Source organism: Bos indicus, chromosome 3 (genome assembly GCF_029378745.1).
Source record: "Bos indicus isolate NIAB-ARS_2022 breed Sahiwal x Tharparkar chromosome 3, NIAB-ARS_B.indTharparkar_mat_pri_1.0, whole genome shotgun sequence".
NCBI classification, from domain to species: domain Eukaryota; kingdom Metazoa; phylum Chordata; class Mammalia; order Artiodactyla; family Bovidae; genus Bos; species Bos indicus.
Window position 1 is genome coordinate 5952675 of NC_091762.1, and position 72089 is coordinate 6024763.

A 72089-nucleotide genomic window follows, 5' to 3' on the forward strand; every position below is an offset into this window, starting at 1 on the left:
ACAGGGGAAAAAGTATTGGACAGGTAGAATGTAAGGAAGATAAAGATTAAAATGGTCCACGGAATTTTGATAACTAGTAAAATGATTTTAGAAACTTCAGTGAACCAGTATGAATAGAAATAACAACACCATTATGGGCAGGGAAAGAAATAGAGGTACATATAAATTAGGTTTTCTAGAAATTTGGTTGTGGGGGAAGAAAAAGAATAAGAGCTAAAGGTGGAGACAGGTCTTGGTGAGTTAAACATTTTTTAAACATAAAATGAGAGACATGGTCATGTTTACACCTGTTGCCCAGCCCCATAAATAGACCTTTCCATGGGCTGAATTGTTTTTTTTTTTTAAAAGCAAGAAAGGGACAGGGCAATAGCTCAATTTTGTGCCCCAACTATTCCTCCATTGGACACCTAGCCCTTTCCACTCTTCCTAGGGCTTTTCCTCTTACTGAAAGCCTACTCTGTACTTACTGTAGTATTTTATATTTCTGTCAAAGAGAAAAATAACTGGAACTCTGCTGCTGCTGCTGCTAAGTCGCTTCAGTCGTGTCCGACTCTGTGCGACCCCATAGACAGCAGCCCACCAGGCTCTGCCGTCCCTGGGATCTCCAGGCAAGAACACTGGAGTGGGTTGCCATTTCCTTCTCCAATGCATGAAAGTGAAAAGTGAAAGTGAAGTCGCTTAGTCGTGTCCAACTCTTAGCGGCCCCATGGGCTGCAGCCCACCAGGTTCCCCCATCCATGGGATTTTCCAGGCAAGAGTACTGGAGTGGACTGCCATTGCCTTCTCCGAAGTGGAACTCTAAATACCATTAATTAATATGTATTGTCTATCACAGCACTGTTCTAAGCAGTTTGCACATTTTATTTTCCTCATAAAAATGTCATAGCATAAGACCACCACTCTCATACTTCGTCTTTCAAAGAATTACATTAGGAAGTATGGTATAGTAAAAACATTCCAGACCTCAGTATTACACAAAGCACAATTCAAATTTTGGTTCAATTATTTACTCTTTCAGGACCTTCACCCATCAAGTAGTTATAAAAATGTCTACCTAGAGCTGCCTGAGTGAAGATCAAATGAGATCCCACAATGCTTAGTGCAAAGCCAGGGCTCAGTAATACTATACCTCTGTATGTTGACAAACAAAGCGACAAAAGCCATGAAAATAACAGGGGGAAGAAATTTCAAATGCAATTGTTTATTTCAACCACTACTTACAAAAGGAGCAGAGACATGAATACCTGCACAATTTAAGTTCATGGAAGTCTACAATAAATGTATTATCTTACAAAATAATAATCTATGAGAGTATATAAAAAATGACCGAGCCAACACTATTTAGTACTTTTGATACTTTCATTAACTTCAACTTAACTATTCCCTTTCAGAATATAAAATTAAAAGTTGACAAGCTTTTTATAAAAAGATGTGTAATTCTGTTAATCAGGTTGGGTTCTGAACATTTTCTTCTTCAGTTCAGCTGTTTTCGCATCTATTTTAGCATGGCAGTCCTCTGTTGCCTTTTCAATGCCTTCGTGGTATTTCTCCAAAGCAGCTTTCAAGCTGAGAAATATTTCCTAAGTAGAAAATGAAATACAACAAGGATTATTCCATGCAATGACCAAAACTAAAAGTGAATTAAAGAATTCCAACAGTCTCATTCGTATTCATTCATAATATTTTAAAGCCTACATTATCTTATGCACGTGCACATACAGACACACGTGTGCCTACTCTTATTAAGCCACACGGATGCACCAAAAAGTCAGCTACTCAGAAAGAGCAAAGCAGAGACACTAACAATGGCTTGAATTCTAAGACATTAAGGACATATTTTTAATAACCAAAGAAAAGTTTTTACTTTGGAGCTTTTCATGTTTACCAGGCAAATACCTAGATTTCTGTAAACAGCTATAACCTCTGTATTTGACTCTGATCATCATTTAAATTACATGTAAACAGGTTTAATAAGTAATCTACAGGACTGAAAAATACACCAGTATTTTTGTTTTAATAAACTGATCGGGCAGTCCTACTATAAGCAATAATGAATTTTCATATAAACCTAAATGTATATGTTAAGAATTAAGAAAAAACTACACAACAATTTTTATAGACTGAATAAAATAATAAAACAATTAGTCTGCATGCATTATCTTTTATCTCATGCTTATCAAATGCAATTTTGATCCATTTATTATTGATTTTTCTTACACAAAACAATTCTCAAATTTTGATACAAGAAAAAGTAGTATTCTGAAAGATTATAAAAGGTGTTCCACAACTGAAATAAAACAGCAGGCCTTTTCCAATGGAAGAAAAAAGCAATAAATGGGTAAAATGGTTATAAATATTCTCAATTGTAACTGCTGTTCCCATTAAACTTTTCTTAAACCCATAGTATAGCTAGTACTTATCTTAGTTTAAATTCTAGTGTAGATACTCTCTGATTTTGAGCAAATTATATAGGTCATAATTAAATATAGTAAGAATTCAAAATGTTTCAAAAAAGAACAACACTATTTCCAGAGACTGCTACCTATGCAAGAACTATTGCTGGGAATCTGGGAACTATTGCTCTAGATTAAGTGAATATAAATAGATGGTGAAGGCTAAACACTTTCCTAAAATCTAAACATGGATCATTATTAAATCATAATACAAAAACAGAAGAGTGTATTTAGATTCCCAACATCTAATCAGACATAAAATTACTACAACTATGATGGAATATAAATCATTAGGGAAATAAATAAAAAAATTTTGACACCTTTATTTCTTAAAGCTTATTGGAAAAATAAGGTGAATTAGTTGCTAGCTTATATAAACACCATTTTTAAAAATTGGCACAATCAGCAGCTACAGATCAATTTAATTTCATGGTTCTATATAGGAATATGCACTTATTCATAGTAAAAGAAAGCTGAATAAATTTGGTAGAAAGACATTACTCAGGAGAAACTATTAAAATGAAGTGTAGCTAAATAAAGATATATAATCTGTAAATATCTGAACCAACCTTTTAGACACACTCAGAGGAACAATTTTCTCCTGAGGGCAACTGTATTCTCAAGGAGGAACTAAATCTGGCAGGTAGAGCCACATGAACGAATGAATGAAATATTAAAGCCCAGTTCTACCGCATGTCCACAGAAGCAAACGAACATCTGAAGTTCCAAGCCAATCCTCACAGGATGTTAAACCAATAGATCAGAGCCCTCACCAAAGCTACGTATTTCAGTTTCCAATTAACTCTGTACCCAAGTGGAATTTTATATTAACTTGCATAATAAGTAAGTCTTACTGTGATGGCTTGGCTGAAGTTAAATACTTTTAAACTCAAACTCTAGTTCTACAGTGTCTAACATGACAACCACTAGGAACATGTGATTATTTGAATTTACATTTAAACAGTTGCATGCTCCTCAGCTGCACTAGCCACCCTTCAAACGCACTGTAGCTACAAGTACCTAATGGCTACCATACTCAGTAGTACAGAACATTCCCAGCAGTAACTTCTATGGGACAGCGTTGGTCTAGGTAATTACCTCACTTTCCAAATCAGAGATATCAGGATTATATAATATCTATGGAGTTTTACGGCCAGTATAGCCATTTATCCACCAAGTATGTATTAACTCATCAACCAACATATTATTGAGGCCTCCTACAACAGCACTGAAGGTGGTATAACAGTACAATGGGATGTGCAGTTATGCTCTTCTACCCTATGAAACATACAATCCAGACTAGTTTGGATACTCAGCCCTTGAAATATAGCTAGTATAAACCAGGAACTAAATTTTAAATTTTATTTCATTTAAATGAATTTAAATGTAAGTGTAAAGAGCCACATGTTGCTAGTAGCTATGGACAGCACAGATGAGAATAGACTAATAATGCTATAGTATGTGAGGAGAGAAATCAACGATATCTGAAAGGAGCCACAGAAAGTTATATGGAGAATATATTTTTTCATTACACCTTTAACAATGAAAACGATTAGCTTAGATACAAAACTTTAATAATCCTAGAAGGTAGAGATCATGGCTTCTTTGTTCACACTTATTCTCTGAATCAAATATAAAGGCTACTACCTAGTAGATCCCTTTTATGGATCATAGCTTTGTCACAGCAAAGAGGCTTAAGTAACTCAAAGACGTTATGAGCCATGCTGTGCAGGACCAACCAAGATGGATGGGTCAGTGAAGAGTTCTGACAAAATGTAGTTCAATGGAGAAGGACATAGCAGTCCACTCCAGTATTCTTGCCTGGAGAACACCATGCACAATATGAAAAGTAAAAAGATACTATGCCAGAGGATGAGTGACCCAGGTTGCAAGGCGCCCAACATGCTACTGAGCAGGAGTGGAGAACAATTACTCATAGCACCAGAAAGAATTAGGCAGCTGGGCCAAAGCAGAAACAGTGCTCCCTTATGGATGTGTCTGGTAGTGAAAGTAAAGTCCAAGGCTGTATACTGTCATCCTGCTTATTTAACTTATATGCCGATAACATCAGGTGAAATGCTGAGCTGGATGAATCATAAGCTGGAATAAAGACTGCCAGAGGAGAGGGTGAGATGAATGGAAAGAGTAACATGGAAACTTACATTACCATATGTAAAAGAGGTAGCTAAGGGGAATTTGCTGTATGGCTCAGGAAACTCAAACAGGGGCTCTGTACCAACATCGAGGGGTGGGATGGGGAGGGAGATGGGAGGGAGCTTCAAAAGGGAGGGAATATATATATGCCTATGGCTGATTCATGTTGAGGTTTGACAGAAAACTGCAAACTTCTGTAAAGCAATTATTCTTCAAAAAAAAAAAAAATACTGTCAGGAGAAATATCAACAACCTCAGACATGCAGATGATACCACTCTATAAAGAACAATACTGCACAGGAACCTGGAATGTCAGGTTCATGAATCAAAGTAAATTGGATGTGGTCAAGTAGGAGATGGCAAGAGTGAACATCAACATCTTAGGAATCAGTGAACTAAAAATGGACAGGAATAGGCAAATTTAATTCAGATGACCATTATATCTACTACTTAGGCAAGAATTCCTTAGCAAAATGGAGTAGTAGCCTTCCTAGTTAACAAAAGAGTCTGAAATGGAGTACTTGGGTACAATCTCAAAAATGACAGAACAATCCTGGTTTGTTCCCAAGGCAAACCATTCAATATCACAGTAACCCAAGTCTATGCCCCAACCACTAATGCAGAAAAAGCTAAAGTTGACTGGTTCTATAAGACCTACAACAATTTCTAGAACTAAAAAAGACATCCCTTTTCAATATAGGGGATTAGATTAGAAGTAGGAAGTCAAGAGATATCCAGAATAACAGGCAAGTTTGGCCTTGAGTACAAAATGAAGCAGGGCAAAGGCTAACAGGGTTTTACCAAAAGAAGGCACTGCTCATAGCAAATACCCTCTTCCAACAACACAAGAGATGACGCTACACATAGACATCACCAGACGGTCAATACCAAAATCAGATTGATTATGTTATTTGCAGCCAAAGATGGAGAAGCTCTATACAATCAGTAAAAACCCAAATAAACAAACCCGGAGCTGGCTATGGCTCATTATCGCAAAATTCAGGCTTAAATTGGAGAAAAGTAGGTAAAACCACTAGGCCATTCAGGTATGACCTAAATCAAATCCCTTATGATACAGCAGAGGTGATGAAAGATTCAAGGGATTAAGTCTGATAGACAGAGTGTCTGAAGAACTATGGACAGAAGTTCATAACAGTGTACAGGAGGCAGTGACCAAAGCCAACCCAAAGAAAAAGAAATGCAAGAAGGAAAAGTGGTTGTCTGATGAAGCTCTAAAAATAGTTGAGGAAAGAAGAGAAGAGAAAGGCAAGGGAGAAAGGGAAAAATATACCCAACTGAATACAGAGTTCCAGAGACTAGCAAGAAGAGATAAAAAGGCCTTCTTAAAGAAGCAATGCAAAGAAATATAGGAAAATGATAGAATGGGAAAGACTAGGGAGCTCTTCAGGAACATTTCATGGAAGGATGAGCACAATAAAGGACAGAAATGGTAGGACCCAACAGAAGCAGAAAAAATTAAGAACAGTTGGCAAGAATACACAGAAAACAGAAGGATAATACAAGAAAGATCATAATGACCCAGGTAACCACAATGGTGCGGTCACTCACCTAGAGCTGGACATCCTAGAGTGTGAAGTCAAGTGGGCCTTAGGAAGCATTCCTACGAACAAAGCTAGTGGAGATGACAAAATTCCAGCTGAGCAATTTAAAAATCCTAAAAATGACGCTGTTAAAATTCTGTACTCCGTATGTCAGCAAATTTGGAAAACTTGGCAATGGTCACAAGACTGGAAAAAGTCAGTTTTCATTACAATTCCAAAGAAGGGCAATGCTGAAGAATGTTCAAACTATTGTACAATTGCGCTTATTTCACATGCTGGCAAGGTTATGCTCAAAATCCTTCAAGTGAACTTCCAGATGTACAAACTGGGTTTAGAAAAGGCAGAGCATCAGAGATCAAATTGTGACATCTGTTGGATCAGGGAGAAAGTAACAGAGTTTTTCAGAAAAAATACCTACTTTGGCTTCATTTGACTTTGTGGATCACAACAAACTGTTGATAATTCTTAGAAATGGGAATACCACATCTCCTTACCTGCCTCCTGAGAAACCTTTCTGCAGGTCAAGAAGCAATAGTTAAAACCAGACACGAAACAACTGACTGGTTCAAAATTACTCAAGTTAAGGTTGTATACTGTCATCTTGCTTACTTAACTTATATGCAGATAACATCATGAAAAATGCTGAACTGAATGAATCACAAGCTGGAATAAAGACTGCTGGGAGAATATCAACAATCTCAGACATGCAGATGATATCACTCTAATGGCAGAAAGTGAAGAGGAACTAAAGAGCCTCTTGACAAGGGAGGAGAATAAAAAGGCTGACTTGAAAATCAACATCAAAAAAACTAAGATCATGGCATCCGGTCCCATCACTTTATGGCAAATAGAAAGGGAAAAGGTGGAAGCAGCAAAAAATTTTATTTTCTTGGGCTTCAAAATCACTGCAAATGGTGAATGCAGCCATGAAATTAAGACACTTGCTCCTTGGAAGAAAGCTATGACAAACTAGAGAGCATATTAAAATGCAGAGATGTCACTTGACTGACAAAGATCTGCCTAGTCAAAGCTATGGTTTTTCCCATAGTCATGTATGGATGTGAGAGGTGGAGTATAAGGAAGGCTAAGTGCTGAAGAACTGATGCATTCAAATTGTGGTGATGGAGAAGACTCTTGAGAGTCCACTGGACTGCAAGGAGATCAAACCAGTCAATTGTAAAGAAAATCAACCCTGAAAATTCATTGGAACGACTGAAGCTGCAGCTCCAACACTTTGGCCACGTGATGCAAAGAGCTGACTCACTGGAAAGGACCCTGATCCTGGGAAAGAGTCAAGGCAAAAGAAGAAGCCAGCGGCAGAAGATAAGATGGTTAGATAGCATCTCCATCTCAGTGGACGTGAATTTGAGGAAACTCTGGGAGATATGGGGCTTCCCTGGTTGCTCAGATGGTAAAGAATCCACCTGCAATGCAGGAGACCCAGGTTTGATCCCTGGGTCAGGAAAATCCCCTGGAGAAGGGAATGACTACCTACTCCAGTACTCTTGTCTAGAGAATTTCATGGACAGAGGAGCCTGGTGAGCTATAGTCCATAGGGCTGCAAAGAGTCAGACACGATTCAGTGACTGAACAAGAACAATCTTGTAGGTATATAGACCGTTTGCTGAATGGTTGACTAAATGTAGGAATAACTAAATGTTTTCCTACCAAATGTAGGAAAACAGGGAATTTGGGTTTTAAACAAGAAACTGTAGCAATAAGAGTCATATTTTAACAAGAAAAATTTGGCCATACTTAGGATTCAGGACAGATTTGATGCAGGAGAATCTTAAGGAATAAATTTAGCAAGTTTTTGCTGCAATTCATGAATGTTAGAAAATTATGTGATAGAACTATGATTAGAAAACAGTTGTTATGAATAGTTATCAATGAGTTTTTACAAGTCATGACATTAACTTGGTGACTGTTTGGATATCAGGATTATCTTAAGAAAATCCAAAACTGCAACTCTTTGTGATATTTTGAAAATGATGATGCCACTGAAGAATATGAGGAAGCTAAATGAAAAAGAGAGGGAAAGGGAAGGGGAAGGAGACAGAGGCAGAGGGGGAAGGAGAACGTGAGGTTGAGGAAGAAGAAAGACACTGAAAAATGTTAAATTTCATAAATGTTATTTTGTAATGATAAGCTTATCCACTGAAAATATCCATCAGGCAACTAAAATAAGGAGTAGAGTTGAGGTGGCCAGAATAGGAAAAATAGATTTTTAAAAGCTTTATAAATAAAGATGACAATTGAAGTTAGAAGTGATGAAATGTCTATGGAAAGGAATATTTAATGAAAAAGAAGGATCATTAGGATCCAACAAAATTACAAAAAGAAAAATTTGGCAATTTTAACACATCCTTCTTTCCTCTTCATGAAAGATGATTCTAAAGTAAGCTAAAGGGTTTTTTTTTGACAAAATGTGTCTCAATGTCATCACAGGACTTAGAGACTCTCCCAAGCTATTTTGGAACAAATGGATATGACAATGTCATCTGGGTAAAGGTAAAGTTAGAACAACTTACCAAGTTGAACAACTAACTGCATCAAAAGTTTTGCTGCTACTAAAAATCCAACTTGATATTATGCTTCATTTAACAAAAGTATAGTGCTCTGGGGTTGGTGACACCATTACCTGGAAGACGACGTTCAGTACTGAACTCTACATATTAAGCAGAATAAAAGAGCAGGAAACAGACTAGAGGACAGCTAACAGAATGGAAATTAAACTATATAAAGAATGGCTGGGAAACGAGCACTAAGTAACCAGATGAGAAGGCTGAAAGAACCCACGATCTTTATCCTCAAATATCTTAAGCACAATTTCATTAAGTAGAAGAGGGTACAGATTTGTTCCAGAGAGATGATCTTGGTCCACTAGAGTACAGAAATATCAATAACCTCAGATATGCAGATGACACCACCCTTATGGCAGAAAGTGAAGAGGAACTCAAAAGCCTCTTGATGAGAGTGAAAGTGGAGACTGAAAAAGTTGGCTTAAAGCTCAACATTCAGAAAACGAAGATCATGGCATCTGGTCCCATCACTTCATGGGAAATAGATGGGGAAACAATGTCAGACTTTATTTTTTTTTTGGCTCCAAAATCACTGCAGATGGTGACTGCAGCCATGAAATTAAAAGACGTTTACTCCTTGGAAGAAAAGTTATGACCAACCTAGATAGCACATTCAAAAGCAGAGACATTACTTTGCCAACAAAGGTCTGTCTAGTCAAGGTTATGGCTTTTCCAGTGGTCATGTACAGATGTGAGAGTTGGACTGTGAAGAAAGCTGAGCACCAAAGAATTGATGCTTTTGAACTGTGGTGTTGGAGAAGACTCTTGAGAGTCCCTTGGACTGCAAGGAGATTCAACCAGTCCATTCTGAAGGAGATCAGCCTTAGGATTTCTTTGGAAGGAATGATGCTAAAGCTGAAACTCCAGTACTTTGGCCACCTCATGTGAAGAGTTGACTCATTGGAAAAGACTCTGATGCTGGGAGGGATGGGGGCAGGAGGAGAAGGGGACAACAGAGGATGAGATGGCTGGATGGCATCACTGACTCGTGGACGTGAGTCTGAGTGAACTCGGGGAGTTGGTGATGGACAGGGAGGCCATGCTGCGATTCATGAATCGCAAAGAGTTGGACACAACTGAGCGACTGAACTGAACTGAACTGAGAGTACAGAAATGAAAAATTTTAAACTCAAAACAAGAAGTACCATTTTAATAACTAAAAGCTGTCCTAGTAGAACAGCTTGCATGGTGATGAGCTTTATAATACTGAAACAATGAAGCAGAATACATCAGTGGTTCTCAAGAGTTATGCTAAAAAAATTTAGGTTCATGGGCCCCACTGCTGATGGTTCTAATTCAATATATTTGGATGAGGGGTTGCTCATCTTTAATTCTTTTGAATTTTTATTGTATTCTAATACACTGCTAGTTTTAAGAAACAGCATGCTACAAAGATTTATGGAAAGCATACTACAATATAAGGCACCATTCTAGGCATGGTTTGGCATGACATACTAAGGTAAAAAATTTGATCACTATTGTTAAGAAACTTAAAATATTATTGGTGAGACACATATGCACAAAACTAAAAGGAATTTAAAGCAGGCACAGGCACCTTTTATGATCACAGACAAAAGGTACTTACATTAGTAACTGGTTCATTAATTATATCTGACGAGGTGATAATAAATCTGCTCATACGATTTGGTTAAGAAGTAGGATTAAATAAGGTTTTTCTAACCCTCATTCCAGAGATAAACTGAGGGCCAAAGGCTTGGCAAATATGAAGGAAAGTAGTTGGAATGTAAAAGAAAAGTAATTGGAGTGTAATGTAAAAAGAAAGAAAAAAATCAGGGTAGACCATGGAAGACGAAACTCAACTATTTTCTTTTTCTTTCTTTCCTTCCTTTTAAAGCAGCCCTGAGATAATTCTCAGCTGTACATATACACTTATATGTGCACATGCTAACAATCTAATGTTTTGGAGGATAAAGACTCCTGAGAACAGGTGAGGGGATTGTTTACTGTGATTCTTTCTTTTAAGAATCCTTGCAAATTAAATGTGAATGGTGAAAGGTAATGACAGCATGTTTAAATATCTTTCAGGTTTCAGAGATTGTAGGATATCAATGTAGGCAAGATGAAGCAAAATGAAAAAAAAGAGGCCAAGGGATTTTACATGACAAAGGGCTATTTTTAGTGACTCCTGGTAGAGCAGTTTGGGACCATCTCGAGGCTACTGGACAAACTTTAAAGGTTAAAGAGAGAATGATAATGTGATGAACAGAGTAGGAATAGACGACTTCTTTGGGTCTTTGCAGTCAAGGAAAAACAGAAGCAGGGAACATGTATGGCGCTGTACTGATATTCTGGAAAATAAAAATGTAGAAGACGCCTGTCCACATTAAACTTGAGACTGTCTATGAAACAATAAAATAAATATACTTGAAACAGGCAAAGTAACTTGGTTAATTGTGATAAAATTATCGTTAAAAAATCTCAAAATACAGGAACAGACCTAAGCTACTTTGTTTCAGGTAACAACTCAAATACATCTAAACTGATCCTAAGAAACACTTTTGAGATTCTTTTACCAGAAAAAAGATACAAAAATTTTTTGGAAGACTTTTATTTTAAATCACCATCTAAGTTAATTTATCAAAAACATTCAGAAACTTTATGGAGCACTTACTCTTGCTGCAAAGCACAATTCTAGGTGCTGACAGGGAAAAAAAGTGAGTAAGGAAAAAGTGTGAGGAGACATACATGCAAACTATCCCAGGGTAATGGAAAAGATACAAATGGAAAGTAAAGCAACACGCCTGAGGGGTCAATTTTTACTCTGAAGAACTGACAAAATCTTCAAAATGAGGGTGACATAATTTACATTTTAAACCCACGTGATTATCTGAAATTATTTCTTATGAACATATACTCACCTGAGACTTCAGTTTCTCTCTTTCAGCAGCATCTTTTAGTTGTTGAATTCCAAATTTAATTTTTTGGATTTCTTGATTAATTGTGGTTACTCGCTCATAGACAGCACCTCTTTTTTCTTGAACTTTATTACAGTCTCTAAAGGAAAAGAGATGGGTGAAATTATAATTCCACTTAAGCATTTAAACAGTCAAACATTAAATCTAATTTTGATTCCAAACAGAGTATTTGTATCAATATTTGGCTGACACACCTACATCTCAAGATTTAAAAGCAAGCAGATGAGAATCACAAGGTGGTGCTATAATCAGGAAGAGTAAGCTCTTCCACACAAAGCTGTTATTTATAAATGAGATTTTTAAGTCACTTCTCCCAGCTGCACTCACTCATGACTGTTGGTGGGAGTGTGAATTAATACAACTTTCCTGCAAGGCAAGTGACAAATTAAAACCAGGTTCTGCCCTTTTTCTTCATCTGCATGAGGAAGAGGAAAGGAAATCTTCAGACCATCCTAATATACCTTTTACAAACTAAAATAGTGTCATCTCATAGACATATCTGTGGCATTTATTCTAAAAACACACTTTTAGAACTGATGGGAAGAAGATTCTACCAATGAAACATCCAAACATACTAGCCAACAACCACGGTGACAAAATTCTCGCAAAGTACTTGGTACTTAAATTAAAAAGTAAGACTTTGTCTCAAAATATGCTATAATGCTCTAGACTAGCTGAACAATAACATGAACTAGTTGATTCATTCTAATACAACTCTGGCTCGCTGGCTCTGAAGTATACTGAAATAAGCAATAGCACTAGAACCCTTCTAACGAATTATGCAAAGGATTCAGAATTGTGATTATCAGGAAAATAAATTAAAAAAACTAATACCTAAAACATCTCTATACATTTAGATGTAGTAGCATTATGAGTCATAACTAACTGCTTTAGTCACCCAAACATGGAATACCTTTTTGAAATTAGACAAGGTTTGGAATCTTAAGGAAAATAAAATGAATTAGGCTTTTCTAATTACTTTCTAATACATTAAATTGAAAATAAGTTCATACTCAATCACTGTGCGTTTGTACTGCTTGACATCCTCATGCTTCTTATTTATTCTGAACTGTGCTGTGGCAAGTTTTTCCTTCTTTGCAATCATCAGTCTTTTAAAGGAATTTTCCTCAGTCTTCAATTTCTTCAATTCTGACTCATCACTCTCAATTTGGTCCTCCAAGTTCAGGCTCTATATTTTATGAGATGAATTTAAAGTCAATACAACAAATTAGAATTTACAAACAAACGACTGTCTTCGAGGATGAAACTGAAAATACAATTTCAAAATGTGATAAAACTAGAGAAGTGTGTTTATCACGTCATTTTATCAGCAAGGGCCAGAACAGAGGAACATATCAAGATCAGCCAACAGGCTAGGTTTCAGGAGGCGAGGGTCTGAATTAAAGGAGCAGGAAGAAAGAGGAAAGGGTAGACCCCAGAAACAATTCAAAGCAGTAGATCTCAATCTCTTTCTTTTTTTTTTTTTGCTGACTCTTGATGGGAGAAAAGGGAAGTATGCAATTGGGAAAGAATATCCCAGACAATCTCACCTTCCAGCGCCTTCTTCCCTCAAAAGAGAAATCTTTCATCAAAGTCTATGTTAGTGATCCTGGGGACAGTTTGGATTGGGATGATGAAGTGAAAAGGATTTTCAAGTTTCTAGCCTGAGAAACTTTAAACATGTTGGCGTTAGTGGTCCATCGTCGCTCAGGGCAGGGTCTGTATCATGAACCTTAAATCTCTTTATATATCCTAGCTACAGTGTTAGGCACTAAGTTGGGACTTTATACTTACTGACTAGAAGATCATTTCCAACTGTCAGAACGAGTTTAAAATTCCATGACTTTTCCCCAAAATACACATGGCAATACGCTATGTTAATTAATTTATTATTCATTTCATCTGAAGGTAACGATGGGTCTATTACTGCTATGTTTAAAAAGAATAGTGTTTTATTCCTGAGCATACATTGCCACATCTATTATACTGTAGGATGATCCTGCTTTTCGGTAAGAAAATAGCAACTTTCTGTAAAAGCAAACCCGAGGGACTATAGTAAACTATTATATAATAAAAAGACATAAAAATTCCACACAGTACAAACCTCCTTTAAGATAGTGGTTAATTTTTCTCTATTATCTGCAAGGTCCTGTATTTTCTTTTGATATAACTGTACTTCCAGTTGACATGAAGGCAGGCAGTCAACAGAGTCTCGATAGATTTCATATTTTTCCATTACTTCTTGCTTTGAAAGAAAAAAAAACATAGAAACCAGTTTGACATTCTCCTTTATGAAACTGCAGTAATGTCAATTCGTTTGCTCTTAATTTCTGTACTTAATACTGAAAGCTTAAGAGCAAAGAACAATTAAGTTTCTAGGTCAGTAACAAAGCACTATTACTGACACGTGTCTAAGCACATATAATTAGGCTTCCTAATTGTTAAATACCCTTGAACAAAGACAACATACCATAATTTTACTAAACCACTCATTGAAGTACCTTCCAAAGGTTATTCGTAATGATCTCAAAAGAGTTCATTTCTGCTAATACTCAAACTACTCCCAACTACTCCTGTGCAATTATATTACCAATTACAATCTTCCTATTCATCTGTATAACTATTACTACAAGTAATTATTTCAAAAAGATTAATTCTTCTAAAATTAGGAAATGAGCACATGTTTACCACAAGCACTGCAATAATACAAAGGCTTCTTTCCGAGTCTAACCCTTCTTCCCACTTCATTAACCAGCTGGATTTTGTCTTCAGTGAAATGCTTAATCATAGCACTGCTCATTTTTCCATTAAGCTGTCTTTTTCCTACTAATTTGTAAATACTCTTTTGTATCTTTGCATATCATGGATATAATAATCCCTTTACCTATCATATGCATTATATATATGTTTCACAGGTCTACTTTTTTCTGCAGCTTTTGGATTTTCAATTTTAATTTAAAAATTCTATCCAAGATAATATTAATGTTCACCTAAAACTGTTAAATTTTCAATCGAATTAGAATTTATCTTTGTAAATGGTACAAGGTACAGACCCAACTTGCTTTTCTTCTAGATGAACAGCCAATTGAACCAAAATTGCTTATTAAATAAATAGACCTCAAATACTCAGATCTATTTCTGGGCTCTCACTACTGTTCTATTAATCTTTGTCTATTCTCATGTGATAATTCTCAATTATCAGAAATGACTTAAATAACAAATTCAGAAATAAACCAGAAACTTTTTTTCAATTAATAGTTTTAAAACCTTTCCTCACAAAGGATTCTAAATTGTCTACCCACTTCTCTCCCCTCCTAAATCTACCTCCCACTGTAGCTCATTATCTTTTTTAAACATAAATCATACCATGTTCCAACATCCCCAACTCATAAATTAGCCAATGGTGCACTCCTGCTCTTGTGAAAATCTAGCATCCTGAAAAACCTGCCCGTGGCCTATTTGTCTATCATCATCTCATACCATTTTCCTTCTTATACATCATACTTTCTTCCTTGAATATAACTTCCTCTCTACTACTACCTCATACAATTGGCACATGCTGTTCCCTTTGCCTTGATTGCTCTTCAGAGTATAAATTTACTAAGATAACCTCTGTTCATCCTTCAGATGTAAGCATAAATTTCTACTTCCTTCCCATCTTTACCTCTAACTTTCACAATACTAAACTAGAGTACTCTCATTATGCTTTTATTGAAGCACCCTATGCTATTTTTTATTTATTTGTTTCTCTTTTTGGTGCTTAAAAAAAACAACAACACTGTTTTTAGAGCAGTTTTAGGTACACTGCAAAATTAAGCAGAAGGTACAGAATTCCCATATACTTCCTGCCTCCATACATGCATATCCTATACTTTTTCATAGTATATAACTTAAAATTATATAACTGATTATAAAATTAACACCATTCTCCCTTAAGATATAGTGACTAAGTCTTATGAGGACAAATCACTTCTGTTTTTGATCACCCAGGGCAAAAAAAAATTTGTTGCATAATTTAAAAAAATGTCTTGAAATTATACTTCTTTTCTTATATCCACTTTAGAGAAGAGCTAAAACTTAGAGACAAGGGCAAAAAGTCTAAGAGGGAGAGATGTATAGATAATTTGGAAATTAGAAAATTAACACATGATTAAACAAGAGTTGTTAAAAAATAAAAGAGGGACAGAAAAGCATTAAAATAAAAAGAAAACTCACTCTGGAATTTTTAAGCTTCTGGACTGTATCTTTCATTTTTTCTTTATAATTCTTAACTTTCTCTGGAGAATCCACAATTTTTGTTTTCAAATTCTCTTGTATTTCTTTCAAAGAAACCACTGACAATTTTAGTTCATTCTGTTGAAAAAACGTTTAAATATATTAGATATAATAATAAAACTAGTGATTTGCCACTATAATAATGGAAAAGAAAAAAGAAAATGGCTCTATTTTTGTTGTAGTCAGAACAACATATTAAATTCTGACCATATCACATTCCTGCTTGATGGCTCACATCTGTCTACAGGCCAGAGATCAGGCTCCCTTGTACAACATCATGTAGCTCTTACCCTCCAGTCCAGTGTCATCTTCCACCAGCTTCCTACTATACCCTACAATAGGGTAATTCCAGTCTGCCTTATGTCTGGACAATTACAAGCGATCTCTCTCTGATCTCGGAATACTGCCATCCGATTCCTGTACTGCAAATGAATTCCATTAACCTCTGAAAATCCTGTTCCTACCTACTCTGTATTCTTTCTATAAACAGTATCATCATGTACGTGATAATTATAATTATGCATTTAATATGTGTTTCTGAATTAACTGAGCAACCTGGGGTTGTGAACAGTTATTTTTGCTCTCCCACAACCCAAATAAAGTAAGAGCACTGAGAAGGTACTCAGTATATGGTTATTGAACTAAAACAAATTTCCTTCTGAATTTCAGACTATCTGGGGAACTGAATGAAGGGTCTCTGAGAACTCTCTTACATAACACAAATTCAGTCCTATGAAAACAGAACAAAATAGCAACAAGTATGTATATGCATCTATACATGTGCATGTAATAGCACAGAAAAAGGACTGGTAAGGCTGGCTGAGAGAAGAGGGTCTTTCATGTCTCTCTCTCTCTCTCTCTCTATATATACTTACAACAGGAATGTATTACTGTATTACTTGTATAATTTGTCTAAATTATTAACTAAAAAATTTTTTTAAAGTTCTCACTTTTTCATCAACTAACTCAGAAGCCAAAACTGAATGTTTGAAACAATATATTTGTTATTTTATTATTAGAATTTAGCATACCATGTTATCTACTCTTTTAATACCCTATGAATTAAAGATCATTTTCCTTACATTAGCACTGACTCTTTATCACTTTTAGTCCCTTGACAAAAATTCTAAAATTTGATATTATATATAACTACAAAGTGATTTTAATATCGATTTAAATGGGACAGAGAAATGAATAAAATTGAACCATAGTCAATACTACTCGATAAAAACATCTGGCAATAAAAAGAGTGATAGAAAAATAAGGAATATATTATACTAAAGTAAGTTTCAGATAGTTATAAAATATAAATATCAAAATAATAGGGAAATCATAAAAGTACAATGAGAAAATATGGGATTAAAAAACTGAGGAATGAGATAGGCCTTTCTATACATAGAATTAAACCCAAATGTAAAAGGCTATGTCTATCAATTTTACTACATAAAAACATGAACCTTCTAATAAGAAAACATGATGAATTTGAAAGACAAATGGAGTTAAAACCCGTAACTCATGGAGGTTTAAAAAAAAGTGAAATTAAAAAGGAACATAAACAGGTAATTCACAAAGTAAGAAATAACAACAAACCTCTGAATAGGTGCTCTAAATCACTGAAAATCAAAAAAATCAAAATGAAGATGAGACATTTATTCCTCTATAAGAATGACACATTAAAAAGGAAAAAAAAAAACATAAAAATATCCAATTTTGACAACAATGCAGAGAAAGGAATACTCTCATATTCTATACTGATATCTTTTTAGAAGTCAGTTTGGCAACATGGGCTAAATTTAAGTGTAATTCTCTTTAGCCCCAAAACCCTACATTTAGGAATCTACTAAGATAAAAAGCAGCCTGGTGGGCAAATATACATGTACATGTATAGGTGTGTAGCACACGTATGCTATTGTTCAATAGCAAAAAAGTTAGAAGCAATGTGAATGTCTATCAATAGGACACAGGATCGACATTAAGGTGCAGTTATCAAAATAATGGAGATCTATATAGATATGATAACTATTTATACTATAAAGTGAAAAAAAGGTTTGAGTCACATAGAGTATAATATCATTTATGTAAAATTACAAATATATATGTATATTTGCTTAGAGAAATGTAATCTGTGACATGTATCTGGTGAATTTGCAGGTGATTTTTACTTTTGTCATGCATTTCTGTGTTTCTGTATTTTTTAAAACAATAGTCATCTATTCTATTGGAAAAAGTTAAATTAGCTTCACTTAAAGGGAAGAAAGAGAGAAACATTTAATAATAATGCACAGTTAAAATACTCCTACACACAAGATTCAAACCTTAAATGCTAGTTAAATGAAAAGATGCTTACCAAACGCTTGGTTTTCTCTGAAATATCTGATTTCTTTTGTGAATTTCCCTCTTGCAGCACTATCTAGGGAAAAAAGCAAACAACTATTTTACAGTGATTGAAACAGATTTAAATTTAGTCAATGCTTTTTCACAAAACAGAAGTCAGAAAGTAGAGGAATTAAACAGATTAGACCAGATAATTCTCAAACTTTCTCTGTTCATTATGACCCTAAGGCCATAATAAACCCCTAACAGATCCTTATTTGGGTCATTAAATTCAAATAACTGAGTATTTATGTCCTAACAACTTAGTAGCCCCTTGAAAAAGTAATACATGCAAATTGAAAGAAAAATACTATTTTTATTTTATTCTTAAACAGCTACAACTACTTCCAAATTGGATGGGTATGGTATACTGTAAAACTGAGTACTGTACACATCTTAGAACCATGGGTCACAGGCAATTCTCATTTCCTATTGCATGATAATATTCACACAGCACTTGCTTTTTATTATGGCAAAAGCCAAAAACCCAGGTTCAAAAGATATGAAAGGAAGGTAACACGAGTTCTTGTTGAAACTGTGAACCGCCTTGAGCTAGATATTCAAGCAGTGTATGACAGATGCTGAATGTTGTTTTCCTTTAAAATTTAAAATATCCTGAAGCACCCTTGAGGGCTTGCTGTAGCACCCAGGGTGCCTCGGTGCACAATTTACAAACATCAGGATTAGATACAGAAAAAAATCTTAATTCTAGTCAACAAGATAGCATATACCCTTGACACCATCAATACTTAAAATTCTGTTGACCTGGACAACAGAAATATATATTCATTGTAAGGTGAACAATATATCCTATTTGTTTAGTAACTGAAAGTAATGTGCTGTTGGCCCCTCCATATCACATATACAAAAAACTTTTGAAAAAGATTTAAGATGTCTAACAATAGACACCGTTTTTATTTATTTTATTATTTTTTATATACGTAAATATATATAAAATATATATATTATTATTATTTATTTAATTGGAGGATAATTACTGTACAATATTGTGATGGTTTCTGCCATACACCAGTCTGAATCGGCCATAGGTATACGTGTGCCCCTCCATCCCAAACCCCCTCATTTCCGTCTCCACCCCATTCCTCCAGGCTGGATACCCGGGCACCGGGTTTGGGTACCCTGCTTAGATACCGTTTTTTGACGAAACTCTTGATTCAGCGATTGCTGCAGCTCCTGAATATCATCTGAAAGCTGCTTGAACTCTGCCTGCTCTTCAACTGGAACAGAACTGAACACAACAAAGTAAGTTAAAATAAGATATATCAAGTTCTTAACCTAGAAAGTCCAAAAAAGGTCTCTGCTCTTCAACAACTTAAGTGAAAAAAAACTATCTGCTTTCATGTTTCTGAATTCTCATCCTTCCACATGACAATAATTTAAAATCCATGACCTGGACTCTGTGATCCAGCAAAAATAAAAATCAGATGAACTCTAAATTTCTGCCACCAATCTATGTATGGACTCATCTGCATACACATCTACCCTAACTCCACTCCTAATTTTAGTGCTGAGTCCATCTTTCTGTGGCTCTCACTTCCTCACATCTCTCTACTGTATCATCCATTTGTTTTGCTCCACAAATCCTTCCTAAGAGCACTTTCACATGTTCTAGTCTCTTCCATATGAATGCTCTCAACTTTAGTTTTTGATATGTGATATGTGGTATAGAATTGTTACTTTAATTTTCATTTCCTTGACTGCTATTGAGTTTAATGATTTTTACATATTTTTAATTAGTATTTGCACTTAATCCTCTGTAAATTCCTTGCCCATTTTTAAAATTATATTTTCCCATCAGTTTGTAGTTCTTTGTATTTTAGGAATACTACATGGGCATTATTAGAGATTGAAACGCTTTGCTGCAAATGTTGCAAATTTCACTTCCAGTTTGCCATTTCTCTTTTGACTTGGTTTATCATAAATTTTGTTGTTGTTCAGTCATTAAGTCATGTCCAACTCTTTGGGAGCCCCTGGACTGTAGAAAGCCAGGCTCGCCTGTTCTCTACTGTCTCTTGGAGTTTGCTCAAATTCACGTACATTGAGTCCGTGATGCTAGCCATCTCATTCCCTACCATCCCCTTCTCCTTTTGCTTCAATCTTTCTGAGCATCAGTCTTCCATGAATTGACTCTTTGCATCATGTGACCAAAGTGTTGGAACTTCAGCTTCAGTCATTCCAATGAATATTTGGGGTTGATTTCCTTGACTTGTTTGATCTCTTTGCAGTCCAAGGAACTCTCAAGAGTCTTCTCTAGCACCATAATTTGAAAGCATCAATTCTTCGGTGCTCAGCCTTCTTTATGGCCCAACTCTCACATTCATACATGACTACTGGAAAAAACACAGCTTTGACTTTACAAACATTTCTCAGCAAAGTGATGTCTTTGCTTTTTAATACTCTGTCTAGTTTGTCATAGCTTTCCTTCTAAGGAACAAACATCTTTTAATTTCATGGATGCAGTCACCATCCACAGTGATTTTGGAGCCCAAGAAAATAAAGTCTGTCATTGCTCCCACTTTTCCTCTTCTATTTGAAATCAAGTGATGGGGTCAGATGCCATAACGTTTTAAATGTTGAGTTTTAAGCCAGCTTTTTCACTCTTCTCTTTCACCCTTGTCAACAGGCTCTTTAGTTCTTCTTTACTTTCTGCCATTATAGTCATATTATCTGGATATCTGAGGTTGTTGATATTTGAACACTGTACAAATCTGCCATCTTAAATGTTATTATTGGCCTCCTACTCCCAGTCTTTTCAGTTTACTGCTGTCTCTAACTTCCCTGGTGGCCCGGACGGTAAAGCATCTGCTACAATGCGGGAGATCCGGGTTCAATCCCTGGGTCAGGAAGATCCCCTGGAGAAGGAAATGGGCTGTCTCTAAAGGCAATTTATGCCAGAGCAGGCTAAAAACAAAGTTTTTAACTGAAACAGAAAAACCCAAAGCATCAACATATTAGAAGGGATAAAAAAATTCTTTTGTTCAAAATCAATATATATAAAGCCAAGAATTATAACCCTTGAATGATTTCTTCTCCTATCTGACCTTTAAGTCAAAACAAAACAAACTAAACAATAAACCTCTGTTGAAGGAATAAAAATTTTAAAGAATTAACTGATCTGAAGGAAGAAAGAGAATCCTGTCAGTTACTGCTTACACATAAGATAAATACCACTAGATATAATTTAGGAGAGTTGGTTAATGGCTCTAAACATGTCTGGCTAATGCACTAACAACAAGAAAAGAAATAAAAGAATACACTATGTGTATATTAAGAGTTAAAGGAAGCACACACTAGTTTTTCTTCTTCAAAAAAGGTCAATTTAATTAAACACTCTATTTAGTAAGTAAGATAAAAGAGATGAAGTAGACTGTAGATTGTAAAATACTCTACCTTCATTTTGCATTTTGAAATTGCATTTTATTTGTAAATTTCCTACTTACTCAAGTCTCTCCAATTTCATTAATGCCTCCTGGTGTGCAGTATTTAACTGCTGCATTTTGTCCACAGAAGATTTCTATTAAAGCAATTTTAACAATTTAATATCAACATTTTTCAACATAATCAGTGATGTGTTTAAAAAATATCCACCAGTACTTGCACACTCTACAACTTCCACCATGAGAATTAAGAAATTTAAGAAAGAATTAGGCACCTATAACTAATGAGTTAGAAATTTCTTTACTTATTCAACATACAAATGTTGAGTTCTTATTAACACAGTTAATCATGGTGCTAGGTACCAGGAATAACTCCCAAGAAGACTAACTTTTAGTCCCTGGATTTACATAGTTCAGTCTCTTTAACGAGTCAGAAAAATAAATATATACAACTTGTCATAGGACTGAATATAATGACATTCAACCCAACTTGGGTAATGTCTGGGAAGGAGTATCACAGAGGGTTCACAGAAATGATAGAACTCTGAGCCATATCTTAAAAAAAATGAGAAATTAGCCAAGCAAAATTGTGTGTTAGTATGTGTTGGCACACACATCTGTATGCTTTGGAAAGTATTTGATGTTTAGGTGGTATAGGCTGATCATGATTTGTATAAGGAAATATTTATCTATGTAGCTCACTTGTCTAAGTACTAATTCTCTGGTGTTACCCAAGTGCTTTTCTAAAAGTATGGTACCCCAAACTGAGGGCAGATGGGAACAAATCACACAGATGACCCAAAATCTTTCCAAATTCTCTAAATTGTTGGTGAAAGGAGTTTAAAGTGATTTATTTGACTCTTATAATGCAATGCTGAGCAAACAGATGAACAGAACAAAACACCTAATTAGGCCATTATTTAGAAAGCAAATATAAACTTCAAATTTCTCAATTATTTAAAGAACATTACACTATCTATTAAACTCTAAAGAAAAAGAATTTGATTATCACTATTGTCTTCCCCTCCATTTCCTAATAAAGGAAAAGGAGTCCCAGGTACAAAATTTAAATAAAAAACCCAGCCTCTCCCTAATGATACCAAATATAAAAGAAAATCTCATTCTGAGATAAACTCACTAAATTTAAAATTTCATACAAATATAATATGTAAATTTGATTCTAATGGCCATAAAAAATTAGTTATCTGTATCAATCATTTCAAGACATACTATTGGTGTATAAATGATGTTACTGAACTGGTATATGATCCCAAAATACATTTGAATCTTACATATTGCCAAAGAAATTCCATATATGTCTCACGGCATGCTTCTCGGAAGTGAATAAAGTTGATAATGCCACTTAAAAACCGAGTTGTCCGTTTTGCCTCTAAAAATAGAAAGCAAGCCTCCTTAAATAAATCTTTGAAAGAAGAAAAGTGAAAATTTATTTTCTCCCACCATATATTCTGCTTATAGTATACAGAACAAAAGTATTTGTATGCTAATTAACCAAAGTACAGAATATCTGCTCTAACTTAATGATCCCAATTATCTAAATTAAAAAAAACCCCAAAAAACAAAAAGCATTTTTGGCCATGAGAGAACAGAGACCAGATATACTATCCCATCCTAAACAACCAGAAAAGCAGATAAAAAGTATAAAATAACAAGCTGTAGACACTGCTGCTACTGCTAAGTCGATTCAGTCGTGTCCGACTCTGTGCGACCCCATAGACAGCAGCCCACCAGGCTCCACCGTCCCTGGGATTCTCCAGGCAAGAGCACTGGAGTGGGCTGCCATTTCCTTCTCCAAAGCGTGAAAGTGAAAAGCGGAAGTGAAGTCGCTCAGTCGTGTCCGACTCTTCACGACCCCATGGACTGCAGCCCACCAGACTCCTCCGTCCATGGGATTTTCCAGGCAAGAGTACTGGAGTGGGGTGCCATTGCCTTCTCAGTGTAGACACTGAACTATAAGTAACATACAATAGCAATTTCCAAGAAAGGTAAATGAGTTGAACCCTACTAATGCACTAGCCTACCACTTGAGTGAATTTTTAGGCTATATCCTGGGGGAGATCACAAACAGAACTCTTGGGTATTGCTGAGACATGAAAACAGAATTTAGAGTTTGGAGAGAACAAAAAATTAGGATTTTTAAAGTTTAAAGAGGCCAAGGAAGCTAGAATATATAAAAACTCTATCTTCTTGACTCAGTCTTCATGAATATGGTCTATAAATACATTCTGTTTGTTCAGGAAGGTTCAGAAAAGCAATAGCATTATAAGGACAGAAAGGAGAGAGACCCAAATGGAACTTTTACAGTTGAAAAATAAAATACCTGAGATGAAAAATACAATAGATAGGATTAAGGGCAGATTATATATACAGATGAAAGGATTAGTGAAACTGAAAACATAGCAATAAAAGCTATCTAAAATGAAAGCCAGAGAGAAAAAGATGAATAGAGTATTTAGGAACTTAAGGACAATATCAAGCAGCATAATAAATGTGTAATTAGAGTCCTACAAAAAGGAACAGTAGAAAAAACTTTTATAGAATAGCCAAATATTTTCCAAATTTGACAGAAACTATAAACATATCCAGGCTTCCCTGGTGGCTCAGATGGTAAAGAATCTGCCTGCAATGCAAGAGATGTGGGTTCAATCTTCGGGTCAGGAAGATCCCCTGGAGGAGGAAATAGCAAGCGACTCCATTGTTCTTGCCAGGAGAATTCCATGGACAGAGGAGCCTGGAGGGCTACAGTCTATGATGTCACAGAGAGTTGGACACGACTGAGTGACTAACACATACACATAAACATATCCAAGGAACTATAAACATATCTAAGGAAGGGGGACAAAAATAAAATCTTCAAAGGCACATGATAATCAAATGGCTGCAAACTTGTGATAAAGAGAAAGTCTTATTAAAAACAGCCAGACATGAGAATCAAGAGAGAATAACTCCAGGCTCAGTAAGCAGTTAGTCTGGATTATTAACTTTCATGAAGAAACAGCTGATCACACCTTGGACTCACATGACACAGGGAACTGGAGCTGAGGTCCCTAAAAGATGTGGGACTCTAGAAAGGCTACGTCCTTAGTGAAATGGTAGATTAAGGGGGGGAAATGCAGGGAAATGACAAAGTTAGTAGTGTTTTTGCATTGTCTCTGTGAGGAAATAATCTCCTCTGAGAACTCTAAATCTTGGACCCATTGCCATAAGGATTTTTATTTTAAACTATATATTTGATCTAAGAACTATCAAAATTAGGCATTTAGATAAAAATTGATCTTTGACCAATGATAATCCTGAAATAACTTCCAAAAAGAAAAGATATCTCAGAAGGGATGTGGCCTCAATTCCCGAAGCCAGAGTGTCACAGGACTACTCTGTTGAAGACAAAATTAAATTTATAATCACAAATGCATGTGTGTGTGTGTGTGTGAAATCCAAAGAAATGTAGAGGAATTGAAACTATCACACAAACATCTATAATAAGCTCATGGGATGCAGCTAAAGCAAAGCTAGAGGGAAATTTATAGCACTAAACATCTATGTTAGGAAAGAAGAAAGGTCTCAATTGATGGCCTCAGCTTCATCTTTAAAAGGCTGGAGGAAAAAAGAAAGAAAAGAAAACCCAAAGTAAGCATGAAAAAAGAAGGAATAACAATGAGCACAAGAACCAATAAAACAAAACACAGAAATAAAATACCTAAAAATTAGTGAGACAAAAAGCTGGTTCTTTCAAAAGATCAGCAAAATTGATAAACCTCTAGCCAGATTGATCAGGGAAAAGTGAATGAATGAAGAAACAAATTATTAATGTCAAAATGAGAGAGAGACATCACTGCTGACCCCAAAGACTGTTCAATGATTCTGGAAAAATATGAGCAATGTTATGTTAATAAATCTGCCCATTTAAAGTAAATAGATAAACTCTCAGAAAAAGGTAACCTACAGAAGCTCATTTAGTAGCTCTGGAAATAACCAGCATAATCCTTTATTTATTAAAAAAAATAAATTAATTAATAATTCACAGAGAAAACTCCAATCCCAGTTGGATTCACTGGTGAATTCTATCGAACATTTAAGAAAGAAAGAATACAAGTTTTACATAACTATTTCTGGAAATGAAAGAGGGAATCTCTATAAACTCATCTTGAAAGGCCAGCAAAATCTTGATATCCAAATTTGTCACTGCAGTGGCATTACAAAAAAAATACAGACCAATAGCTCTCATGAACATGACCACAAAAACACAACAAAATATTAGCAAATCAAATTCAGCAATATGTTAAAAAACACTGTATCATAACCAAATGGGGTTCATCCTGAATACAAAGTTGTCTTAACATTAAAAAATCAAACAATGTAATCCACTAGACTGAAGAAGAGAACTCACATGATTTTCTCATTAGATGCAGAGCAGAAATTTAACAAAAGTGAACACCCACTCATGATACAAAATGCAAAGAGAAGTTACTTACCCTGATAAAGGCCATCTAAGAAAATCCTATAACTAACACACCTCCTGATGAAAGCCTAAATGCTTTCCCCTGAAGAACAGGAATAACAATGATGCATACTCTCAACATTTTATTCAACATTATGCTAGAAGTCCTAGCCACTGCAGAAGGAAAGAATAATAAGTAAAATACATCTAGATTGGCAAGATGTAAAACTGTCTTTGTTCTCAAATAACTGGACTGCCAGTGTAGAAAACCCTAAGGAATCTATTCTAAAAATGTATTAGAAATAAGGTCAACATGTAAAAATCAATTGTCTCTCTACACTAGTAATGACCAATCAATTCAAAATTTAAACTGAAAGAAATATACATCACTTACAGATAAATTTAACAAAATGTATATGACCTGTACTCTGAAAATAATAAAACATAGTCATGAAAAATTAAAGACAACCTAAATAAATGGAGGTAAATACACTTGGATTACAAGACCTAATATTATCAAGTTGTCTCAATTATCCACCAAATGAACTATACATTCAAAGTAATCTCAGTCAAAATTCTAGGAGATTATGGAGGGTAGAGGAGCATAAAAGTGACCGGCTAACTCTAAAATTTATATGAAAATACAAAAGTCCAAAATAACTAAAACAATTATGAAATAGAGAACAATGTTGGAGAACTTAAACACTGCCTGATTTCCAGACTTACTATAAAGGCTAAAGTAATCAAGGCAGTATGGTTAGTGCAGAAACAGACATAGAGATCAACGGAGCAAAGAATGCAGCCAGAAATATATATATATTAACTGACTTTTTAATGCAGGATCTTTAGCGTGCTTTAGGTTCACAGAAAAGTTAAGCAGAAAGTAGAGTTTCCATGTATTCCACGTCCTGATATAGCCTACTCCACTATCAACATCCCCCACCTGAGTGGTACATTTGTGACAAAAGATGAACCTATACTGACATGTCATTATTAGTCAAAGTTCATAGTTTACATCAGAATTCACTCTTGGAATGTACGTATAAATCTGTACATTCTATGGATTTTGACAAAGGTATAGGCCTTTTTATTTATTTATTTATTTTTACTTTACAATATTGTATTGGCTTTGCCATACATTGACATGAATCAGCCACGGGTGTACATGTGTTCCCCATCCTGAACCCCCCTCCCTCCTCCCTCCGCATCCCATCCCTCAGGGTCATCCCAGTGCACCAGCCCTGAGCACCATGTCTCAGGCATCGAACCTGGACTGGTGATCTGTTTCACATATGATATTATACGTGTTTCAATGCCATTCTCCCATATCATCCCTCTCCCAGAGTCCAAAAGACTGTTCTATACATCTGTGTCTCTTCTGCTGTCTCACATACAGGGTTATCGTTACCTTCTTTCTAAGTTTCATATATATGACAAAGGTATAATGACACAAATATAACACTGTATAACTACAGTATGATACAGGATAGTTTCACTGCTGTAAAAAATCCTCTCTGCCCTGGCTATCTATTCTTTCTCCCCCCAGAGTCCCTGGCAAACAATGATCTTTTTACTATCTTCATAGTTTTTGTCTTTTTCAGATTGTCATAATAGTAATAGTACTGCATAATTATAATAGTACTGCAAATAGCATTTGCAGACTGACGTCTTATACTCAGTGATACGCATCTGAGATTCCTGATGTCTTTTTATTGCTTCATAACTCATTTCTTTATAGCACTAAGTACTATTCCCCTGGCTTGATGTACTATTTCACCATTCACCTACTGAAGGATGTCTTGCTTGCTTCTAGGTTTTGACAATTATGAATAAAGCTGCAAAAAGATGTTAGCAGGTTTTTGTGTGGACATGAGCTTTCTAGATGTTTGGATAAATACCAAGGCACATGACTATTAGATCATACAGTAAGAATACACTTAGCTTTGTAAGAAACTGACAACTGTGTTCCAAGGCTGCATTCCCACAAGCAATAAATAAAAGTTCCTGTTGCTCCATATCCTTCCTCAGCTGCATTTGGTATTGTCAGTGTTTTAGATTTCTGCCATCCTAATAGATGTGCAGAATCAATTACTTTTGACAAAAGTGCCAGGGTAGTTCAACGGCAAAAGGATAAACTTTTCAATGAGTGATGCTAGAATACTTCGAGAATCACATGCATAAAGGAAAAAAATGAACCTTGCCCTTTGCCTCACATGATATTCAAAAATTTAGGCATTAAATAATAAAGGTTGAAACTATAATACACTTACAGCAAAATAAAGGAGTAAAATTTAGCCAAATAAATCCTTGAGGCCAAGATTTTCTGATAAAATGCAAAAAATAGTTTTATGAATGACAAAAGAAAAAATATCAGTTAGAATATTCAAAAATGAAATACATCTTGCTTTTGAAAAGACATGGTTATGAAACTGAAAAAGCAAGTAACAGACCAAGGGAAAAATCTGTATAACACGTATCTGATAAACCACTTGTTTCCAAAATACTGAAGAAATCTTCCAACTCAATCATAAGACAAACAATTCAATTTTTTAAAAGTAGCTAACTAATTCAAATAGATACTTCACCAAAGATATATGGATAGCAAATAAGCATATGAAAGTTTGCTCATTATTATCTAGCCATGAGGGAGATGTGAGTTGAAACCATGAAATATAACTAGACAATCTTTGCGTGCATGTGGGCTCAGTCATGTCCCACATTTTGTGATCCCTGTACTGTAGCCCACCATGCTTCTTTGTCCATGGAATTTTCCAGGCAAGAATACTGGAGTGGGTTGTCATTTCCTACTCCACGTGATCTTCCCTGACCCAGGAATCAAACCCATGTACTTGTGTCTCCTGCATTAGCAGGTGGATTCTTTATTACTGTGCCACCTGGGAAACCCAGAGACAGCCTTTAGCATGTCAAATTAAAAACCTACAGTATCGAGTACAAGAAGGATGTAGAGGAATTGAAACTATCACATACTGCCAACGGCAATGCACTAGAGCATAACGATACAGCCACTTAGAAGAACAGTTTGGAGTTTCCTAAAAGGTTAAGCATGTGCTTACTGTGTAAACCAGCATTTCTACTTTTAGTATTTATCCTGTCTGAATACAGAGTTCCAAAGAATAGCAAGGAGAGATAAGAAAGCCTTCCTCAGTAATCAATGCAAAGAAATAGAGGAAAACAACAGAATGGGAAAGATTAGAGATCTCTTCAAGAAAATTGGAGATACCAAGGGAACATTTCATGCAAAGATGGGCTCGATAAAGGACAGAAATGGTATGGACCTAACAGAAGCAGAAGATATTAAGAAGAGGTGACAAGAATACATGGAAGAACTATACAAAAAAGATCTTCACAACCCAGATAATCATGATGGTGTGATCACTCACCTAGAGCCAGACATTCTGGAATGCGAAGTCAAGTGGACCTTAGGAAGCATCACTACGAACAAAGCTAGTGGAGGTGATGGAATTCCAGTTGAGCCATTCCAAATCCTGAAAGATGATGCTGTGAAAGTGCTGCACTCAATATGCCAGCAAATTTGGAAAACTCAGCAGTGCCCACAGGACTGGAAAAGGTCAGTTTTCATTCCAATCCCAAAGAAAGGCAATGCCAAAGAATGCTCAAACTACCACACAATTGCACTCATCTCACACACTAGTAAAGTAATGCTCAAAATTCTCCAAGCCAGGCTTTAGCAATACGTGAATCGTGAACTTCCAGATGCTCAAGCTGGTTTTAGAAAAGGTAGAGGAACCAGAGATCAAATTGCCAACATCCGCTGAATCATGGGAAAAGCAAGAGAGTTCTAGAAAAACATCGATTTCTGCTTTATTGACTATGCCAAAGCCTTTGACTGTGTGGATCACAATAAACTGTGGAAAATTCTGAAAGAGATGGGAATACCAGACCACCTGACCTGCCTCTTGAGAAATCTGTATGCAGGTCAGGAAGCAACAGTTAGAACTGAACATGTAACAACAGACTGATTCCAAATAGGAAACGGAGTACGTCAAGGCTGTATATTGTCACCCTGCTTATTTAACTTATATGCAGAGTACATCATGTGAAATGCCAAGCTGGATGAAGCACAAGCTGGAATGAAGATTGCCAGGAGAAATATCAATAACCTCAGATATGCAGATGACACCACTCTTATGGCAGAAAGTGAAGAGGAACTAAAGAGTTTCTTGATGAAGGTGAAAGAGGAGAGTGAAAAGCTGGCTTAAAACTCAACATTCAAAAACCCAAGATCATTACATCCGGTCCCATAGCTTCATGGCAAACGATGGGGAAAGAATGGAAACAGTGACAGGCTTTATTTTCTTGGGCTCCAAAATCACTGGAGATGGTGACTGTAGCCACAAAATTGAAAGACACTTGCTCCTTGGAAGAAAAGTTATGAGCAACCTAGACAGCATATTAAAAATTAGAGAAAACACTTTGACAACAAAGATATATATAGTCAAAGCTATGGTCTTCCCAGTAGTCATATATGGATGTGAGAGATGGACCATAAAGAAGGCTGAATGCCGAAGAATTGATGCTTCTGATTTGTGGTGTTGGAGTAGACTCTTGAGAGTCCCTTGGACTGCAAGGAGATCAAAGCAGTGCATCCTAAAGAAAATCAGTCCTAACTATTCATTGGAAGGACTGCTGCTGAAGCTGAAGCTCCAATACTTTGGCCACCTGATGTGATAAGTCGATTCATTAGAAAAGACCCCAATGCTGGGAAAGATTGAAAGCAGGAAGAAAAGGGGACGACAGAGGACGAGATGGTTGGATGGCATCACTGACTCCATGGACATGAGTTTGAGCAAGCTCTGGGAGATGGTGAAGGACAGGGAAGCCTAGTGTGCTGTAGTCCATGAGGTCACAAAGAGTCAGACAAGACTGAGCAACTGAACAACAACAGCAACCTTTATCCATAGAAATGAAAATATGTGCATACACAGATTTGTACACTAATGTTCACAGCAACTTTATACACAACAGCCAAAACTGGAAGCAATTCAAATGTCTTACCAACTGGACAATGGATAAATAAACTGTATACTTATGATAGACTGCTACTCTAAAATAAAAGGACAAAGTACTAATAAATGCAATAACATGGACAAATCTCAAAAGCACTATGCTAAATTAAAGAAGCCAGACACAAAAGACTATAGTCTATATGATTTCAATTACATGAGGTTCTGAAAAGTCAAAATATTATAGTGATAAAAAGTAGATTAGTTCTTGCAGGTTAAGTGCATGACCAAAGAAACCTAACTGCAAAGGGATATAAGGGAACTTTGAGGGGTCATGACTGTGGTGCTGGTTATATTACTATACACATTTGCTAAGATTTATTCAGTTATGCATTTAAAATTAGTGAATTTTTATTTTCTATAATTTATATGCCAATAAACAACAAAAAGAGATCCAAAATGGGATAAAAAATAAATTTTTATATAGTACACCTAATATCTTGAAACATAAAATAACTTGATTTGTAAATGCTAAAGAGTCAAATAAATTAAGAGACACAAAATTAGGAGAACTTTACATTTTAATATAATATAATGATTATCATGATTATCAGTGTTAAAAGGTGTTTTCTTCAAGGTAAAAAGTAATTATGATATTTGATAAAACTGGTATGATTAATTCATTATGCAACACCACAGCTTGCATATTGTTTGCATTCATAATCTCAAATTTACAGAACATTTTCAAATGTAAGGAGTTAAGAAAAATTAACCAAAAAAACAGCTTTTCTGTGACTTTATAAAGGAAAAATGTCCAATAATGGGATATTAAAAAGTTCATCCTTGAGAATCAAGACACACTTTCTAAATCCAAGTTCCTTTAAGTCTTCTTTTTTCACATTATTGATAGAAAGGTAAAATGTTAGATTAAGGCCAAACATTAGAAATTGTTTTAATTTTCACTTACTTGGATATAGAATATCAGCAATCTCAAAGTCATTCACCCGACAGATGGGCAGAAATGAGTCCCTTGAAAATAAAGTGGAGCAAGTATATTGAAAAGTATCTTTTGAATTACATACTAAGTCAAACAGGATAAACATCTTTTTATCAGAAAGATTTCTGGATATATTTCTCAATGTCAAAGGACAGAGTCAGAAGTCTACTACAATACATAATCATATAGCACTGAAACCTACTTTTTCTGTATATTACACAAGTATTCATGTAATACGAAGGTATAGTTATAGAGTCTAATAAACAACACACACTCTTGGAAGTACTAGGACTCTCTAAGATGCAAAACTAATACTTTTAGACTCACAGTATCTTAATACATCAACTGAAAGAACTGAAGTGGGGGCAGTTAGCTGTATTTGCTGGAAATGTACAATTTTGAATGTTTATGGGAGGGAGTAGAGAGAAAAATGGTAGAAATTCCTTTCCAAAGAAAATCATGTCTTTAAGAAAGCCAAATGTAATGTAAATATGAATGTGGACTAAGAAAATAATGACTCTCTACTTACAAATGGATAAACAAATTGCTGACTGGTAAGAAGCCTTCCATTATATGTGGATACATGACTTCAGAGTTCACTGGCATCTAAACGTAATGCATCACAAAATCCAAGTTACAAATTGATCAGACAAAATGAGAAAAATTTTCAACCTCAAGAAAGTTTAATCACAGATTAAAATCAATATATATTAACTTGCTGCTGCTGCTTACTATCATTAATTTAAACAAGCAATGCAGATCCTGGCACAAAACTAGACATGTCACTAATTTTAATAATGCTCAGTTCATAGTGAGTGCTCAATAAAGACTGTTTAAATGAATGAAAAAATAAAGGGGTAATGGTTAGCATTTGCTAAATATCAGGTACTCTGCTAAATTATAAATATATTCTTAACATATATTCCTTCTTAATTTTTATAACAACAGTAGGACAGAGTACTAACCTTATTTTATAGACAAAGAAACTAAGCCTTAATAAGGTTTCATAGCAAATGAATAACAAACCCTTAGATTTTCAAACAATATATATTGAGATTCTACAGATATTGCTTTTTTGTACATCTTCAGTTGATGCCCTGATGATTTAACAATAATAGTAAAGAAAGATTAAGAAAAATAATATTCCTACTAGAAATACCTAATTTGCTTAAAGCTCAACTGCTTTATTTCAACTGTTTTCAATCTCAGTGCATTTTTCTAATTTGGAAGTCCTTCCTGAGAAGAGAACAGTATCTGTGAAGACTTTGTTATTTCTTATTGTAGTCTCTGAAGACAAGCCTGTAAATCTGTGAATAACTGCAGGGAGTCAATAACTTGTGTTATCTAGGTCTTCAGTAATAGTTTTCATCTTAGTAAAGCTATCAATATAAATCGTAACTACACCTAAGATTCCTTTGTAAATGACATTAACTTTAAATAAGCCTTTGATTTTGCTAAAAATAAAGTGAAGAACTTCCTATCCTGAAAACCAATACTCAATGTGAGCAGGAGAAATGCAGCAAAAGAACATAATTTTGCTTCATCTTAAACCCACCATGTAAAAATGCTCCAGTCGGATCCCATATACAATCTGTAAAGCTCTCATGTAGATCATATGCAAGACTTCAGGCTGTAACAGAAAAATGCCTTTTAACACTCTGCTGTACCACTATCACCATTACTGTAGTTAACGGATACAAACAGTGACAACATTACTCCGTCTCCCTTGAAATATTTTTTTTTTGCCACTTTATTTTTTAATTGAAGGATAATTGCTTTATAGAATTTTGCTGTTTTCTGTCAAACATCAACAAGAATCAGCCATAGGTACGCCCGTGTGCCCTCCCTCCTGAGCCCCCCTCCCCGTCCTATCCCTCTAGATCGTTAGAGCTCCTGTTTGAGTTCCCTGAGTCATACAGCAAATTCCCGTTGGCTATCTATTTTACATATGGTATTGTAAGTTTCCATGTTACTCTCTCCATACATCTCATCCTTAATTTTTACATATTTTAAAACACCTTATATACTCATCAGTTTGCTCATATTTGCTAAGTCATATGTGCTGGTCAATAAGATCAGTTGTTTAGGCTTATACACAGAATGATAACAAGAATATTCAAATCCAATCCAGGCAATCTATCCACATTAGGGAATGGAAGAATAGGGTAGTCTTTCAAAACATGTCATCAAACATATGACAAAAATAATGAGGGCATTTTTTGTTTTGTTTTGTTTTTAAAAAGAACATGGGAAACCTTGGTTGATGCCTCAGATGGTAATTAAGATGTTTAGCTGTTTAAGGGACTACTATGATTCAGGAGGTATACATTTAATAGGATAGTATGGGATTTTTAACTTTCATCTTCTAAATCAGCAATTCCCAAACACTGGCCTATAGAACCTTTTCTCATCCATATACAAACAAGTTTGTTTATTCTGAGATTATTCCTTCCATTTTAAAGGATTAAAGAGTCATCAAGATCAAAAAGTTTAAGTTCTACATCATTAAACCAGGTTTTATTATGTTATCACTTCAAGATGAACACAGGAAAATGGAAGGAGACTTTGGGATTTTCTGTGACACATGAATAGTTCATTTTTGCATTTAACAACTAAAGACATAAAAAAAACACCACCTGTCAAAACAAGTCAATTCCCCGTTGGAGCATAATGCAAGAAAATTAATCTGTAAGCTTCCCGAGAAGATTGCTTCTAAGCACTTTTTGTGATTGGAAACCACCTGGAGTAAGTTCCTTCAAGCTTTACCAATAAATGATGCTTTCAGACCACTACTCCAATAATAAAAAGTTTCAGTTCAGTTCAGTTCAGTCACTCAGTCGTGTCCGACTCTTTGCGACCCCATGAATCGCAGCAGGCCAGGCCTCCCTGTCCATAATAAAAAGTTTAATATACTGTAATACATCTATGGTTTAGAAGCTTTTTTTGGAAGAAAACAACTGCATTAAAGACTTGAATTCCTAATGGGAATGCAGAAGTTGCCCCACATAAAAACAGTGTTATTTTAAAATAACTCTAGTTGAGAGATTTTCTCTGGATTAAAGTTACTAGCCTATATCAAACAGTGATATACATGCCTTTCTCCACACATTACAGACCTCATGTGGCCTGTATACTAACCACATGCAAAAAGAACCACGTTTTACCTTGGGATTTGGAGAAAGATCATTCTTGGAGAGGTTTTTACCATCGGCTCCTGTTAAGATTTTGTTTCGAATATGAACCACAACTTCAGCTGCATTATATCTGGGAAAAGACAAAGTTTCCATCTTGGGAGTCTCCTGTTGGCTTGAAGGAATTAAAAACAAAGGTCAGAAACATGGCACAACCAGCAGTTCTCGCCAACTGGAAGCTGACAAATGTAAGGACAAAATTAACAAGCCAGGGTTGAGCTGAATGTATGGTGGTGCTATCATAAAACCATCACACATCCTAGTAAGGTGACATTAAAAACAAATATAAACACACGCACACACACACCACACACACACACACATATATATTCTAAAACAGCTTTTATTCTAAAGCAACACAGTCGTTTTCTAATTTAACTAATACTGTTTTCTTTTTCATGGGAAAGAGGACTTAGGTTGAACACACAGATAAGAAACTATGTTTTTGGTTTTTTTTTTTTTTTAAAGTTTGGGAGGCAGAGTTCAATAAGATCCTGAGAATTAATCTTCAAAGTAAAATATATAGGTAGGACTATCAGTAGAATCTATACACAAACAACAGCAACATAGGGTAAATAAATAATAAGCTGTACTGTACTCTGATTTGACATTCTATTTAATGACACACAGTGAGATGATTAATAAGGTTTAAGATGTAAGCAGGACCAGAGAGAAAAAAACAGAGTACGAATAGAATAGCTGTAAGTGAGTAAAAGTCGTCAGTCATGTCATCATCACTCTTTGCAACACCATGGATTGTAGTCCACCAGGCTCCTCTGACCATGGAATTCTCCAGGCAAGAATACTGAAGTGGCTTGCCATTCCCTTCTCCAGGGGATCTTCCTGACCCAGGGATTGAACACAGGTCACCTGCACTGCAGGTAGATTCTTTACCGTCTGAGCCACCAGGGAAGCCCATGAATAGCTGTAACTGACAGGATTTCCAATCACCAGAGTGAGAACTTGAAAAACAAAATAACAAAAAAAACACTCCCTACAATGTCCTTCAATAGTGAAATATTCACACCTGTGTCCTCCTAGAGCAGTTGCTCTCCCAGTTTTGGAGACAGTTTTGGTTGTCAGCACTAGACTGAGGATGCTACTGGAATCTAGTGGGTAGCAACCCCAGCATGCTGCTAAACACCCTGAAAGGTGATTGACAAATAACTTCCCAGTTCTGCTTAAAAATTTAAAACATCACAGAATTCACTCTCAAAGCAACTTTTTGTCCACCTTAGTATGGCTCTAATAATCAGATAACTCTTTCTAATACTATACAGAAATCTATTTGTTATAACTCATCTTCTGGTCCTACTTCCTGTCACTACAACTAAATAGAATTTATTAATCCTTGGTCACATGACTTCACTTTCAAAAATGTGAAGAAAGCTATCATATCTCTCTATTTAGTCCTCTCTGATCTAAAGTAAGTATAGTTTAAGAATACCCACTCCATTTATGACTGTTTTAGAAACTATCATTCTGCTCACTTTCCTCTAAAACTATTTCATGAGTGTCTTCTTAAAATGTAATGCTCAAACTGAACATAATACTCCAGATATGGTCTGATTACGGTGGAATATCAATATAGTTGGCAACAGTCACTGCTGATCTAATGCTACTATAACACTTACTGACAAACATATGTGTGTGTGTGTGCGTCTGATTCTGAGTCCCAGAACTTTTTCAACATAGCCCACTTCTCCACGACTTCTTACATGACTTTGTAGTCCACAAGCCAGGACTTCTCCATGCTCTTTTTACATAACTTAATTATTGAACCTTAAGGATTTGTATTTCCTATGATTGAATTTCCCATTATTCCTATTTCATACTATTGAATTTCATAATTTGCATTTCCTATTATTGAATTTCATAATTCCAGACTTTCCTTCTATCAGATCAGTTCAGTTCAGTTCAGTTGCTCAGTCATGTCCGACTCTTTGCAATCCCATGAATTACAGCATGCCAGGCCTCCCTGTCCACCACCAACTCCGGGAGATCACCCAAACTTATGTGCATCAAGTCAGTGATGTCATCCAACCATCTCATCCTCTGTCCTCCCTTTCTCCTCCTGCCCCCAATCCCTCCCAGCATCAGGGTCTTTTCCAATGAGTCAACCCTTTGCATGAGGTGGCCAAAGTATTGGAGTTTCAGCCTCACCATCAGTCCTTCCAATGAACACCCAGGACTGATCTCCTTTAGGATGGACTGGTTGGATCTCCTTGCAGTCCAAGGGACTCTCAAGAGTCTTCTCCAACACCACAGTTCAAAAGCATCAATTCTTCGGCGCTCAGCTTTATTCACAGTCCAACTCTTACTGTCAGAATCTTTTTGTATCCAGATTCTGATACCTCACATGTTATATGTCCCTTTTACCATTAATATGCATTCTGTATTTTCATCTACGTCACAGATTTAAAAATCATTGCCCAAAGACTGCAGAAAAAGTCATTTTTCCAAAACAAATTATTAATATATCTGGATCAGAGATTATTCCAATAGAGAAAGAGGTGCAAAATACAATATCTTCATAATTATTATCACACATCTCTCCCTTCTAAAGTCTTGAGCACTTTGCTATCAGGTTAATCTGCATAGAACAACAAATGCATCAGGTAACATCTTTACAAAAATAATTACTTGCTCTACCCATCCCATCAAATTCAAATGTTTCTGCTTGGCTTTGAAAAACTTCCACAATTTAATAACCTAATCAATTTTCTGTTACAAGTTAGTCTCCTCCAGGACATTTCCCAAACTTCCAATGTTTCCCTTTGAAACCACCTCTCCTATCTAACTTCTATCTTTCTTTGATAGTACAATTTCAGTTCCAATTTATTCACGAGTGTGTGGAGAGAAGGAGGGAGAATGGAACAAGGAGGAGAGGGAGAGAAAAAGATAGGTGGAGAGGCCTTCCAATCCAGTTTGAGCTCTCTGGTAAGATAAAGTATGCTAAGTCACTTCAGTCGTGTCCGACTCTGTGCGTCCCCGTAGACGGCAGCCCACCAGGCTCCCCCGTCCCTGGGATTCTCCAGGCAAGAACACTGGAGTGGGTTGCCATTTCCTTCTCCAATGCATGAAAGTGAAAAGTGAAGTCGCTCAGTCATGTCCGACCCTCAGCAACCCCAAGGACTGCAGCCTTCCAGGCTCCTCCATCCATGGGATGTTCCAGGCAAGAGTACTGGAGTGGGGTGCCATTGCCTCTCCGAGATAAAATATATAAATGACCTATTATGTAGTGTAGCAGGCCATTTACTGCTAATCACCTCTTGGTGTCCCATTATCTGCAACACCACAAACCAGCGCACAGTAGGTTCATTTTTCTAAAATAAACTAGATCGTGGAAATCAAAGCCCCAGGGAACCGCTGCTAAACAAAGAGAAAAGAGTCCCAACCTCAAAAAATTAAGTTTCCTGAAGTTATTCAGGGAAAAATGATCGTGCCATGCACGCAAAGCGCTACATATACACCGCCCTCTTCCTCTGACTTTTGGATTAAGCATGATATTTCTAATATCACACCACAGCTTGGTCCAGTGGATCGCAAAGAACACGACCTGGCGACTGAACAACAAAAACAACATGATATATTAGCCTTTCGATTTTTGGTTTTGACTTTGGTTAAGCGATGTTTGAGTAACGGAGATTTATGACAGCATCTGGAACCCCATTATCTTCTAAATAAATCGGTTAAAAACATAGAAATACAACCTTCAACTGACCAGCTGCACCTCAAGTTTCTTCTCGAGTAATCTTTGCTGTACCAGACGGCAGACAGTCTTTTCGTAGGAAATTAGTTCAGATTGTTTTGGGGACTAAAATCTAACCAAAACGACCTATGCGCTCACCCGCACCACCCAAAGGCGGGCTTCTGCAGCCTCCTCCCCAGCGACGCGTGTAACGAAAACACTGTCAGGCCCGTGGCTCCAGAGCGAGAGAGCACACACTGTCTCCCGGTCTCCGTCCACGCGTGACTTTTTGCTCTCACCTACCGCAGCAGCCGCCCACAGGACGGCGGCGAGTCCGTGGAGCAGCTACACGCGAAATCAAAAGTCAGCAAACATCGACCGTTGTCAATTTTCAAACCAGCCGCCTCCTCCTGGAAGTCCCTCCCCGTTCCGCCCCGCCCACTTCCTGCGCTCCGATCGCGCCGGGTACCGGCTGGGCTCAATATGCTTAGAACGGTTTGGCGCTGGAGTTGCGAGAGAGAACGCTGGGCTGTAGGCGGAACTATTTTTTCGCGGAGTTGACGTCCAGTCGGAATTGGATTCTGCAGGAAGTGGCAGAGCCGCGGTTTGGGGAAGTAACCCGGCGTTGCCGCGGAATTCCCGAGGTCAGTGGACGTGTTTGGCTTTAGAGATGAAGAGCGAAAGTGAATAGAGGGTTTCTGGAGACTTAAGCTAAGCTCCGGGTAACAAATAAAGGAGCACGTGGGGCTGTCAATGGGGCAAGGTAAGTCATAGAGACTCAGAGTGGTAATAATGCTGATGTTTTTTGAACAGAGCCCCCGGGTTCTGTGTTGGATGCTTACAGGTATTATCTCTTTTCAGTTCAGTCGCTCAGTCATGTCTCTTTGCGACCCTATGGACTGCAGCACGCCAGGCTTCCCTGTCCATCACTAACTCCCCGAGCTTGCTGAAACTCATGTCCATTGAGTCGGTGATGCCATCCAACCGTCCCACCCTCTGTCGTCCTCTTCGGCCTTCAGTCTTTCCCAGCATCAGGGTCTTTTGCAACGAGTCAGTCTCTTCGCCTCAGGTGGCCAAAGTATTGGAGTTTCAGCTTCAGCATCAGTCCTTCCAATGAACACCCAGGACTGATCTCCTTTAGGATGGACTGGTTGGATCTCCTTGCAGTCCAAGGGACTCTCAAGAGTCTTCTCCAACACCACAGTTAGAAAGCATCAATTCTTCGGCTCTCAGCTTTCTTTATAGTCCAACTCTCATATCCAACTGACTACTGGAAAAACCTTAGCTTTGATTAGACAGACCTTTGTCAGAAAAGTAATGTCTCTGCTTTTTAATATATTGTCTAGGTTGGTCATAGCTTTTCTTCCAAGGAACAAGTTTCTTTTAATTTCATGGCTGCAGTCACCATCTCCAGTGATTTTGGAGCCTCCAAAAGTAAAAAGTCTGTCACTGTTTCCATTGTTTCCCCATCTATTTGCCATGAAGTGATGGGGCCGGATGCCATGAAGTGATGGGGCCGGATGCCATGATCTTCGTTTTTTTAATGTTGAGTTTTAAGCCAGCTTTTCACTCTCTCCTCTTTCACTTTCATCAAGAGGCTTTTTAGTTCCTCTTCACTTTCTGCCATAAGGGTGGTGGTGTCTGCATATCTAAGATTAATGATATTTCTCCCGGCAATCCTGATTCCAGCTTGTGCTTCATCCAGCTCTGCATTTCACATGATGTACTCTGCATATAAGTTAAATAAACAGGGTGACAGTATACAGCCTTAACGTATTTCTTTCCCAATTTGGAACCAGTCTGTTCCATGTCCCGTTCTAACTGTTGCTTCCTGACTTGCATACAGATTTCTCAGGAGGCAGATAAGGTGGTCTGGTATTCCCATCTCTTAAAGAATTTTCCACAGTTTTTTGTGATCCACAATATCTCTTTTAGGATTCATTAAAAAGGGAAAAGGGGCTAATAGATACCATCATCAACTTAGGGATTAATTCAGGGAAATTATGCCACCGAAAGCTATGTGCAGAAGTTCGTGCGTGCATGCTAAGTCACTTCAGTTGTGTCCAACTCTTTGTGACCCTATGGACTATAGCCCACCAGGATCCTCTGTCCATGGGATTTTCCAGGCAAGAATAATGGAGTGGGTTGCTAGTTCCTAGTCCCATGTGGGTAGAATCCTGGTCTTCTGCCTCCCTTCTTTCATGCTGCCACAAGAGCCAGACACTGCCAATGCCTTCCAACTGTTCCCTGAACACACATGTACCTGAGTGAGTTGGATTCTTTAGTTGATGCCTGAACGAGGGGCAGGCACCTCATACCTAGTCACAAATCAAGGCCTTGCAGCAGAAGATGGGACGATAGGATGGCCTAGTTGTCCGGGAGAGTGGGGGACAACCATTTAGTTTCATTATGTATTGGGACACTGGAAGATGTAATAGAACTTGCATCTTATTGCAGGGTACAGTATTAATTAGTGAGGGTGATGTACTGGTTGGGACGTCTGCACTGAATCAAGTGAAAAATAATGCTGGAAAGATTGTATTGACAATAGACACAAATTCTGGTACTTTGTTGTATGGGGGAGTAGAGGCTCTACCTATTAATACAGAAATTTATGCTAATTTGAAGTAAAAGTCCATTTCATATTCAGTAGTTTAGGGCTTTCTTTTCCCCTTTCTATGTCCATTTACTGATGTAATTCTCAAAAGTCTGAATCTAATAAAACTCAAAAGTTAGTTAGGAAATAGAATTTTTAAAAACATTGAGAGTCTGGAAAAAAGAGACCTTTCTCATTGGCACTTACCAAATCAAGCTGATTACTTGTGAATGCATGTAACTCCACTAGGCCATATCTTCTTAGAAACAGAGAAAAGGAATATAGACAGCAGTAATATAGATAGCAGAATACAGACAGCTTAGCTCTTGAGTCAGAAGAAGCTGGCTTTAAATCCCTCATTACACTGCTTACCAGCTATGTGGACTCAGGCAGCTTGTTTAACCTAACTAAACTGGTTTCTGCATCTTTAAAATAGCTATAATGTCTGTTTTATAGGGTGTCATGAAGGTTAGATAGATTTATTCATGTATAAAGTATTTGGCAGAATAAGTATTAATGTTACCAGTTATTTTGACTATTATTATTTATACACTGTCTTAGTAAAATATCCTGCAAATGTTAAGTGTTCAACCATTGTTAAGAGTCCAGACAAGGAAAAGTGACCTATTTGTAAACCAAAAATAGAATGAACAATATGGAGAGAGAAAAATGAGGTGAAAGAGGAGCAGAATGACGGTATTTATAGGATAATAATTGTGTATTTGAAGGATAATTTTACTGTAGATATGGCAGATTGATAGTTTATTAGAATTAAAGTTAAGAAAAAACTAATAGGTATTTATTCAGGTTGTCTTGATTATAAGGGTAGATCTAACTCTTCAACATTTAGTTGTCTGTTACTGGTCATTGTGGAGTAGAAGGCAGAACATCAGAAATACAGAAATCCCAACCTAGACTGTCTGGAGTTTTGTCATCATTCACAAAGACATTAACTACAGCAGAAAATTAGATTCCGTTACTCTTATGGCTGCAACATCTTTTTCCCCTGCACCTGTGTACCCTCACATGGTCCATATCTGCTCTTATATTTCATTTTCCCTCTCAGCCCTCCTGCCATTACCGCCCTTCCCAGCCTAGACCACATGATTTATCAATATCCAGAGACCCTGTGTTTCCTTGCCTCAGACCCCAGTGCCTGTCAAGACCTTAATGCTGAGTCTGCCCCATAAATCTCCAGCTGAGCGCCTTGGAGGAAATAACACAAAGTGACATACAGCAGATTCTTGGTCTGCAGCTTCAGCTTACTCCAGGTCTTGACACTCCTTTATCATTTGTCAGCTCCCAGTCTTATAACTTTCAGTGATAGCTACTCCTCCTTCCTCAGCTTCAACTTCTTTTTTTATTAGAAGGTGACTAGAGTTGTCTAAAAGGTATTTTTCAAGCACTTAGCACACATTCACATGTGCCTGCCATTTTTATGCCAGTTCCTTTTTTAATTCGTGTTCTTTTTCTATTATAGATTGCGCTTGAGATCCCAGATGACAGACCTGTAAAGACTGAGCAGACCTTTGACTGACAAGACGGGATGCTCAGTGAGACCATCGCAACCTGCAGCTAGGACTTCATCTTTAACTCAGGTGGTGTTCCTGCGGTAGCTAGTGCTTTTGGTTAAAAGTTTTTAAATCTCTTTTTAAGTGACAAGATTTCCAAATTGTTTCTGTTTTTTTTAGTGGGTTAGTAAGGATGAAAAATTGATTCACTTGGTCTAGTGTGGTCAGAATAGGTGAAATACTAAGACTGGGTCTCATGCCCTCCTTGCCATCAAAGACCCACTCATTTAAGGATGGAGATTTCCTAGGGGCCGCAAACGTTTCCCACAACCTTGTACCTAGTTAACTGAGAAAATTCAAGTAACATATCTTAACTTCCTGTCCACCCCACATTTATCTGCCTCTCTTATTGATCTTGGAAAATGAATAGCACCCACTCCTCCTGTGCTATTGATCAGTGCCGCTTTCTAGACCCTCTGTTACCTCTGACACCTTTGATCAGACCCTTCTTGAAACCTAAATCCCTTTGCTTCTCTCCTGTTTGTTCTCCTTATCTCATGCTTCTTAAGGGCTCTTTCTCTGCCTGTCCTTTAAATAATGTAAGTTTAAACCTTGATTTTTTTTTCTCTTTTTTTGCATGAATATTCCCCTTCAGAGTACCATATTTGCTCATTGTTTTAAGCTATTTGCTTAAGGATCCTAAAACTACTACTATACCTGACTTCTTCCTTGAGACTCAGACTTTTATTTGCCTACTAGATAGATCCATTTGGGAGGGCTCATGAGCCATTTAGATTCTAATTTATCCCTTCCTTTTATTTCAACTACCAATCTATCTCACCGTTGCCTCCAACCCTCACCTACATCCCCCAATTTGTCTTTTCAGTAGCAGCCGGAATGATCAGTCTTAAATGTAAATCTGACCATTTTACTGGTCTGTTTCAATGTCTGCAACCCCCCCCCGCCCCTGCCACCACCACCATCACCTACAAGATAAAGTCTACCTCCATAGCCTGTATCCTAGGACCTCCGTAATCTCACCACTGTTTATGTTTCCACTATCATTTTCCATCACACCCACTTCCCATTCATAACACTGTTTTATACTTACAGAACTTTCATATTATCATTGACACTGTCTGGACTGTCTTGATTTTCTTTGTCTAACTCTTACTTTCTTTACTTATTTTTCAGATGTCTTCTAAAAAGCCTTTCCCTAATCCACAGACTGAGCTAGTTGACTTTCCTTCTGACTTTCTGAGTGTTGGTTGATTTATCCAGAAAATACTTAGCCTCTTATTTTGTGCCAAAGACTGAGCTAGATATGGAAATATAATAATGAACACGTACATGTAAAAATCAATCTAATAATTGACATGACAAAGCTTATATTCTCATAGGGAAGGGAAACTCGAATTTTAAAAATGTAGTTCAGTCTGAATGGTTCCATGCTTGTGAATAGATAGGAATTAGCTAGATTAAAGGCTGGAGGGCAAGAGAGAGATAACTGTAAAGGCCCAGACATGAGAGGAGAGCATAGTCCAGGAACAGAGATTCTAGATGCAGGGGAAGTAAACAGGCCCAGATCATGAGAAGTATTGCTGATAATATTAAGGCATTTGACCTTCTTCCTAAAGATAATAGTAAGTTTGAAGGGTTTCAACATGATTAGGTTTGTATTTTAGGTAATGACTCTGGGAACTGTGAGAAAATGGAATTGAGTGGCAAGACTAATGGAAGGAAAACCAGTTAGGCCATCGTTGTGGTGATTCAAGGAAGAGAAGATATCAGCCTGTACTAGGGCATTGCCAGTGTGATGGAAATATAAACCCAGAGGAATTCAGGAAGTAGAACTGGCAAGATTAGACAACTGAATTGGAAGGGCAGAGGTGAGAGAAATAAAGGGTAGAATTCCACAAACAAGTTTTAGTGAAGACCCTATTTGCTATCATATGTTCACAGCCCGGAAGCCCTTAGACATTGTAGATGCTTGATAGATATCTGCTGAGTGAGAGTTTTCTGGCTTGAGCCTAGATAAATGAAATGCCATTTTTTGATTTAGGAAATGTAGAGGTGAACTCATTGGGGGAGGTGGCTGATGATTGAGTTTTGGATGTGTCTAGCTCAAGATGCGGAGAAGGCAATGGCACCCCACTCCAGTACTCTTGCCTGGAAAATCCCATGGATGGAGGAGCCTGGTAGGCTGCAGTCCATGGGATCGCAAAGAATCGGACACGACTTCACTTTTCACTTTTCACTTTCATGCGTTGAACCCACTCCAGTGTTCTCGCCTGAAGAATCCCAGGGACGGGGGAGCCTGGTGGGCTGCCGTGTATGGGGTCACACAGAGTCGGACATGACTTAGCAGCAGCAGCTCAAGATGCCTGTGGGAGATACACCTGAAAATGACAGATACAATGCAATTGGGAGAAATCTCAGACATATTCTTTGTATACTTTAAAAAAATAAAGGTTTATATTTTGTTGAAATGATCTGTTTTGTGTCTGTCTCCATTACTCCACAGGACTAATTCTTTTTTTTTTTTTAACTTATTTTTCAATTGGAGGAAGATTGCTTTACAATGTTGTTAGTTTCTACTGTACAACAACTTGAATCAGCCATAATTATATATATATATCACCTCCTTGGGCCTCCCTCCACCCCACGCCACCGCCACCCCCACCCCGCCCCTTCAGGTTGTCACAAAGCAGCGAGGGCTGATTCTGAATGACTTGATTCCCTAGCACCTTACACCATGTCTGGCACAAACAGGGCACCCAGGCGTTGTTGAACTACTCCTTTTTAAACATGGTACGTCTAACAGGAGAAATTAATAGTAGTAGTCTCTGAGGAGGGAGACTGGGGCTCAAAAGATTTTATTGTATGTATTTTGGTTCTTCTTGCTTTTTCCCTCATTTGCTTATATTTCCTATGAAAAATAAAAATGATGAAAAAGAAGTGCTCAATTTGTATGAACTTTAAGCTGAAAACAATACTCCACTTATGATCTGATACAGAGTAGAATATTAATGCTATATGAAGTCATACTGTTAATAGCATTTTTTGACCACATTATCAACTTGTTTACAAATTTGATGATCGTATCATTGTTGCTGTTGTTCAGTTCACTTACATAAATAATATTTATGTCTTTAAAAAAGCAAAATTATCAGCACATACTTTATATTAAGGGCATCAGGAAATCTTTGAAACTATGTATTGTGAGGTATAGTTAAAACTTAGCAAGCCAAAGGAGTATGGTACTTTTATATCTGCCTAACAGTTCATATGAGAGAAAGCAGTGTGCCTCTTTGACCTGTCAGCTAACATTTATTGTTTGCTAACATTACAGGTAGTATCCAACATGCAAAACCCTTTCTTTACAAGCGTTGGAATGTTCCTTTTACATCTTAACTGTAGTTAATTATGAATGAATACGTAATAATGCTTCTATGTCTTTTGAATTGGCATTTTAGTGTGTAGTTTTATCTAAGGTTGGGGTTCTAGGTGTACTACAGATGCACTAATATCTAGAGGTGAATTCTAGCAGCATTTTAGTTTCCACAGCACATTCACTGGGTGGCGCTGTTGTATTAATATTGACCTGACACAGTGTAGTAGAAGTTTTCATTTTCTTTTACATAAGTAAATAGAGCGGAGTGATGAACACTGAACACAGTGTTCTAGGTGGAAAAGTTAGATTCTGACTTTGTTGGCTTTAAGATACATATTTAGAGTTCAGGCTTAAGACAAACAGCATTGAATTCAAAGTAGGTGTCTGTTTTTGTATTGCCTTTTAGTCATTCCAAATCTGTTAATCTACTTCATTCCTCATCTGTGTCCATCTTTATTGGTAGATTTGGGAACTGGGCTACACATTTGAGTTACTTTAAACAGTATCTTTGTTTTGGATTCAAATGAAATTTTTAGTCTGAAACCATAAAATATATGTCCTTTCTTTGTTAATTTGTGATGAACTCTAAACCGAATGTAAGGAAGCAAAAATTTGGTATATTCTACTTTAACGTCCTAGTATCCTATCCTCAACTTTCACATAAACCTGTATTATTGTAACATAGCATAGAGAACCTTGGGCTTCCCAGGTGGCACTGGTGGTAAAGAACTGGCCTGCCAATGCAGGAGACATAAGAGTTGCTGGTTTGATCCCTGGGTTGGGAAGATCCCCTGGAGGAGGGCATGGCAACCCACTCCAGTATTCTTGCCCGGAGTATCCCATGGACAGAGGAGCCTGGTGGACTATGGTCCATAGGGTCTCAAAGAGTCAGACTCGACTGAAACAACTTAGTAGCAGCAGCAGAGAGCCTAAGAAATCAGTAGCCCATACAAATTGAATATTGATAAAAATATTTGTATAATGTGACATTTTAAAATACAATTCTTATACTGTGTGTATTTCTTATTTTGGTATTGTAATATCCTATAGTGCTAACAGTTATTTCAAGGAAGTTTAAGAGATTCTTGGGGGAGGAGGGGTAGGAAATGTGAACACTTATGTTAAAATTAATTGCTTATAACAGATTTTGGAAAAGGAGGTTAAAAAAAATAGGACCAATAATGACAGTATCAGAAAACTCTGGAGATAACTAGCTTTTTTGTCAGAGTTTTAGTGTCACATTGTCATTCCAATAGATTCTTTTATGCTAGTGACTTCTGTTATCTAGAGTAAATCTTCTAGTATGGACTTTATTTAATGAACTCTTAGAAGGAAATCACTTCTAAGTTCTCAACATCTTCTTTCCATAGCCCCTAATCTTACTTCTCTCAAAAAGAGGCTGTATCTGTGTGTTTTATCAAAACATTTCTACATAAGTACCAGGTAAGAGTATCTAATTTCGCCATTAGTATTTGAAAAAATTACTCTTCAGTTTTCACTGACTGTTAAGCAGGCAACTGATAAACAAATTGACCAGGTAAATTCAAAATTGATACCTGAATGTTGTCCTAGGATAACCCATTAAGACAATTTCCATTTATATACCTTTTGCATACAGCATTTAAATAATACTAGTTCACGTTCATAGAAGGTATTCTAGGTGCTAGGTCCATGTATTTTCTCATTAATTCTCAGAACTGCATGAAGTACTTTCCATTCCCATTTTTCAGATGTAAAACCAAAAACTTCAGTCACTTAAGAAAACTTAAACAATTTGTTTATAGTCATACATCTAGAAAAAGAGCCAAACTTTGAACCCATGCAGGCTAACAGTGGAAGCTATCTTTAGCTACTCTACTATACTGCCTAATCTCAAACCCTTACACCTGGTAGGGGCAGTGTTAATTTTGTAACAGACCCCTTCTTGTGTTCCTCAGATTGTGTCCCTGGGTTTACCAGCCTTTACCACCTCCCTACAATACTCACACACAAAAACCAGTGTTGTTTCTGACACTATCTACTTGGCAATGCTGCCAAAGCCCACAAGTTAACAGGGAGCTCTCTCTCACAAGACTGCTGCCGCTTCAGCGGCCAGTTACAAGTCCCACATTGTCATCTGTACTTCTAACTGATGGACTATAAATTGGAGTTACCACAGTTCCCTCCTCAGGTGTCAGTAATTTGCTAGAAAGACTCAGAACTCGGGGAAACAAGTCTACTGGTTTGTTACATAATAAAGGATATAAAGGAGTAGCTGGGTGTGAGGTACATACGGCAAGGTCTGGAAGGGCCCCAAGCACAAGAGCTTCTATCTCCATTGAGTTGGGGTGCTCCCTGGCACGTGGATGTGTTCATCAACCCAGAAGCTTTCTGAACCCCATACTTTCATTCTGCAGACATGATTGATTACTAACTCAGTCTCGAGCCTCTCGCCTCTGGCCCCTCCAAAGAATGGGGATTGCAGCTGAAGTTTCCAAGCTTCTAATCATGGCTTGATCTTTCTGGTGATCAGCCTTCATCCTGAAGTTATCCAGGAGCTCACAATAAATTGCCTCAGAGCAAAAGATGCTCGGATTACCCAAGGTGTTTAGGTGCTCTGTTAGGAACTAGGGTGAAAGACCAATTACTAGAACAAAAGATATTCCTAGCACCTTTAGCAAATTACAAAAGTTTTAGCGGCGCTGGCCAGGAGCCAGGGCCTAAAGTCAAATTTTCTATTATATCACAATAGCACCGTGAGAAACTACAATGTCCTTTTATCTGCTCGTGTTTAGACTCATTATTCCAGTACTAGTGTGTTTCTCACATCATCCAGTCCACTTTTCTTATTCAACTTAATCTTCCACTACATGTGTTTTATTTAAGTGTAGTTAATTTATAATGTGTTAATTTCTACTGTACAGCAAAATGACTCAGTTGTACATATATGTGTGTTTGTGTATATATATATACACATTCATATATACACTTTCGTTTTTATATTCTTTTCCTTTATGGGTTATCCCAAGACGTTGGTCTCTATGCTATGCAGTGGGACCTTGTTGTCCATCCATTCATATGTAATAGTTTGCAGCTGCTGACTCCAAACTTCCATTCCATCGCTCCCCCACTTCTTGGACCCGGCCTCCCCCTTGGCAACCACAAGTCTGTTCTCTTATGTCTGTGAGTCTTTTCTGTCTTTTACAGTCTTTTAAAGCATACCCTCTGTTCTCATCAGACTGGTCTCCTCACCATAATCCCAGCTCCCATCACCGTCAGCCCTCAGTAGCCTATTTCCACCCTGGTGTATTTTGTTCCTTTTCTATTTAGGGTTCTCTTTCCTCTGTTTCCTGTCTAGCCAAATTGAATTCAGCTATCACTTCTTTCACCCATCCTTCACTTCCTGCTCTAGTCCACACAGATCTCTCTTTTGTTTGTTTTCCTAGTATGTACCACATAGTAACTTACCATGTTATAAGTTCTTGGATAAGTTCTTCCATACAGGTAAATTTGATTATCTTAATTAAATTGCAAGTACTCTTAAAGTCCTAAAATTACTCTCAAGTCCTAAAATTTCTTCTTTATACATCCTATAATAGTGAACTCCAGTTGGTCTATAACTATAGTCTGACCCATGGACCTATTTAGATCCCTGATAAAGTTTTATCATTTTTAATGAGAAAAATAATACAATGTAGTGAGTTTCTCATAAAGCTAGATTTATTTGGTTTAAAAATTAGCTTAATATTACATCATGTCTTTTCTATACTTTTTGCATTGAATTATCATTTTTTCCTAAGGTGACTGTAATAATAGATGGCTGTTTTCCAAATGTTCCTGTTTGTCAAAGTACATAATTGTTAGTCCTGTGTCAGTACCTCACTTTTCTTGTACTGCTTCAGATAATCCAAAAGTCAGAGCATTACTGCCATCACTGCCATGATTTAGTTACTTTAATTCATGTCGCACAGCTCATTTATTCAAGAAGTTTCAGTTGAGTACCAACTCAATTTAAAATGCATTAAATATTAAACACATTGAGAACATACTGGTAAACACTGAAATGAGGAGAGATTCTTTTTATTCAGTTGTTGTCTGGCAGACCGTGTTCTCTGGTAAAGTGATCTGAACTGAACGTTAAGAATCACTCTGACAGAGAAATTTTTTTTTTTTTTAATGTAGTTCAGTAGTCAAGATCATTTGTGATGGTGAACTTGTTTGAAATTCAAATTTTTGAACCCCTGCCCCCAGACCCACAGAATCAGGATCTCTGGGTTTAAGAATTTTAGCATCTTAAAGTCATTTCCCCAAGTCATTCTGATGCAGTTCATTAGAGTTAAGAACAACTGCTAACCTAGCAGACTAATTATAGATCTAGATTCAGGACCCAGTTCTGCCAGTTACTAGTCATCATTTTTTGGGGAAAGTTTCTTAACATCTACAAATCTCAGCTGTTCTAGAAAATATGGTTAATAAGTCTGCTGAGATGAGGACTAAGTGAGAGAGTGACTATAAGGTAGTGGTCCAATGAGTATGGTCAATAAATACTAGTTAACTTCCTTTCCTTCCTTTGAAATTCCTTTACACTTTGATGAGTAGAATAGTTTCTGATAATTTATTTGACATTACTCTTACTGCAACCAGTTGTGTGTTACTAATTTTTTTTTAATCTTTTTTTCTTATTGCTGTTGAAGCCAAGGTCATCCTACTTGTCATTAAGGAGCAGGAATACAGTACTTTCTTAATCCCCAGTTTCCTGCTGCTCCTTTTCTTACCAGCAAGTAACCAAATGGACTAGAAAACATTTGGGTGTTGGTTTCTGTCTGGGGAAATTCTCCTTAACTCACATTCACAATACTTCTGACACCAGATGTGGGGGAAAGAGGGTGCTCAGAGAGGGAGTGCAGTTTCCATCAAGCAATTATTCAACAACCAGCTGGGTGTCCCACAGTTCTGTTCAGTTCTGATACTGTCCACCTGGAGTTCGCATCAGATCCCACAAGTTAAGAAATTGAGTCCACAAGCCTGCCCCCATTTCAGATGTCAATCACGATGTCTAGGTTGTTGTTGCCTGGAAAATCCCATGGACGGAGGAGCCTGCTGGGCTGCAGTCCACGGGGCTTCTAAGAGTCGTATAGGGCTGAGCGACTTCACTTTCGCTTTTCACCTTCATGTATTGGAGAAGGAAATGGCAACCCACTGCAGTGTCCTTGCCTGGAGAATCCCAGGGACGGGGGAGCCTGGTGGGCTGCCGTCTATGGGGTCGCACAGAGTCGGACACGACTGAGGCGACTTAGCAGCAGCAGCAACAGCAGGTTGTTACCTGTACTTCTGACCCATCACCTATAAACCAGGGCTTCTGTGACCCCTCCTTGGGTTTGATAATTTTCTAGAATGGCACACCGAACTCAGGGACATTCTTACTTGTGTTTACCAGTTTATTATAAAGGATATAATAAAGGATACGGATGAACAGTCAGCTGAAGAGATACATAAGATGAGATCCAGAAGGGTCCTGAGCATAGGAGTTTCTGTCCTTGTGGAGCGGAGGTGTCCTAGCCTCCTAGATGGACTTTCCTGGTGGCTCAGATGGTAAAGCGTCTGCCTACAACGCCAGAGATTCGTGGGGTCCAAAGAGTCCATGGGGTCGCGAAGAGTCGCACATGACTGAACGACTTCACTTTCACTTTTTCACCCTCCCAGATGTGCTCACCAACCCAGAAGCTCTCTGAACACCATACTGTTGGGATTTTTATCACGGCTTCATCATGTAGGCGTGATTAATCATTAACTCGGTGTCTAACCTTTCTTCCCTTGCCAGAGAATGGGGTTTGGAATTAAAAGTCCCAAGCTTCTAGTCATGGCTTGCTCTTACTGGGGACCAGCCCTCTTGGACGCTATCCAGGAGCCCACCAAGACGGCCTCATTTGAACAAAAGACACACTCCTATACCCAGAAAATTCCAAGGAATTTAGGAGCTCTGTGTCAGAACTAGGGTCAAAGACCGAACATGAGAACAGAAGATGCTCCTAGTGCTTTTATCACTTAAGAAACCCTTAAATTATAAAGGTTTTAAGAACACTGTTCCAGGAAGCAAGGGCATTGTTTCTATTATTTCAGTTTCCTACTCAATAAAACAGGAACTTATTCTAGATAATTTAATAGATTCTTCCTGCTTAAATAAAAAAGACAAAATTTTTAAATTTTCATTTCATAAATAAAAACTAAGAAGTCTTTATTAAGTTCTCCAATGTAAAATCCTAATGTAAAATGCTAGACTTAGATTGGAAAAAACTTTTATTTCAGGGAAAATAAAGGATATACTAGAGTCAATTTTTATATAAATGATGACATCTCTGGCTCAGAAAGAAGATGCATTAGGGAGAGATAGCAGGGGCTAGAGAGTGGGAAAACCACACTTTGAGTAGCCTAGTCATATCAAAATCCCATAGCTCTTTCCTCTGTTTTACTGTTACCTCTTATAGGAGTTGCTCCTAAATATGAGATGAGTTCTTTTGTATATGAATTCAGAAATTGAAAGATTAGAAAAAAGGCATTTTATATTATTAAATAATTTGCTAGGTCTGCTATAACAAGTACCTCAAACTTGGTATCTTTAGCAACCAGAAATTCATCATCTCATAGTTCTGAAGACTACAAGTTCAAGATTTGTAAGCAAACAAGGCCATCACTGAACTCAAGCTTGGCTGCTTCCCAACTGAAAGTCCAGCATTCAAGAGACAAGTGTTGGTGGAAAAGGCAAAGTCATTTTATTCAGAAGACCAAAAATCTAGAAGGTTGGTGGACTAATGTCCTAAGACCACCTCCAAGTTTCAGGTTGGAAGACAAAGGTTTTGAAGACAAGTGTGAGGGAAGGGGCTGCAGAGGCCATGAAGGGCTTGTGCACAATTCTCAGGCTGGTTGACATCAAAGTGAAGTTTTGAGCATTGTCGACATTTTGGTTTCAACCAATCTGGGGTCTACATGGTTGAAGTCAACAGTTTTCATCTGATGGAAGTCTGCTTCCTGTAAAAACAACTAGTACTTTATCTATCTATATCTTTCAGGGAACTGGGAGTTGAGTGACTCTGCCACTGTGGCTGGTTTATAGTCTAAATTGTTACCAGTTTCCTAGCCCAACAGCTATTCATTTTTACATCTTCCGATTTCCTGCTCATTAACTCTTGAGCCAACATTTGCAGAATCAGGGGAGGCCTGGAACACTAAAGCAAAGCCTTTCATTTCAAAGGACAGGGATATAGGAGCTTGTATGCAGTTTCAGTCTCCCTTTTACTTGATACTCCTCAATCTTGAGGGGAACAGGATTAGGACAAGAAAGGGAATGCGATTTTGCATAGAGGGGTTAACTATAAACTCTGCAGAGGAAACAAAGTTTGGGGTTTTGGTCTCGGGGGCATTTGGTCTCAGATTAAGGTGTCGACAGAGTTGGTTCCTTCTGAGGGTTCTGAGGAAGAATCTGTTCCATGCCTCTCCCCTAGCTTATGACAGGTTGCTGGCAATTTTTGGTGTTCCTTGGTTTGCAAATATACCACATGACATCCTCACTATTTTGTATCTGTGTCCAAATTTCTCATAAGGACACCAGTCATATTGCATCACCCAAATGACCTCATTTTAACTTGATGACTTCTATAAAGACCCTATTTCCAAATAAGGTCAAATTCTGAGATTCGGGGGCTTAGGACTTCAGCATATTTCTTATGGAGGGTGTAATTCAATCCGTAAAACATGATTCACAACACCCTTCCTGAACAGGATCTATAAATAGCCTGAGGGTTCAAACCAGGACAAGTGTGCATGCTTTCCTCAGAGCAAAATGCAATCCCTTTTTGTACCTCCTTTTAAAATTGAGTACTAATTTATTATTTTTGTATTGACTAATGTCCTTTGAGTGCAACATGCTCAGTTTATGTGTTTCATTTTATTTTTCTTAGAAACAGAACTCTTAAAAAGCACTGTCTGAATATCTTCAAAGGGAACAAGCAAAGGTAATTGAATTGGTGGCACTTTGAGTCTTGTCATAGAGAAAAGTAGGTTTCATTCAAAAGACCATAGACGGCTATCCTAATTTACTGAGGACTGACAGTGTCCCTGAATTCTAAAACTGTGCACTTAGTGAATTGTTGTTTTTATTGTTGCTAAGTTGTGTCTGACTCTTTTGCAACCCCATGGACTGTAGCCCACTAGGGTCCTCTGTCCATGGGATTTCCCAGGCAAGAATACTGGAGTGGGTTGCCATTTTCTTCCCCAGGGAATCTTCCTTAGCCAGGGATGGAACCTGCATCTTCTGCATTAGCAGGCAGGTTCTTTACCAGTGAGCCACCAGGGAAGTCCGCTTAGTGAATACACAGAAATAAAGTTGAAAGGAACATAATAGAGTGAGCATGTATCAGTTTAGAAACAACTTTTAAAATATGCCCAAACTCCAGCCTGCTGGCATAGTAGCTTGCTAACATGGAAAAACTTTGTTTTAATGTGTGTAGTCAGTGTTCAGTGGTCCATGTTACATCCATATCATTCTGAAGGTAGTCATATACCAGCATTGGGCACCACAGTTTTGTAGTGTCAGTCACAATTGATCAGCTGCGGACCTGCGACCCTACTTAAAATCTGGCTGAGAGGATAAAGTAAGGGGAGTATGGTGCAAGAGAATCACAAATAGAAATGCCAACAAAAGGGAGAGCTTGTCCTCTTCTTCCTTGCTCATCTGTAGAACCTACAGGCCTGCTTTAGAGTTCCCTTTGGAACACAGTGGGGTAGGAGAGAATTCTTAGGAAAGCTTGACAAGGAATTCAAAAGAGCACATTTTAAACATGAAAGAAAGTGCCTATTTCTTATTTAGGTATTCTGAAAGCAGAAGGCTTACAAGTGTAGCCTGCACCTGTAAGGCTTAAAGGCACCAAAGTAAGGAATATTTGGGAAGAGAACCCATGGGTTATGAGGCTGCATGAGAAAGGATATACTGGTGGGGGGCGAGAGTGGGGGGCAGGATCCCTAAAGTACCTCAGACAGCCATAGGACCAAGAGGCTGAGCCCCCATCCAGAAAAAAATATTGCAGCAGGGCTGGAGACACACTAGGCTTAGGACAACTGAACACCTCTTCAAGAACTAAGCACTCCACCAGCAAAGGACAGAGCCATTCCAAGCCAGGGAAATTCTAGAAATGCCTTACACCTTGGTGTATGGATGGTTTTGTAAGATGACCTCTGGTTCTCCTGTCCCTCCCCCTGCCCCACCCCTAATTTCAGTGAAAATAGACCCAAGAAGGGAGGGAAGAAGTGGAGGAGATGCCACGCTTCACCTACTCCCCTCCCATTTTAAACTAACAAGTCTGTGTTTAGTAATTAAAAGTGAACAGAAAATTATGGAATCTAAGATACTCTTAGGAGATTTAAGATGGCCTAGTTGGAGGTAATAATTAGAAGAAATGAAACAGTTGAAGGTTTATAATGTTTACACTGTAAACACTCTTGAATCAAGTCATAGTTCTATTCTCAGAAGGGATCTTCAGGTCTGACAAGCTAGAGATAACTGAAGATGATTATTAGACCACAGGGCTTTTATAAAAGGGGCTTCCTGGGTGGCTCTAGTGGTAAAGAAGGAAGGAATTTCCTGCCTACCAATGAAGGAAATGTAAGAGATGTGGGTTTGATCTCTAGGTCTGGAAAATCCCCTGGAGAAGGAAATGGCAACTCATTCCAGTATTCTTGCCTGGAGAATCCCTTTGACAGAGGAGCCTGGTGGGCTACAGTCCATAGGGTTGCAAAGAGTTGGATATGACTGAAGCAATTGAACATGCATGCATGCACTCAACTGAGCTAAAATAACTAGAAAGGAAGGCTTAAAAAAAAAAAGTCTTTTTAGCTGTTCTCAGTGTGTGACCCTCTAATCATTAAAGAGTCAGTATCTGATTGTTGTATATTTAGGAATCCCCATTTGAATATATTCAACAAAACATTTATTTAACAAATATATGTCGATAGCCTCTTATTAGGCAGAAAGCATGTTAGGTGCTGGCAGTATAAATACAAAGAAGGGGGCCTTTCCTGATGGTCCAGTAGTTAAGAATCCACCTCGCAATGCAGGGGATGAAGGCTCAATCCCTGATTGGGGAACTGAGATCCCATGTGCCATGGAGCAGCTAAGTCCACGTGCCACAACTACTGAGCCTGTGGCACAACTAGAGAGCTGCCGTGCTGCAAAATGTTTAAATAAATATTAAATAAATAGATATCAAAGACAGTATTGCCTGTCCTTGAAAAGGTCATTGTGTGTGTATTTATAAGTTCAGTTCAGTTCAGTTGCTTAGTCGTGTCCGACTCTTTGTGACCCCATGGACTGCAGCACGCCAGGCCTCCCTGTCCATTGCCAACTCACAAAGTTTACTCAAACTCATGTCCATTGAGTCAGTGATGCCGTCCAACCATCTCATCCTCTGTTGTGCCCTTCTCCTGCCTTCTGATCTTTCCCAGCATCAGGGTCTTTTCAAATAAGTCAGTTCTTTGCCTCAGGTGGCCAAAGTATTGGAGTTTCAGCTTCACTATCAGTCCTTCCAATGAATATTCAGGACTGATTTCCTTTAGGATGGACTGGTTGGATCTCCTTGCAGTCCAAGGGACTCTCAAGAGTGTTCTCCAACATCACAGTTCAAAAGCATCAATTCTTTGGTGCTCACATCCATACATGACTACTGGAAAAACCATAGCTTTGACTAGACAGGCCTTTCCTTCTCTGTCTCTGCTTTTTAACATGCTGTCTAGGTTGGTCATAACTTTTCTTCCAAGGAGCAAGTGTCTTTTAATTTCATGGCTACAGTCACCATCTGCAGTGATTTTGGAGCCCCAAAAAAATAAAGTCTGTCACTGTTTCTATTGTTTCCCCTTCTATTTGCCATGAAGTGATGGGACTGGATGCCATGATCTTAGTTTTCTGAATGTTGAGTTTTAAGCCAGCTTTTTCACTCACCTCTTTCACTTTCATCAAGAGGCTCTTAGTTCTTCACTTTCTGCCATAAGGGTGATGTCATCTGCATATATGAGATTATTAATGTACCTCCACCAGAGGACTACTAGACATACCAGAGAGTGGATAGAAGTGTAGAGTAACATCCAGGAGGAAGCAATTGACTTCTTAGGGAAATCATAGAGGCGTCACAGAAAGCATGACATTTAAGCTGGTTCTTGGAGTAGGTCTTGTGGCTCACCTGGTAAAGAATCCACCAGCAAGTGCGGGATACCTGGGTTCGATCCCTGAGTTGGGAAGATCCCCTGGAGAAGGGAAAGGCTACCCACTCCAGTATTCTGACCTGGAGAATGCCATGGACTGTGGGTCACAAAGAGTCAGACACAACTGAGTGACTTTCACTTTGGAGTAGGTGCACATTAAGCCTATGAAATCTGTGGTAGCCTTTAACACCTTGCTCAGATGAGTTTATCAGGTTGTTTTTCCACCTGGTAGTTTGATGAGAGCAGAGCAGGGAAGCTCTGATGGGAGGAAGAGGTGCCAGAGAGAGAGGGCCTTACAAGAAGGGAAGTCTGGAAGTCAGGGCTCCTTGAGTCTCCCCAGGGATACAGCAGGGCTACTAGGAAGAAAAGCTCTGCCAGAAGTGGAGGAAGACAAAGCTGTAGCCTACATCACTTTACTTGGGTCTGGCCTGGTTCTATTGATCTATTTCAGGGGCTCTTTTTGAAATTATATTTCATATACAGGATTCTGTCCATCAGACAGGACAGTCACTGACTGTTAAGACTTTCCTATTTGAAACAATGTATGCAGATGGATATTCATATAGGACAATCAAACAAGGGCTGAACTAGGTGCAAATGCTCGCAGCAGAATGAGTAAGTGAGCACATACAGAAGTGCAGTTCGACTTCAGGCTGTACTACAAAGCCACAGTTATCAAGACAGTATGGTACTGGCACAAAGACAGAAATATAGATCAATGGAACAAAATAGAAAGCCCAGAGATAAATACACGCACATATGGATACCTTATCTTTGACAAAGGAGGCAAGAATATACAATGGATTAAAGACAATCTCTTTAACAAGTGGTGCTGGGAAAACTGGTCAACCACTTGTAAAAGAATGAAACTAGAACACTTTCTAACACCATACACAAAAATAAACTCAAAATGGATTAAAGATCTAAACATAAGACCAGAAACTATAAAACTCCTAGAGGAGAACATAGGCAAAACAGTCTCTGACATACATCACAGCAGGATCCTCTATGACCCACCTCCCAGAATATTGGAAATAAAAGCAAAAATCAACAAATGGGACCTAATTAAACTTAAAAGCTTCTGCACATCAAAGGAAACTATCAGCAAGGTGAAAAGACAGCCTTCAGAATGGGAGAAAATAATAGCAAATGAAGCAACTGACAAACAACTAATCTCAAAAATATACAAGCAACTCCTCCAGCTCAACTCCAGAAAAATAAATGACCCAATCAAAAAATGGGCCAAAGAACTAAATAGACATTTCTCCAAAGAAGACTTACAGATGGCTAACAAACACATGAAAAGATGCTCAACATCACTCATTATCAGAGAAATGCAAATCAAGACCACTATGAGGTACCATTTCACACCAGTCAGAATGGCTGCGATCCAAAAGTCTACAAATAATAAATGTTAGAGAGGGTGTGGAGGAAAGGGAACCCTCTTCCACTGTTGGTGGGAATGCAAACTAGTACAGCCACTATGGAGAACAGTGTGGAGATTCCTTAAAAAACTGGAAATAGAACTGCCTTATGATCCAGCAATCCCACCGCTGGGCATACACACTGAGGAAACCAGAAGGGAAAGAGACACGTGTACCCCAATGTTCATCGCAGCACTGTTTATAATAGTCAGGACATGGAAGCAACCTAGATGTCCATCAGCAGATGAATGGATAAGAAAGCAGTGGTACATATACACAATGGAGTATTACTCAGCCATTAAAAAGAATACATTTGAATCAGTTCTAATGAGGTGGATGAAACTGGAGCCTATTATACAGAGTGAAGTAAGCCAGAAGGAAAAACACTAATACAGTATACTAACGCATATATATGGAATTTAGAAAGATGATAACAATACCCTGTGTACGAGACAGCAAAAGAGACGCTGATGTATGGAACAGTCTTATGGACCCTGTGGGAGAGGGAGAGGGTGGGAAGATTTGGGAGAATGGCATTGAAACATGTAAAATATCATGTAGGAAACGAGATGCCAGTCCAGGTTCAATGCACGATACTGGATGCTTGGGGCTAGTGCACTGGGACGACCCAGAGGGATGGTATGGGGAGGGAGGAGGGAGGAGGGTTCAGGATGGGGAGCACATGTATACCTGTGATGGATTCATTTTGATATTTGGCAAAACTAATACAATTATGTAAAGTTTAAAAATAAAATTAAATTAAAAAAATAAATAAATAAAGACTGACCCATTCAAATAAAAAAAAAAAAAAAAAAGAAGTGCAGTTCGAGTTATCTTCATCCTTACGGCCCTCTGAAGCTTTGATGATCTACCTCATGTTTTTAAATTTTCCAGTTTCAAGGAGGTATATACTAAGACATTGGCTAATTGTATGATTTGGAGCAATCAGAAAGATACCATTTTTAAAAGTAATCCTACAACTAGAAGGTTGGACTAAATTACCACTATGAGCCTTTCCAAGGCTACCTGTAACTTATGAGTAATAGAGGCTAGTTCCAATACTTTGGCCACCTGATGCAAAGAACTGACTCATTGGAAAAGACCCTGATGCTGGGAAAGATTGAAAACAGGAGGAGAAGGGGACAACAGATGATGAGAATGGCTGGATGGCATCCCTGACTCGAAAGACATGAGTTTGAGCAAGCTCTGATAGTTGGTGATGGACAGGGAGACCTGGCGTGCTGCAATTCATGGGGTCACAAAGAGCTGGACATGACTGAGCGACTGAAATGAGAGGCTAGTTCATTCAGTGCTAATGATCTTATAGTCAGATTTGGCGCACTTAGATCAAATTCATTTATTTAAGAACTATTTGGTCAGTCATCTATTAGTAAGGCTGCCAGATAAAAATACAGGTCACCTGTAAATCTGAATTTCAAGTAAGGAAAAATGACTTTTTCTAAGTATGCTCCATGTAATATTTAAATATGCAAAATACTCAAATATTAGACTTAAAATTAATCTTTAACTGAAGCTCAAGTTTAATTAGGTATCGTAATTTTTTTTTTTTCCCCTAAATCTGGCATTCTTAGTATTAAAAACTAGGCTCTGGGGAAGATGAAAAAGTGAGTCAATTATAGATTCTTCCCTAGAGTCAAAAGAGATTCAAATGTAAAACCACATTACAAAATGAAAAGTGATAAATTTATCAGAAATATACACTGAAAAGATTATAAAAGTTGGCAAGAGGGAGAAATTACTCCTAGGCTTAAAAAACAAGGGAAATCTCTGCGCTGGGCTGAGAAAGATGGCAGGATGAAGGCATGTGAATGTGGTAGGGAGAGGAAGAAGGCATTCCTGGTAGACTTCATGGCTTCAGTAAAGTCTTGGAGGGACAGCGTGGAGTGAGAGAGGTCCACTAGTCACTCAGTTTGACCATGGCCTGATTATATGAAGGGAAATAATGTCAGAGAAGATTGGAAAGGTGAGTTTGGGTCATACCAAGGGAGCCTAGACAGATAAGGAGGGAAGGGAAGTCGCTCAGTCGTGTCCAACTCTTCACAATCCCATGGACTGCAGCCTACCAGGCTCCTCCGTCCATGGGATTCTCCAGGCAAGAGTACTGGAGTGGGTGACCAGGGATGTAGACTGGAAGTCTGAATAGGCCAAGGAGTTTGGCTTGGTGCCCAAAGGTTTTTGATCCAGGGTGACACTGCATACCAAAGAGACAGGAGAGTATGAAAGATCATCCCAAACCAATCACCTTTAAGAAAACATGGCTCATTAGTTTTGTCTTTGTTCACAAAAGAAAACACATCTTAAAATATGTACTAAGCGGAGAGGAAATGTGGTAAAGTGGAAAAACTGTAAGCTTTGCTAAAAAAGTATTCTGAGTTTAAACCTCCATTTTCCCTCTGACTTTATTTCCTGTCTCTGAAGCATGGTTTCCTTATCTGTAAAGCAGGACTAACTATGTTCTTGTTATGCTTGGATGTTGTGAGTAGGTACCACTGTGTACCTGGAACACAGTGGGAGCTGACCAGATAATAATTGCTGAGTTATTATTTTGCTTACTAATTCCTTATTCCTCTCTAGCTTCCAGAGTTTCTTATTTTATTGTAAAAGGTGAAGATGCTGCCAGTAATTAGAAAACTTCCTTTCAAAAATATTTACTTTTTTCTCTCTTTGTAAAAAATTAGTATTTTTAAATAAAGTACAGCATACTCATCTGAACTGAAAAATACAGGAAGAACCAAGAAACCAATATTTGGAATGTGGGGGCCAAATATTTGCTTTAAACTGGTTCCTCAATGTCAAAAAAAAAAAAAAACACCTAGGTTCCCTTCCTAACTTAAATATCACATGGTTAGAATGGGTATCCTGGGAAGAGCTTGAGTGTTTCTGGGTGATTATTAAGTGAAAGCAGCCATTTCTACTTATTTATCTGTGGTCTGACCAGATAATGTGAAAGTTGTACCTCAGCTAGTGAGCTAGGGAATCTCAGGCATGCTCCGTGCTTGTTGGAATAACAGCACATGTGGTCTGAGACCCAGAGGGAAGGAGAGACTTGAGAAATACTAGGACAGTTTATCCGTGTAGAGATCCATTCTAGATTATTCTTCTTCTGGTTTCTGGTTTTCTCCCCTAGAATTCTATCTCAGTTGTTTATGTAAAATGAGCCACAAAGACTCATGATAAATGTGTTCTCTGAGAGTAGCAACTAGAGGAACGGTTACCCAAAGAGACCTGTCATTGTCTGAAATAGCCACCATTGCTGAGCTTGTGTGTTTACAGATAGTGCCTCCCCATTTGGGCATTTTTCTTTCCAAAATGAATTCTCATCAGCAGTTACCTTTGTTCATATATTTTCTCCTTGACTTCATTCCCGTCCCCATTGCCTAGTATCCAAAACAGATTTACAGCTGAAGAGAAACCACCCTTGTCTCTCCCCATTAGACCTGCAGTTTGCTCTCAAGTCTATTTCTTCGCATAGCCCAAAGTAAGCTGTGTTTTAGGTTCATCCTCATGCTTTGTATTTGGGGTCAGTAAGCTCACTAAGTACATAGCTGTGACACAGTAGGATTCCTTCAGATTTTAAACACATGGACATGGTATTTTCAGTCCCAGAAGACCAGTCCTTGGGTGATTTGCCCTGGGTAATATTTTTGGCAGTGCCTCTACGTTTGTTTTTAATAGCATTCTGGGTTCATGTTTGTGAGACTCTCAAATTTATTTCCAGTTAGATAAAGGTGACCTTCCTCTTCTCCAAGCTGAATCTCCCATGAGACTCATGAATTCTGTTGAGACCTATCACAGCTGTCCTTAGTTAACTGCTAGAGCACCTTCAGTCCTAAAATAGCTGACATAAAAATAAGACCAAAACACAAAGGAAGAACAGAATGGTCAGGCACATCTCACCACATTTTTATCAAATTATTTAGGTTAGGACTTGAAAACCTGGTTAGTGCTTGACATTTTGAGTTTAAAGATAAATGGAGAAACTGAAGGTAGCTTAATCACAGAGCATAGAATTAGGACCAATCATATTCAAAGTCTGGGAACAGTGAGACAGGTTCCTTTAGAACACTGCTCTCATTTGTCTGAGTGGCCCCCATATAAGAAAACACTCTGTCGTGTGGGTGAGGCTGACTGCAAGACCATTGGCCTCCATCCCATCTATGCTCCAAGGCTTGATCCCCCCGGGGCTCACAAAAGTCAGTCGCTCACTTTGGGAGTGAGATAGCTGAGTCACTTCCTCCTTTCTACTTGTTTTTCTGCCTCTCTAGGAAAGGGACAAGTTTACTGCTTGCCTTGGGAAACACGAAAGTTAAACATGATAAATATAAATGGTGATTGAAACCAGCATTAGATTCTATAAAGTTGAAAGTGGGGCTTGATACTCTGGGATAGTGTATGTTCTTTTGTATAGTCATTTTAGAAAAGTTAAGTTCTACCACCTCTCCAAATATAAGCATAACTTCAAGATACTGTATATAGGTTTGGTTCCAGACCACCGCAGTAAAGTGAATATTGCAGTAAAACGAGTCACACAATTTTTTTTTGTTGTTTCCCAATGCATATGAAAGTTATATTTATACTATACTGCATGGAGAAGGCGATGGCAGCCCACTCCAGTACTCTTGCCTGGAAAATCCCATGGACGGAGGAGCCTGGTAGGCTGCAGTCCATGGGGTCGCAAAGAGTTGGACACAACTGAGTGACTTCACTCTTACTTTTCACTTTCATGCATTGGAGAAGGAAATGGCCACCCACTCCAGTGTTCTTGCCTGGAGAATCCCAGGGACGGGGGAGCCTGGTGGGCTGCCGTCTATGGGGTCACACAGAGTCAGACACGACTAAAGTGACTTAGCAGCAGCAGCAGCAGCATGCTATTAAATATGCAATAGAATTATGTCTAAAAAACAATGTACATACCTTTACAAAAAAAATGCTTTATTGCTGATGATCCAGTGAATAAGACTCTGCTTTTCAATGCAGGGGCTACTAATTAAATAAAGACTTAAAAAAATACTTTATTGCTAAAACTTGCTAACCATCTTTTGACAATGTGAGACAGTGAGAGTGAAAGTAGCTCAGTCATGTTCAACTCTTTGCGACCCCATAGGCTATACAGTCCATGGAATTCTCCAGGCCAGAATACTGGAGTGGGTAGCCTTTCCCTTCTCCAAGGAATCTTCCCAACCCAGGGATCGAACCCAAGTGTCCCACATTGCCGGCGGATTCTTTACCAGCTGAGCCACAAGGGAAGCCCAAGAATACTGGAGTGGGTACCCTATCCCTTCTCCAGCAGATCTTCCTGACCCAGGAATCAAACTGGGGTCTTCTGCATTGCAGGCAGATTCTTTACCAGCTAAGCTATCAGGGAAGATCTTTGTGAAAAACACAGTATCGGTGAATCACAATAAAATGAGGTAGACCTGTGTTCCCAGAGCAATGAAAGAGTAAAATTTAAAACACTGGAACACTGTTGGTTAGAAGGCTCTTTCCCTGTCTCTAAGTTAGGAACGAATAACACCTACTAGGTAAAACTCATAGAGCAATGCTGTTTACTCAGAAGCCGTAACACTGGCCTCTAGGAAACAGAATCCAAATCATTATTTCTCAAAATTTTTCATCTCAGTGATGCATAGATAGTTTCCTTCCATGAGAAAACATCCAGTATTTATTTTAGATTCAGTATCAACAAAGAATGATAACTTGTATGTATAATGCACTTCTATTAATAGCTTTTTGAGGCATTTCACATGTGCTCCTTAATTGTTCATTATAGTGATAACCCTCTCCTGGTATTGTTATTTCAGAAGCCCTCCAAGTTTGGGAACAACATGCAAAAAGAAGGGAGAAACATTAGTTGCTATTCTCCAACTGGCTTCTCTACAAACCTTTCCTCCCAATATTTAAAAGCTGTAAAGGAAGGAAGACTTGAGGCAGGAGACAGATGGGCTCCAGGCTGAACAGTTTCTCCCCTGTGGACAGAAACTCCATAATAGCAGAAACTTCACAAAAGCAGGATGATGGAGGAGGCCAGGGTATGCCCAGATAAGAGGTTAAAGACCACATATTCTTCATTGTCCTGGAGTAGAAAATGGCAAGTCACTCCAATATCCTTGCCTGGAAAATTCTATGGACAGAGGAGCCTGGCGGGCGGCAGTCCATAGGGTCTCAAAGAGTTGGACATGACTGTGCGACTAACACTTTCACTTTTCACTTTTGTTTCACTACTTTCCATCTTTGTGGAAATTCTTTTCTGCAAAGCCAAAGAGCCTGGGCCTTGTCACTGACCACCGGTCTACTGGTTAGAATTTAGTGCTTTCACCACTGTGACCCGACCTCGGTCTCTGGTCGGCAACCGAAGCCACTGCAGGCCCAAGGCTTCTCAAGATCAGACTTGGATTTTTAACACTGAGATATTGCTCAGAGAACTCACTTCTCTGATAAAAGAGGATACTTTGTTCTTGTAAGGTTGTACAACTTCAGTATCCAATTAGATCATGTGGTTTCAAGAGTTGATACATTCAGCTCTTTTCTGCATTCCTCCAGTGCCTACCTCCACAGAGGAAAAGAGAGAGAACATACTATTGGTTTAATAATTCTTGTGAAAACACAGTGTTTAGATTTCAGAATAGGGACAAGAGAAACCCACAACTGGCTGTCCTCTAGATTGTGTGTTTCTATCACAGAAATTTGAGTATTCTTTTCAAAGGAAGTGTGGATTGCTTTTCTTGCCAGCAGCCACAAGGTGAGTAGTGATCTACTTAACCTACATAATAGCAGTCATTAGAGTAGTTCAAAATTTACCCAATTGTTATATATATATATATATATATATATACATATACATATATATATATGGGCTTCTCTGGTGGCTCAGATGGTAAAGAATCTGCCTGCAGTGCAGGAGACCCTGGGTGTGATCCCTGTGTTGGGAAGATCCCCTGGAGAAGGGACTGGCAACCACTCTGGTATTCTTGCCTAGAGAATTCTATGGACAGAGGAGCCTGGTGGGCTATACTCTATGAGGTTGCAAAGAGTTGGAGGTCGCAAAGAGTTGGACACAATTGAGTGAGTAACACTTTCACTCTATACATACATGCTTATACATGTCTTGCCACTCCAGGTGAAATAATATACATGTATAATAGATATTTCCTATCTCTATGCCCTGTTTCCTGTTCATTCCTAGAATTGGACCTTGTGTATTTTTAGTGTTCAACAAATATTTGTCAAATCAGTCAGAAATGAAATAAAGATAAACTTCAGTCTAAAAACTTAACCATAGTAGACAGTAGTGGCAGTATTTTTTTCTCCAAAGAACCAAATGAACAGTTTCCAAGCAAAATCAATCTTGCTGATGTTCCTTAATGACTTAGCAATCAAAAATTTCCAGCTCAAAAAATAAGATAAAACAAAACATTAGCTTTGCTGTTACAGATTCTTCAGAAAAATTTGTTCATCATAAATTCAAATATGATTCAGTTGTGCTTTTGTCAGACTTTTGGGAATGTATTTCATTCTGCTCTTTGTTCTGATTACACTTGTAGTAGGATGACATTCTCTTTCTCCCTTATTCCTTTTTTCTCTGCTCTGCCTGGTTCTGTGAAAAGGAAACTGTAATTAAAAAAAAAAAAAGATTCATATTTGGCATATCGAGGGAAAGAAATGTTCTGTTCTTGTAAATACTATGATCTGAAGAATTTAAGGGTCAAAAAGCCTCATCTGAAGATTCACAATATGAATCTGATGCCATCCATCAAGGATTGTTGTTGTTCAGTTGCTAAGTTGTGTTGACTCTTTGTGACCCCGTGAACTGCAGCACGCCAGGGTTCCTTGTCCTGTCCTTCACTATCTCCCTCAGTTTGTTCAAACTCATGTCCATTGAGTCAGTAATGCTATCCAATCATCTCATCCTCTGTCATCCCCTTCCTTTCCTGCCCTCAAGCTTTCCCAGCATCAGGGTCTTATCCATTGAGTCAGCTCTTCACCAAATTATTGTTTGGTGGCCAAACTATTGGAGATTCAGCTTCAGCATCAGCCTTTCAAATGCATATTCAGGGTTGATTTTCTTCTGGATTGAGCTGTCCAAGGAATTCTCCAGTACCACAGTTCAAAAGCATCAATTCTTCAGTGCTCAGCCTTCTTTATGGTCCAACTTACATCTTTACATGACTACTGCAAAAAATCATAGCTTTGACTATACGAACCTTTGCTGGCCAGGTGATGTCTCTGCTTTATAATATGCTGTCCATCAAGGATGGAGACAGGGTATTTGCTTAAACCTTTGACATCTTGATGGTATACCTCCAAAATGGAATCAAGTACCTGGGATTGGAGTGTGGATGGGCAGAAAAGGAAGAGAAAAAAATGGGAAGAAGGCAGAGCAAGAATATCCAAGAATGCATATCTTGATCTGGGAAGCAGTATGATGTAGTAATTAAGGTCAGATTCAGATGCCTAAGGTTGACTCTATCACCTTGTTAAATGAGGAAGATAGTCCTGAATTCAAAGAGTTATTTTAAGAATTAAGTGAATTATCCATGTAAATTTCTTAGAACAATGGGTGACAATTAATCATTTTATAAATATTACCCATCATTATCTGAATCAATTGCTTTTGAATTGGTGGGTATTTTGATAGGGAAAGAATGCAAGTATTTTGACCCCTCTTCTGGACTACATATATATGTTGGATCAGGTAACAAAAATTTCAATTATGGTCCTAATTGACAGTCCTGATTTTGCTTGGTTTCCAAATTCCCTGCATAACACAGTGGTGACTTTAGTTTTCCCATTAACAGGAGACTATTCTGTGCTCATTCTGTAGTTCTTTTCCAGGAAATAACTCAAGCTCCCCCCTTTTTTCAAATCTGCATAATCTATTTATTTCTTTAAGTTCACTAATAGAATAGATTTTCTACTTTTAGTTTTCAGTCATTATTTTTTTACATAAAAATCTTGTGCTTCCATTTCTATTCAAAGTGCCATTAAAGCAAATATTCACAATATACCATTAAATTTTTTAAAGGCAGAACATAACACTATATGTACAGGTTAACCCCCGTTGTTTACTGTAGTTGCCTCCAGAGTAAGACCATGGCGACTTCTGTGTACTTCTTTATACTCTTACATATTTTATACATCACCTAAATATGCTTAGATTACTTTGACAAATAATTAAAATATTACTTAAAATGAAAGTTATCTAGACTAAATTTTAAATGGAGAAATGAAACTAAAAAGAAGTACCTGATTTTCCACCCCCCTCCCGAAACATATTCCCCAGATCATTAATGCTAGTGGTTTTACTGTCAACCCACCATTAAATGGTACAAATAGATGATACCAATATGCTTAAAATGTTGTTTTATCAGAGTAATCTGGCTGACAGAACCTGAACACATGTTATTTTCTTTTTCCTTATTAAAATTTAGTCTGTATCACAAAGATTATTTATCAGTCCCACAAGTATGATGATTATGCTGCATTGGGTCTATTGACAACTCCAGATTTTTTCAGAATAATGAGAAGGAGGAGATAGAAATGAGTCTAATCCTAAATATTATATAACATCAAAAACCATTTCCATTTGGGTTTGGAAAGTAATTGTTTTGGTACATCTATGCCTTCCCCCCCCACCCCTTGGAATTAGCAATACATTAAATAAAATAATGAAGCCGTAGCAGTGATTGAGGTAGTGGAGGGAGAGTTCTTTGATTTAACAGAGGACCCTATCTTTTTTTAATGGCCTGATTTCACTTTCTCAGAATGGATGCCCTGAAACTATTTGCAGCACTAGGGATTCATCTGCTATCAAAGGAATCTTTTGATTCAGTTGGTTAAGTCAGTAAAATCCATGGGGTGGGAAACAACAATTTGAACTCTTCTATTATTTTAAATTATTAAATTCCTATGGTTGCCACTTATAAGCATAATTTTATCCTTTTTTAAAATCTCTAGTCCTTTTTCCTTTCGGGAAAGAGACACATGTACCCCAATGTTCATCGCAGCACTGTTTATAATAGCCAAGACATGCAACCAACCTAGATGTCCATCAGCAGATGAATGGATAAGAAAGCTGTGGTACATATACACAATGGAGTATTACTCAGCCATTAAAAAGAATACATTTGAATCAGTTCTAATGAGGTGGATGAAACTGGAGCCTATTATACAGAGTGAAGTAAGCCAGAAAGAAAAACACCAATACAGTATACTAATGCATATATATGGAATTTAGAAAGATGCTAACAATAACTCTGTGTACAAGACAGCAAAAGAGACACAGATGTATAGAACAGTCTAATGGACTCTGTTGCAGAGGGAGAGGGTGGAAAGATTTGGGAGAATGGCATTGAAATATGTATAATATCATGTATGAAACGAGTTGCCAGTCCAGGTTCGATGCACGATACTGGATGCTTGGGGCTGGTGCACTGGGACGACCCAGAGGGATGGTATGGGGAGGGAGGAGGGAGGAGGGTTCAAGATGGGGAACACATGTATACCTGTGGCAGATTCGTTTTGATATTTGGCAAAACTAATACAATTATGTAAAGTTTAAAAATAAAATAAAATTTAAAAAATAAAAAAATAAATCTCTAGTCCTAAACCTGAAGAATTCCATTCAAGTGATATTTCTTATTATAATAGCCATTTTTAGGGCTGTATTTAATGGTGAGTCAGTCAGTTCAGTCACCCAGTCGTGTCTGACTCTTTGCGACCCCATGAATCACAGCACGCCAGGCCTCCCTGTCCATCACCAACTCCCGAAGTTCACTCAGACTCATGCCCATCTAGTCAGTGATGCCATCCAGCCATCTCATCCTCTGTCATCCTCTTCTCCTCCTGCCCCCAATCCCTCCCAGCATCAGAGTCTTTTCCAATGAGTCAACTCTTCGCATGAGGTGGCCAAAGTACTGGAGTTTCAGCTTTAGCATCATTCCTTCCAAAGAACACCCAGGACTGCTCTCCTTTAGAATGGACTGGTTGGATCTCCTTGCAGTCCAAGGGACTCTCAAGAGTCTTCTCCAACACCACAGTTCAAAAGCATCAATTCTTCGGCGCTCAGCCTTCTTCACAGTCCAAGTCCCACATCCATACATGACCACTGGAAAAACCATAGCCTTGACTAGATGGACTTTTGTTGGCAAAGTAACGTCTCTGCTTTTTAATATGCTGTCTAGGTTGGTCATAACTTTTCTTCCAAGGAGTAAGCATCTTTTAATTTCATGGCTGCAATCACCATCTGCAGTGATTTTGGAACCCAGAAAAATAAATCTGACACTGTTTCCACTGTTTCCCCATCTATTTCCCATGAAGTGATGGGACCAGATGCCATGATATTCATTTTCTGAATGTTGAGCTTTAAGCCAACTTTTTCACTCTCCTCTTTCACTTTCATCAAGAGGCTTTTTAGTTCCTCTTCACTTTCTGCCATAAGGGTGGTATCATCTGCATATCTGAGGTTATTGATATTTCTCCCGGCAATCTTGATTCCAGCTTGTGCTTCTTCCAGCCCAGCATTTCTCATGATGTACTCTGTATATAAGTTAAATAAACAGGGTGACAATAGACAGCCTTGACGTACTCCTTTTCCTATTTGTAACCAAGCTGTTGTTCCATGTCCAGTTCTAACTGTTGCTTCCTGACCTGCATATAGGTTTCTCAAGAGGCAGGTCAGGTGGTCTGGGATTCCCATCTCTTTCAGAATTTTGCACAGTTTATTGGGATCCACACAGTCAAATGCTTTGGCATAGTCAATAAAGCAGAAATAGATGTTTTTGTGGTACTCTCTTGCTTTTTCCATGAGCCAGCAGATGTTGGCAATTTGATCTCTGGTCCCTCTGCCTTTTCTCAAAGCAGCTTGAACATCTGGAAGTTCACGGTTCATGTATTGCTGAAACCTGGCTTGGAGAATTTTGAGCATTACTTTACTAGCGTGTGAGATGAGTGCAATTGTGCGGTAGTTTGAGCATTCTTTGGCATTGCCTTTTTTTGAGATTGGAGTGAAAACTGACCTTTTCCAGTCCTGTGGCCACTGCTGAGTTTTCCAAATTTGCTGACATATTGAGTGCAGCACTTTCACAGCATCACCTTTCAGGATTTGAAATAGCTCAACTGGAATTCCATCACCTCCACTAGCTTTGTTCATTGTGACGGTTTTTAAGGCCCACTTGACTTCACATTCCAGGTGAGTAGAAGATTTCAAATTGGGCTGATATCATGGACTATCAAAGGGACACTTTCTTTAGTGAATATATGAAAAAGGAATCAATAGAAGAATCTTTTTTGATATTTGAAAGCCTATATTTTTCTCTTTCAATTATGGAATCCAGGAATTCCCTGAATTATGGAATTTCTGAAATTTTTGAAAGATTTATTACTTTTCTTTCTGTGAGGTACTAGTATCTTATAGGCAACACACTTGAATATGGATGTATTGCCATGAGAGAGAAGAATATAATATTAATTTGATATTTATTACAAGAGAATAAATAAACCCTTGCTGGCAACAAATAAAGGCATAATTGGATTACTAAAAAGACATATCTATAAATATATTAGAATGGCTTAGTAAACAGTGAATAAATTTTATTCAGTATTTTAGAGTTTTACAGAAGGAGATACTGGTCAGATGTTGTTTGTAAGGTTAAATACGAAAGGGATACACTAGCACTGAACCAGAAGATAATAGAATTATGTAATCAGCATTTTAGATCAGGAAGATGTCTAAAAGTTTACATTTCAAAGTATAAAATATAAAATTCAGAAAGATGGACTTTTCCGAGGTCTGAGTCAATAGCACATTAAGTTTAATGTAACATAGTAAGCACTTACAAAGGTTAAAAAAAAATCCTTTCTTTG

The 72089-nt window shown here is 37.8% G+C and overlaps 1 protein-coding gene and 1 long non-coding RNA gene across 8 annotated transcripts; one reads left to right on the forward strand and one right to left on the reverse strand.

The window, feature by feature from the left end:
• Positions 1 to 1185: 1185 nt before the first annotated feature.
• NUF2 (NUF2 component of NDC80 kinetochore complex) lies at positions 1186 to 39502 on the reverse strand. 5 transcript variants are annotated; one of them, XM_019986775.2, is made up of 14 exons: positions 39360 to 39502; positions 35339 to 35480; positions 33730 to 33804; positions 32704 to 32780; positions 32145 to 32206; positions 23026 to 23123; positions 21797 to 21870; positions 19488 to 19584; positions 18310 to 18372; positions 15903 to 16040; positions 13792 to 13932; positions 12701 to 12876; positions 11631 to 11766; positions 1186 to 1580 (listed from the first exon to the last, which is right to left on the reverse strand). In XM_019986775.2, the coding sequence occupies exons 2-14, from the start codon at positions 35459 to 35461 to the stop codon at positions 1443 to 1445; spliced, it is 1398 nt and encodes a 465-aa protein (XP_019842334.1). In that variant the 5' UTR covers positions 35462 to 35480; positions 39360 to 39502; the 3' UTR covers positions 1186 to 1442. The 5 variants fall into 5 exon arrangements, with proteins under 5 accessions (XP_019842334.1, XP_019842343.1, XP_019842351.1 ...); XM_019986784.2 differs by having other exon boundaries at positions 35339 to 35473; positions 39360 to 39501; XM_019986792.2 differs by having other exon boundaries at positions 39356 to 39493.
• A 101-nt stretch (positions 39503 to 39603) lies between these two features.
• LOC139180643 (uncharacterized) lies at positions 39604 to 45655 on the forward strand. 3 transcript variants are annotated; one of them, XR_011564891.1, is made up of 3 exons: positions 39634 to 39819; positions 43133 to 43250; positions 44358 to 45655. It is a non-coding gene; the product is annotated as an uncharacterized lncRNA (long non-coding RNA). The 3 variants fall into 3 exon arrangements; XR_011564889.1 differs by having other exon boundaries at positions 39636 to 39819; positions 45446 to 45655; XR_011564887.1 differs by having other exon boundaries at positions 39604 to 39819; positions 43133 to 45655.
• Positions 45656 to 72089: the final 26434 nt, after the last annotated feature.

Coding starts and splice junctions, on each gene's coding strand:
- NUF2 (XM_019986775.2), bottom strand. CDS start 35,461: ATGGAAACTTTGTCTTTTCCCAGATATAATGCAGCTGAAGTTGTGGTT. Junction 23,124..32,144: donor TGCTGATATTCTATATCCAA/GTAAGTGAAAAT, acceptor TTCTATTTTTAG/AGGCAAAACGGACAACTCGG. Junction 18,373..19,487: donor AAGAGTTTCGTCAAAAAACG/GTATCTAAGCAG, acceptor TTTTTTCCCTAG/ATAGTGCTGCAAGAGGGAAA.